Source organism: Echiichthys vipera (assembly GCF_963691815.1).
Source record: "Echiichthys vipera genome assembly, chromosome: X".
NCBI classification, from domain to species: Eukaryota; Metazoa; Chordata; class Actinopteri; order Perciformes; family Trachinidae; genus Echiichthys; species Echiichthys vipera.
The window spans coordinates 28071692-28123013 of NC_139825.1; the positions used below are offsets into that span (position 1 = coordinate 28071692).

Sequence of the window (51322 nt, forward strand, 5' to 3'; positions counted from 1 at the left end):
GTCCCCTCACTCACACTCACTCAAACTGCAACCCCTCCCCACCACGACTACGCCTCGATATCCTGTCCATGAAAATCCAAAACAGGATTGGTGACAAAGCCGCCCCTGGTGGAGGCCAACCCTCACCAGGAACGAATTCGACTTACTGCCAAGGATCCAGACACAGCTCTCGCTTTGGGTATACAGAGATTGAATGGTCCACAGAACTGACCCCCTCACCCCATACTCCCGCAGCACCTCCCACAGTATCTCCCCAGGGACCCGGTCATATACCTTCTCCAGATCCACAAAGCACATGTAGACTGGATGGGCATACTCCCAGGCCCCCTCCAGGATCCTTGCGAGAGTGAAGAGCTGGTCCGTTGTTCCACGTCCAGGACGGAATCCGCATTGTTCCTCTTCATTCTGAGGTTGGACTATAGGACGAACCCTCCTTTCCAGCACCTTGGAGTAGACTTTACCAGGGAGGCTGAGTAGTGTGATACCCCTGTAGTTGGCACACACCCTCTGGTCCCCCTTTTTAAATAGGGGAACCACCACCCCGGTCTGCCACTCCCTTGGCACTGTCCCAGACTTCCACGCAATGTTGAAGAGACGTGTCAACCAAGACAGCCCCTCCAAACCCAAAGCTTTCAGCATTTCTGGACGAATCTCATCAATCCCTGGGGCTTTGCCACTGTGGAGTTGTTTGACTACCTCGGTGACTTCCACCAGAGATATTGACAATGATTCCCCATCAGCCTCCAGCTCTGCTCTCCAGTTAGTCGGATTAAGGAGTTCCTCAAAGTGCTCCTTTCACTGCCCGATTACCTCATCGGCTGAGGTCACCAGAATCCCGTCCTTACTGTAAATAGCCTTTACGGTTCCCCATTTCCCCCTCCTGAGATGTCGAATGGTTTTCCAGAAGCACCTTGGTGCCGCCCAAAAGTCCTTCTCCGTGACTCCTTCGAACTCTTCCCACACCCGCTGCTTTGCCTCTGACACAGCAGAGGCTGCAGCCCTTCTGGCCCGTCAGTGCCTTGCAACTGCCTACGGAGTCTTCTGGGATTACATATCCAGGAAGGCCTCCATCTTCAGTCAGACAGCTTCCCTGACCACCGGTGTCCACCACAGTGTTCAAGGGTTACCGCCCCTTGAGGCACCTAAGAGCGTACTCACACTGTCCTTCCGCACCGCGACCCGGGCTTTAGGGTACTTGTCCCCCCTCCCTCTCCCCCCGCGCCCCAGCCCCGTTTGTACTCACACTGCCAGGGCCGGCCAATGCTTCTTGCTGTCCATACGCCATCACGCCGTAACACGTCACACGCACTGATCGCGTGTGTGTGGCTTTGTTTACAAATCTTTCCACAGACCTCAGAGTTTTTGTGCGTCTTGTCGACTGTTTTTGAATATTTTCATCCGACCAAATCTGCAGTAAACACTCCACCTCCGCATCACATCAACGTGAACCTTTCACCGCCATTGTTGTTGTTATTAAATGTCAGCGCATGGTCCGTCCTTCTATTTACATGTCCGAACAGGCGGAACGGGTGCACTCACACTGCTTAAAGGTACTAGGCTTTAGCTGAAAAAACGATTTTTGCCCCGGCCAGAAGGACAGTGTGAGTACGCCATAAGACTTTGAGGCCACAGCTCACTGCTGCAGCTTCAGCAATGGAAGCTTTGAACATTGCCCACTCCGGTTCAATGCCCCCAACCTCCACAAGGATGCCAGAAAAGCTCTGCCGGATGTATGAGTTGAAGATCTCTCAGACAGGGGCCTCCTCCAGACATGCCCAGTCCTCGTTTGGGCGTACCTGGTCTGTCCAGAATTTCCCCCCTCTTTAACCATGTGACTAGCTGACTCTTTCAATCCTTTTTTCCCCACAATTTGATTAAAGTTTTTCTCATTTGTTTGAACAGATTGGTACAGTCAGAAGTTACGTTTTCAAAACAGTTCACACACAGACCTAAATTGAAAGTTTCTTGCCATGTATTTTGTTTGCAAAATGCTCTATGTAACCCACATACTTGAGTGCAAGTCTCTAGTCAGCCGGAGGGTAGCGCATACACCATTGCGGATTTTCTAAAAAAGGCGCGGACTTTTCTTTTCTTCCTGTAAGATGTCGCCAGAAAGCATCAAAAGTTGTGAGAGTTGAGCTGCATGGATCTGTAAGCTCCTCAAGATACCTTCGCTTGCTTTTTTAGTGAGGGAAAGATCATCCAGAACCTGACCGTCGGGATCAGTGGCGAGCCAACCGTAGAAGCTCTCTGAATGAATGGACCAAGAGCCTGATGTGGCCGGTCATGGCATCCTAGGGAGACATCATCATCCTGCTTCATTCAAGATACAGATAAGATCACACATAAGATCAATCCTGCAAAGGGACGCTTTCTTTCGAGGTTATTTAGTTTTGGGCCCCATTATTGTGCGCATTTGCATCTAGGAAGCCGGCTTAGATAGGCAGGGAATGTGTTTATAATTTTGCTCAATACATTTCTCAAATTTTTTGTTTAGTTTGTTCTCTGTTGACCTTTACTACTTCAGGCTCCGTAGTTGTGTCTGGTATCTTCTGAAACTAGCCCAGCTATGATTCATAACTACATAACCTAGTCATTAGCTACACTTATCTGCAGACACAGGTTACATCTAACACTCATACAACAACATTTAAAACATGCAACAAATGCAAATATGTCTATAACCCAGTGACAAATAAAGGGTTAAAGCAAATAAACAAATTTATTAGAATAATGTAATACCCTTTAATCCAATAAATGATAATATCATTAGAATTTGTTATTTTAAGATTATTTTCTTTCAAGATTTTATTTTCTCAATTCTTACTATCTAAAAAATGGTATTTCCCCTATTCCTATTCGCTGAATAGTATGTCAATCACTGTCAGCCTCACATTGAATCACTCACTAGTTAATTCAAGGAATGCAGATTCTTGATTGGATGGGAAACATCTAAGTTTCACCTCCCTGAAAAAAGTATAGTTCTACACGGCATTGTTAAACGACAGTTTTATGGTTTTTTTGACACTTCTTTATGAAGACGGAAGGGCAACCTGTCTACCGGAGGTAAACGGCTTCTGGTACTGTCTCTGTGAGTTCTCTTTAATAGCATTTGTTTCGTGTCTCACTATGGGAACGCCTCCTGCGTGACCTCATCAGAAGCACAATAACATTACACCAACCCCCTATTGGCTGGCATTGATGACGCCTATGTCAGGAGGAGCAGGGACCCTCCCCCTCTATAACAGGCTGACATAGCGAGAGTCGTCATTCAAAAACCTCTTCTCGCTTCTCATAGAAGCCTGTTATCAACTATATATTGGTTGCTAGGCTAAACTGTCCATGGACAAGAGTGCACAACTCGGGTCACGGCGCCTCGTTGCCAGCTGTACGGTTATCTACTGATGTGAAAAATAGCAATATTTTTTCGAACAACAGGTAGCAATACCTTTTTTCCAACAGGTAGCAATACCTTCCCAACAGGTAGCCATACCTCCAGAAGTAGAAATACTTTCTGCTCCTCTGCTAGCGGAGAAAAATAGCAATATTTACCTCCCCTCTTGCCTGGTGGCTAAATAAGCTGTTAGACAAACCTATAAACCGGCAAGCGGTAATAGTGTGCTGGCTACGCATGGCTACCGCTATCAGCCCCGGTGAAGTGGAGAAAAGCCTGAAACTATTCCCCTGCGGTAATAGAATTTCTGGCTGGGACACTCACCCGATGTGTATGGCATGTCTGGGCTTACCCCACGCTCATGCTGCCTTAAGCTCCAACGATGAGTGTATCCACTGCGCTTTTTTCCATGTAAACTGCTTACCCGCCGAATAGCCCGCCGGGCTAGGCCAGGGTCAGACCCACTAATGTGGGAGGCAGCCGCACCGCAGGTGGACGCGGACATGTCCGAGGGCTTGACTGCTACACCTCGTCCGAGCTGGGCGGACGCAGATCCGCGACGCAGATAGACAGGGGATACGAGGGCTACGCTGCCGCTTGCACAATCCTTGGAGGACATGCAGAGGATGACAGGGATGAGTCGGCCGACTTGGAGCTCCTATTATCTGACGATGGGGCTGCAAAGCCCTCGCAGTCATCCCCCATCGACCTCGACATGCAGGACATGTGTAAGAGCGCTGCTATCAGGCTCAGCATCCCGTGGCCCGTCACTCAAGCGGAGGTTGGGCAAGAAACTGCCTAAAGCAAAGAAGTCAGGGAAGCAAGTGTTGCCTATTTTCCCTGAGCTACTCGACGAGATAGCCGTGACCTGGAAAGAGAGCTCCCTGCTGGACTGTGAGGGGATGGAGACCCACAGTGTCCACCAGATGCCACCCATAGAGCCGCTGGTAGCAACCCACTTCCACCCGAAGGCCTCCATGTCTTCCTCCGCTCCCTCTCTCCCCGCTAAGATGGACGCTTCCAGTCTAGCCTCACTGACAAGTGCTACAAGGCGGCGGCTCTGTCAGCGAGATCCCTCAATGCCTCTTCCATGCTAATTGCTTACCTGGCTGAGCTAGAGGACCTAGAGGACATGACTGCCAAACCAGATACCTCCTTGTGGGAAGAAATCTGCGTCATAACGGACCACATCTTACTCTCCATAAAGTGGCCATACAAGCTACGGGAAGAGCCATGGGCTTAATGGTTCTCCAGGAAAGGGCACGCTGTCTGGTAAGGGTTTCCCCAGACTGCTCACTAGCGCTGCGCCAGTGGAGAAGTCCGGGTTTTCTGACTCAGGGGGTTACTATAGGACCCATCCTAGCCAGAAAAGTGATCACCACCGATGCTTCTCTGACAGGCTGGGGAGCCACCCATGAGGGCAGATCAGTGAATGGGAGGAAACTGGAAAACAATAACACAGAAGCTAAATGACTTCTCAGATGTGTTTGCTCATCATGATCTTGACTTTGGTCATGCAACAAAAGTTAATTATCATATCCAACTTAAGAATGAAACGCCTTTCAAACAGCGACCCGCCCCATTCATCCTCAAGATTATGAGTCCGTGCGACGCCATCTCCACACCCTTCTTGATGCTGGAGTCATCAGATAATCAGAGTCCCCCTTTTCGTCCCTGATTGTGGTTGTCAAAAAGAAAAATGGTGATATCAGACTATGTGTGGACTACAGAAAACTAAATATCCAGACTATCAAGGATGCCTGCGCTTTGCCCAATTTGGAGGAAACGTTTTCTGCACTCAGTGGGTCTCAATGGTTTTCTGTGATGGATCTGAAATCTCGATATTATCAGACTGAGATGGAGGAGAATGACAAACAAAAGACCGCTTTTGTCTGCCCTTTAGGCTTTAGGGAATGGAACCGAATGCCACAAGGAATAACTAATGCACCCTCAACATTCCAGCGTTTAATGGAAAAGTGCATGGGAGATATGCATCTGCGTGAAATGCCTGTTTTCCTTGATGACTTGATTGTCTTTTCCAAAACCTTGGAAGAACATGAAACCAGACTGAGGGAAAATGGCCTCAAACTCTCACCAGAAAAATGCATTTTTTTTCAAACATCGGTGCGTTACTTAGAGCACATTTTATCAAAAACGGAGTTGAGACTGACCCCGGAAAGGTTAAAGCACTCAAAACCTGGCAGAGTCCTCAGACCTTGAAGGAATTAAAATCCTTTCTTGGGTTCTCCGGTTATTATTCGAAGATTTGTGCAAGATTATGCTAAAATTGTGAAACCTTTGACTCACCTCAATGCTGGTTATCCTCCAATTCGAAAGGGGAAGCAAACCAACTCCAACCAACAAGAAATACCTCCACCCCAAAGAGCCATTTGTTGAAAGATAGAATTCTGCTTGCCGGCAGGCTTTTGAGAGCATCATTGACAAGCTCACATCATCCCCTGTGTTAGGATTTGCAGATCCTAAGTTACCCTATGTCCTCCATACAGACGCTAGTACAACTGGATTAGGAGCAGCATTGTATCAGTAGCAGGATGGAGAGTCGTGTCATTGCTTATGCCAGTAGAGGACTATGGCGGAGTGAAGCAAGGTACCCTGCGCATAAGTTGGAGTTTTTAGCCTTAAAGTTGTCTATCATGGAAAAATTCCACGATTACTTGTATGGTAACTACTTTAAGGTCTTAACCGACAACAACCCACTGAGGTATATACTCACCACTGCTAAGCTGGATGCTGCCAGCTATCGTTGGTTAGCATCACTGTCCATCTTCACGTTTGACATCACATACCGAGCGGGCAAGCAGAGCCAGGACGCAATTGGCTTGTCAAGGAGGCCTCACGGTGAGCTGACCAATGATGACCGGTCACAAGGTGAAAGTCAAAGGATACATGAGTTCACCTCTTATCATCTGACTCCCGAGAGCGGTAAATTTTGTTGCACAGAGGCAGTCAAGGCAGCCTGACAAAGTCATTCTGCTGTTTGTGTGGAGGACTCAACTCCTCTTAGCTTAGTAGAGTCACTTGCTATCCACTCAGAGGCTATTCCTGCTGAGTTTGAGGAGGAAGGACTTCAAGGTCTTCTTACATTCCCCACGTATAGCAACAATGAGCTTGCAAGACTACACAAGGCAGACCCAGTGATCAATCACATCATGAAGTTAATTCAGTCACCAGAACCTGTACCTGCTAGTTTCAAGTCTCAATCGCCTGAGTTTCGGCCGATGCTCAGAGAGATGAGTCGTCTTGAGCTGAGGGATGGCTTGTTGTACAGGAGACAACATTGTGATAATAGACCAGTTTGTCAACTTGTCCTCCCACAAGTATTAAGGTAATTTGAGCTCACCAGTCTTCATAACCAAATGGGACACATGGGTAGTGAACGTACTCTGGAGCTGGTTAGGTCGAGATTCTATTAGCCTAAAATGACGTCTGATGTTGAGACAAAGATTTGAACCTGTGATAGGTGTGTGAAGAGGAAAGTTCAGGCAGAGAAAGCTGCACCTCTGGTTAATATCCAGACCAGCAGACCTATGGAAATGGTTTGTATGGACTTTTTGTCCTTTGAACAGCATAGCCATAACACCAAGAATATCCTGGTTATCACTAACCAATTTACACAGTAGGCTGTTGCTATACCTACAAAAGATCAAAAGGCCAGCACGGTTGCCAAATGTCAAATGTCACTATGGTTACCCTAAACACCTCCATAGTAATCAGGGACGGGACTCTGAATCTCAAACCATCAAAGGGCTTTGTGCTTTGGCGGGCATCCGTAAAGTAAGGATGACTTCATACCATCCCAGAGGGAACCCTGTAGAGTGGTTCAATCGCACATTGCTGAGCATGCTGGAAACTCTGCGGGAAAAATAGAAAACGAAGTGGGTGGCATGTCAAACCACTCGCTCATGCATACAATTGCATGAGAAATTATGCAACTGGGTTTACCCGTACGAATTGATGTTTGGGCGTCAGCCAAGATTGCCCACTGACATCGCATTTGGGTTACCAGTCCAGGACGGTTCGTCTACTTCACATTCCCAATATGTAAAAACTCTCAAGTCTCATCTGAAGGAAATTTATCAGTTGGCGACTGAAAATGCAAAGAAAATGGCTGATAAAAAAAGAGATTTGATCTGCGAGTGAGACAATCCACACTTGAAGCAGGAGACAGGGTTTTTGTGCGTAATCTTCGCCTTCGCCAAAAGCCCAAACTTGCTGACCGATGGTAGTCAAAATTCTATATTATGCTAAAGAGAGCTGGAGATCTACCTGTCTATTTAGTGTGTCCTGAAGGTCAGGATGGGCCCACACGTACATTACATCATCGTGACCTACTGTTACCTTGTGGATTTCTTTCTGAAACGGAGGAAGAGACAGTGAAGCCTAAACAAACTCGTAGGCCAAGAAACAGGCGGACATTCACCCAGCCAAGTGAGCAACCTCTGTATTCAGGGGATGATGATGATGATGATGATGATGATGATGATGATGATGATGATGATGATGATGATGATGATGATGATGATGATGATGATGATGATGATGATGATGATGATGATGATGATGTTACTGCATGGCTCTAGCCCATGAAGATCTCTGAGATTGAGACCAGACTGATTGACGTCTCAGATATGCCAAGGACAAAGACAACTCTCAGAAATGGAGCTGTGTTCTTACCTGCTGCTTATGAAGACGAGCAGGAAATGGAACATAAAACCTCACCTGAAACCTTATCTGATTCATCCTCTGCTGGAAACAGCCTGAACCTTGTGGAAAGAAACCCTGTGGAACTGGAACCTGAGAAAATGTACCTGTTGTCCTTGAACTTGTGGAAAGAGAAGAAAGCAGTCGTCAGTTATGAGACTTCTATGCTAGTCACAGATTATCTATAACTAACACCATGTTCGAACATAAGGATGCTCATAAGTGTACGTGGTACCAGAGCACCCTAGGCCAAAGGTCGATCATCGATTTTGTGATTGTATCATCTGATCTGAGGCCGCATGTTTTGGACACTCGGGTGAAGAGAGGGGCAGAGCTGTCAACTGATCACCATCTGGTGATGAGTTGGATCAGAGGATGGGGGAAGATTCTGGACAGACCAGGTAAACCCAAACAAGTAGTGCGGTTGAACTGGGAGCGTCTGGAGGAGGCCCCTGTCCGAGAGATCTTAAACTCACACCTCCGGCGGAACTTTTCTGGCATCCCTGTGGAGGTTGGGGGCATTGAACCGGAGTGGGTTGAAGCTGCAGCAGTGAGCTGTGGCCTCAAGGTCTTAGGTGCCTCAAGGGGCGGTAACCCTCGAACACCGTGGTGGACACCGGTGGTCAGGGAAGCTGTCCGACTGAAGAAGGAGGCCTTCCGGGATATGCTATCCCAGAAGACTTCGGAGGCAATTGCAAGGTACCGACAGGCCAGAAGGGCTGCAGCCTCTGCTGTGTCAGAGGCAAAGCAGTGGGTGTGGGAGGAGTTCGGAGAAGCCATGGACAAGGACTTTCGGGCAGCACCAAGGTGCTTCAGGAAAACCATTCAACATCTCAGGAGGGGGAAACGGGGAACCGTCCAAGCTGTTTACAGTAAAGACGGGATGCTGGTGACCTCAGCCGATGAGGTAATCGGGCGGTGGAAGGAGCACTTTGAGGAACTCCTTAATCCGACTAGCACGCCCTCTTTTGTAGAGGCAGAGCTGGAGGCTGATGGGGAATCTTTGTCAATATCCCTGGCGGAAGTCACTGAGGTAGTCAAACAACTCCACAGTGGCAAAGCCCCAGGAGTTGATGAGATTCGTCCAGAAATGCTGAAATACAGTGCCAAGGGAGTGGCAGACCGGGGTGGTGGTTCCTCTTATTAAAAAGGGGGACCAGAGGGTGTGTGCCAATTACAGGGGTATCACACTACTCAGCCTCCCTGGTAAAGTCTACTCCAAGGTGCTGGAAAGGAGGGTTCGTCCTATAGTCGAACCTCAGATTGAAGAGGAACAATGTGGATTCCGTCCTGGACGTGGAACAACGGACCAGCTCTTCACTCTGGCAAGGATCCTGGAGGGGGCCTGGGAGTATGCTCATCCAGTCTACATGTGTTTTGTGGATCTGGAGAGGGTATATGACAGGGTCCCTCTGGAGATACTGTGGGAGGTGCTGCGGGAGTATGGGGTGAGGGGGTCACTTCTGTGGGCCATCCAATCTCTGTATACCCAAAGCGAGAGCTGTGTTCGGATCCTCGGGAGTAAGTCGGATTTGTTTCCGCTGGGGGATGGCCTCCGCCAGGGGTGCGCTTTGTCACCAATCCTGTTCATGATTTTCATGGACAGGATATCAAGGCGTAGTCGTGGTGGGGAGGGGTGGCAGTTCGGTGGGCTGAGGATCTCGTCTCTGCTTTTCGCAGATGATGTGGTCCTGATGGCATCGTCGGTCAGTGACCTTCAGCACTCACTGGATCGGTTCGCAGCCGAGTGTGAAACGGCTGGGATGAGGATCAGCATCTCTAAATCTGAGGCCATGGCTCTTAGCAGGAAACCGGTGGATTGCTTACTCCAGGTAGGGAATGAGTCCTTACCCCAAGTGAAGGAGTTCAAGTACCTCGGGATCATGTTCACGAGTGAGGGGACGATGGAGCGTGAGTTTGGCCGGAGAATCGGAGCAGCGGGGGCGGTGTTGCAGTCGCTCTACCGCACCGTTGTGACGAAAAGAGAGCTGAGCCGGAAGGCAAAGCTCTCGATCTACCGGTCAATCTTCGTTCCTACCCTCACCTATGGTCATGAAAGCTGGGTCATGACCGAAAGAACGAGGTCACGGGTACAAGCGGCCGAAATGGGTTTTCTCAGGAGGGTGGCTGGAGTCTCCCTTAGAGATAGGGTGAGAAGTTCAGCCATCCGTGAGGAACTCGGAGTAGAGCCGCTGCTCCTTTGCATTGAAAGGAGCCAGTTGAGGTGGTTCAGGCATCTAGTAAGGATGCCCCCTGGGCGCCTCCCTAGGGAGGTGTTCCAGGCACGTCCAGCTGGGAGGAGGCTTCGGGGAAGACCCAGGACTAGATGGAGAGATTATATCTCCACACTGGCCTGGGAACGCCTCGGGATCCCCCAGTTAGAGCTGGTTAATGTGGCCCGGGAAAGGGAAGTTTGGGGTCCCCTGCTAAAGCTGCTGCCCCCCGCGACCCGACCCCGGATAAGTGGATGAAGATGAGATGAGATGAGAGATGTATTATTATAAGATTATTTAATTCTATAAATTTATTTTCTCTATTCTTACTCTCTAAAACTGATATTTCCACTATTCCTATTCACTGAATAGTATATCAATCACTGTCAGCCTCGCACTGAATCACTCACTGGTTATGTCAAGGGATGCAGATTCTTGATAAGATGGGTAAACTAAGTTTCACCTCCATGAAAAAAGTATAGTTCTACACGGCACTGAGTGGAAAAAACACAGGAGGAATTGATTTAAGAAACTAGTTGAACTATAAAAGGGAGTTAAACGACAGTTTTAAGTTTTTGAAGCTTTTTATTGAAGACGGAAGGACAACCATTGTACCGGAGGTTAACGGCTTCTGGTACTGTGTCGCTGAGTTTCTAATTATAGTAACCTGTGTTACCCGACATGGCTGAAGTTGCTAAGTATTAGCTGGTGTGTTTTTCCATGTGCGTGTTATAGAGAGTATGTTTTTTCTTGCTACTACGTAAAAGTAATGCTGCAGTCACAGCAGCAATCTGCTCATGAAAGATAGTAGATAATGCCTGAGAGCAGAATTTTGAGTAGTTCAATTATTTTACTTTAATGCTGGATTTATTTAGCTCTGTAAATTAAGTGTGTTATATGCTGTACTGTGCTGTAATAATAATAACATCGTCGTTATTATTATTATTTTATTTTTATTGTTTTAATCATCCCTAATAATGTTAAATAAAATTGACAGCATGTTCTGAGTTTTCGACTGGTTATTTTTTTTCCATCAACTTTATTACTGATTTACAAAATACACTTAAAGTGCATCAAACCATATGATAAGCATCACATTAATAACAATTGGATAACAAATAGAGGTAACAAAATAAATACATACATAAATAGAGATAAAAAGGTCCAAAGTAAGATACACCAGGGGCAATGAAAATTAAATAGAATTAAAGATATTAAAGTGGGAGCACGGATTTATAGTTTTGATGGCAAAACACTGGGTTTCACTCTGGAAAATTCACACTTGTGGATGTAAAACTTTGCAAGAATTAAAATGAGATTAATTCAAAAATATTCTTTTTCAGCTGGAGCGTCACTCTTTACAAAGCCGAAAGGGGGATTTTGCAAGAGGAGCTCAAAACACAGCAGATATGATCTGAAATGAATCTACAAATATATTTACGCTTTAAATGATCTCTCTCCGTGTGCAGCATGGAGTGGTGACGTGTCTCTAAAGTGTCTCCTCCTCCGCCTCCTCCCTCTCCTCCCCCTCCTCCCCCTCCGTCTCCTCCTCCTCCGTCAGCAGTGAGACTGAGTGTGGTCAGATTTATTCAGTAAAGGAACACGTCGGTGACCAGTTGGGACATCATGGGCAGTGAGTATGACTTCGACACACCAGCTAAATGAGACAGCTATCATGAGTCTGTGTAGTCAAACCCTAAATGCAGTTTAAGCTGTTTTGTTCAACTTGGTTAGCAACAGTAGCTAACGGTGTTAGCGCTGCCGTTGATAGCACACTTGGCGTACGGTGCTTACTAGCTAGTTGTACTATTGTGAGACTTTTTGTGATGAAAAAAAATGTAAGTGAATTCAAATAAACAGGCAGGCGGCATTTTTAACACGGTTTTCGCGCTGGTAGTTGTATTTTAGAAGCGTCACGGTTGGTGTTTGTTGCCAGGAAACATCTTGTAAGCTAACTTGATGTAGCATCTCATTCAAAGACATTGACAGTCTAGTGATGACGACGCATAACACAACCGGTGTTACCTTCACGCTGCTGGCCCTGAATCACCTTAAGAAACACAGCAATGATCATGAAATAACTGCAAACATTGTTATACAAAGGGTCTGATTTGACATTCAAATCTGTTTGGTGTAGGTTATTGTACATTTTCACAGGAGTCCGCCCACCATTCACTGTGCCACGTCCCTGTGGTGGCCAGCTACTATCCCCAGTTAACACGCATGTTTACATGTTTTTCGTTTTGTTTTCAGTCAAATTCTTGGAGGTGATAAAGCCATTCTGTGCAGTGCTGCCAGAAATCCAAAAACCTGAAAGAAAGGTAATAATGTCATACGCTCGTTTTATTACTACGTCTGGCTGTTAAAACACCTTGGCGTGGCTTCAGCTATTTGTTATATATATATATATTAAAAAAAACATCTTCTCATAATGTTCATAATGTGATTGTCCCACAGATCCAGTTCAGGGAGAAGGTATTATGGACTGCCATCACTCTATTCATATTTCTGGTTTGTTGCCAGGTAAGTGTCACGATTCATTACTGTCTTAGTTGTTCTCAAGCGACTCTGAATGCAAGTTGAGATACATTTGATTTCATTTATGACATTTTACATATTTTGAAAAAACAACACAACTGTGCACTTTGATCACTTGCACTCACTTTCCTCTGGACAATTTTGTCCTAAAAGATGAAGTTCTTGAATGACCTTCATCAAAGGTCTGAGGGCAAAAATTTGGAAAAAAATGTTTTTTAATACCACACCCCCGTCAATAAGACTTTTTGGTGTGAAAAAACTTTCCATTAACTAGTCCATATATCCTCTTAATGAATCACACATTTCTGTAGAATTGAGACTAGTTATAGCTTTTATTTTCATTATTTATTGTTTTGCATACATTTTTTTTACTTTCTAACTGCCCAGCACAACTAATCAAAACCCTGCAACAAGAGAAGCCCTTTAAAAATAAATAAAGGGGGCCTATTAAATCAATGAAAAATGCCATTGATTCATTTTACGCAGGTTTCTTTGTCGATTCATTGTAAAATCGCGTCATACTTGACCTCCAGGAGCTGGTTTCACAAAGATACACTTTGACTGTGGCTTAGATCTAAATGATATTCAGACTTTAGAAACATGTCTAAATTCACCTGAATAACATGGCTCTATGTCCACCGTTAGCCTGGGGTCAGAGTCTAAAATGTCCAGACTAATCCAGCAGCAGATTTACTGCAAGATCAGTCTAACACTCAAGACAAGACCAGTCCAAAATATCTGTGTGAAATTAGCACTGCACAGTTATGGTATGGTGTCTTTTCAGGAATATGTATGTCCTGACAACCGAAACACCAGTACTCGATTTCAATTACACTAATGATTTGATTACATTTTGTGAATGAATGGCTTAGAGTGTGACTTTTAGGTTACGCTTGATTTTCCACATTTACAAGTTCATAAAAGCAATTCAACTCATGCATAACTGGGAAAATTCTCTCTCAATGTTTTCCTGCAGATCCCCCTCTTCGGCATCATGTCTTCAGACTCTGCAGATCCATTCTACTGGATGAGAGTAATTCTGGCCTCAAACAGAGGTATTTGTCCACCAGGTCCCTGAATAAAAGATTAAATGTGTATCTGCTTTCTTGCTGGTAGCATCCTAACTTGAATATCTCCCTCTAGGTACCCTGATGGAGTTGGGTATCTCGCCTATCGTCACCTCAGGCTTGATCATGCAGTTGCTTGCTGGAGCTAAGATCATCGAGGTTGGAGACACACCAAAGGACAGGGCCCTCTTCAATGGAGCTCAGAAATGTAAGTAAACTCATCAGGTGGTGATTCTTTTGGACATATGGTTAGAATTTATAAGCATGTTCAGAGATTATCTAACCCCTGTTACTGTTTTTCAGTGTTTGGAATGATCATCACCATCGGCCAGGCCATCGTTTATGTGATGACCGGCATGTATGGAGATCCCTCTGAGATGGGTGCAGGAATCTGTCTGCTCATCATCATTCAGGTGAGAATCGGGATTGTATTGTATCATCTAAACTGGCTTTCACTATGCACTTGAAAATACTATGACAAATATGATAAATATTTGATAAAACATATAATATAATAGTAGAACGAACCGCTGTGGATTGTGACTACTTTTTTCTTTTCTATAGTCTTTTCCTCCCCCAAAGTCCCCCAAATATTGGGTATTTATTTGCATAGGGTGCAGTCATATATAATTCTCAAATATAAATCAATCAATAAATCCAGAGTGTTAGTCTGCCATCTTTGGCTACGTCCACACTGATATGTTTTCGTTTTAGAAAGCACAACATTTGCTATTTCCTGCAGATTGACATGTAGACATCTAAAAACACTGCTGATACCGTTTTATTTTGAAATCTCCAGGACTTCTTTTTCAACATGGGTAACAAATTATAAGCATTGCTGATCTTTTTGTCGAGGTTAGCTGCTGTTGTGTAGTTAAATTTGCATTTTATAATGCTGCTACTGCCTACATACCGGAGACCAGTCATTATTTGAGAGATTTGCGATATGTGCTTATCAGGCGTGTTAGTACGGACGTAGATTATTTTTGATACGCAGCTTAAACTTGAAGTGCAAGAGGTGTGTTGAGGATAATTTCAAAATATCTTGCAGAAATCTATCATTATGTCAAGTAATTCATTCGAAGTACTCATTGTTCATTTGTTGTAATTGTGTTACTCAAAAAGTAAAATATTCTCCAGTGGAACTAAAAGTGCTGCTCTTTAAAGATCACACTGTTATAACGTCGGAATAAACAACTATTATTCTCCAAAGAAATGTGAATTTATTGCTTACTGAAACATTTTCACATGACTGCCTCAGTGCTTTTCCAACTGAGTGTATCTGTTGTGTTCTTCCACAGCTGTTTGTGGCTGGCTTGATTGTGCTGTTGCTGGATGAGCTGCTCCAAAAGGGCTACGGTCTTGGTTCAGGGATCTCACTTTTCATTGCTACCAACATCTGTGAGACGATTGTGTGGAAGGCCTTCAGCCCCACAACTGTGAACACCGGAAGAGGTAAGAAACAACAAAGTGATCAGGGAATGTTATTAGATGTTATTAGTGTTTATAAATGTAAATTCTCTGCAGGACTGTCCCTCATACTTGTGACTTTTTCTGTTTCTAGGTACAGAGTTTGAGGGAGCAATCATTGCGCTCTTCCATCTGCTGGCCACTCGTACAGACAAAGTGCGTGCTTTGAGAGAGGCCTTTTACAGACAGAACCTGCCCAACCTCATGAACCTCATCGCCACAGTATTCGTCTTTGCTGTAGTGATATACTTTCAGGTGAGTTGCTGGCCTTTTCTCAAAGTTTAATATAAGAATTGCGTATTGACAGGATGGTGAAGTTAGGGAGTGTAAACAGTTTACTTCACAATTACCTCTTCTCACAGGGATTCAGGGTTGATCTGCCCATCAAGTCAGCTCGCTACCGCGGCCAATACAACACCTACCCCATCAAGCTCTTCTACACTTCCAACATCCCCATCATCCTGCAGTCTGCCCTGGTCTCCAACTTGTATGTTATCTCCCAAATGCTTTCGACACGCTTCAGTGGCAACTTCCTGGTTAATCTGCTCGGCACTTGGTCTGTAAGTATCCATTTAATCACTCCTTTCTGTTCTGTTTAAGCTTTATCAAAAGAAAAAAATCTCTGAAAATAGCTTCTTATAAATATTATTAGGCATTGTGTCTCCGAATGTACTTAATTTGTAATTTATTTTGTTAGCCTCATGTGTTAGAACAGTTGTCTGCCCTTTTTTAAAGCTTGAAATCTTTTCTCATGTTTTGTAGGACGCAACGTCAGGTGGCCCGGCCCGCGCCTACCCTGTAGGTGGACTCTGTTACTTCCTCTCTCCGCCTGAGTCCTTTGGCTCTGTTCTTGATGACCCTGTCCATGCAGTCATCTACATTTTCTTCATGCTCGGATCATGTGCCTTTTTCTCCAAGACCTGGATTGAAGTCTCAGGCTCCTCCGCGAAAGATGTAAGTTTTAACCACTTTCAGGCCTGTGGTGTTCTGGGTGTATTTCAAAGCGACTGTTTTAAATCTCTGTATTTCACTTTCATCCAGGTGGCAAAACAGCTGAAGGAGCAGCAGATGGTGATGAGGGGACACAGAGAAACCTCAATGGTCCATGAACTGAATAGGTAAAATCAAAAGCCTTTTCATTTACAGAGCTCATCAGCTGCACAAACATTAAACACGTTTATCAGTTAGGATAGTTAGAAGCACTCATCAGTTAATTTTATCTCATGATTTTCTCACTGTTTAACAAGTTACTCCCATTCAATCACAGCAACACATTCTCATTATGTCATTATTCATTACAATAGTGCGCATGCGCGGAAGCTGCACGCTGCCTGTTACTGCTCCAGTTAAATAATGTCCCCCTGGGATTATTAAAGTATTTCTAATTTCACCTTCCATTAATTTATTGCCACGTGTAACTACTTCAGCAGTGTGACCCTCGACTAATAGTGTTTTTTTATACTCATTGTAAAATGTTTCTCAACCTAAATTCTGATTGTCTGTCAGGAAAGTGATCGTGATCATCAGAAATCAAACTCATAAGAGTGTAATCTTTAGCCATAATTAGCTTCTAACTGCCTACGGTATGTACATGTGAAAAATAATCTCAAATATGACGTTCTTACTACCTTTCAAAGCTTACGCCGCATTTCACGGCTCAGGTGTCTTTAAGATACCATCATTTTTTGTTACACATACTGATCTCCAGGTCAACAATGAACTTCCATGCTCAAGCCTATGTTCATATTTTAGTACATTTAGAGTCTTGTTAAAGGAACAGATTGCAGAAATGTAAATCATCAAGCTATACTAAACTAATTAAAGTAGGGCAGTAGTTCAAGAATATGACTACCTTTCTTATTGCTAAAGTTTCCCTCAGTTGTCTGCTCACCTGGGTGTGCATCAACGAATGCAACGCTTTAAGGAATTGTTAAAACATTTTGGGAAACACGTTCATTCACTCTTCTCAGGCTAGCGGTTTCCCCATTTCCAGTCATAATGCAAAGCTAAAACAACTGTTTATATTTATCAGACATACACGAGAGTGGTGTTCGTGTTCTCATCTAACTACTGTATTCCTTTAACCTTAATCGAATGAATATCTACCATTCTGCTGCTGTAAGGTGAAATTATGTGTATCAATATTCATCTCAACCTCCCTGTTTTGTGTCCTAGGTACATTCCCACTGCTGCTGCCTTCGGTGGATTGTGTATCGGCGGTTTATCGGTAATGGCTGACTTTCTCGGAGCCATTGGCTCTGGCACCGGTATCCTGCTAGCCGTCACCATCATCTATCAGTACTTTGAGATCTTTGTGAAAGAGCAAAGTGAAGTTGGCAGCATGGGGGCTCTGCTCTTCTAGAAAACCAATATCTTCCCACCTTCCACCAACTTTTATTATGATCACCAACTTTTCATTCATTTTACACCTATATGAAGCACCTGCGTCTTCAGCTCTCCATTTTCTGTGTGTCTGAGGAATCTTCAGGAATCTCAGCTGAAATGGGACTTTGCAACGTACTTCATCAGATTTTCTAACTGACTCGAAAATATAGCTCCCCAAGATTCATTTAAAGGCTTCCTTTGTGTATGATATAAAGTCTTGCTGGAGTGTGGTCCTTTTTTCAGACACTAGAGCGCTTCAGTATGCAGGCATACATGACACGGCTGACGGTCAACTGCCTGCTGTGTGCAGAAATGCACTGGATGTTCTGCTTGGTGTCATCTTAGTTTTTACTTTTACTTTCAGCTTTATTTTATTTTTCAACCTGCCAATTATGTGAACGTGTGGAACAGAAGCTGAACAGCTGAGTCAAGTACTGTCATTTTCCTGATGTGTGACCCTGTGTTAAAGCCATTTTTAATAGGGTCACATTGGGGTCAACCTGTCAAAAGAACTTCATTTTGTCATCAGATGAACCATTCAAAAAAAAAGCCCTCACTGTTTTAATGTATGGCATTCCCAGGGAGCTGCAGTATTAACTCACATGTCACATTCATTTTTGTCTCCAACCTTCTAAGATCTTTTCATTTTGTTTTTAATTGTCTGCTAAGCATACTTGCATTTATCGCTTCTCCACACCTGAAAAAAATTATGATTTTCTGTACATAGGCCATGCATTGAATAACTTTGAATTTGTCTCAAGTGTATAATAGTCTTTTGAATATGTAAAAAAAAAAATGCATTTCAGAACAAACTTCTAGAAGAACATTCTCAATAAAACCTTTTTGTGGTGAAAAGGCTCTTAAGACTTTAATCTTTTGAAGCAACTATAAGACATATATGTGTTTATTAATGTACGGTATTTATCAACATTTATAACTTAAACCTAAAGACATATTTTATCGTGCAAAGTAATCTCATCCTCCACTAATGGATGCCCACTGGAGAAGTTATAGTTTAGTTATAGTATTAAACATTTATATCTACATTATAGTGTGTTTTGAAGAAGGACATGGTGTATTAACTACTAGGGCTGGACAATAATTAAACATTATTCCTGGATTGTGATTCCATATATTATGATCAGCAATATTTAATATTATTTTATAAGTAAATCACCAAAGAGCCTTTTGAACAAGATGATCGAGTTAACCCAACTTTGACTATGTGATTAATTGTTAGTAAATGTCTTTACTGCAGCCTATTTATATATATTTAGATTGGAAAAGTAGTATTTGTTGCAGGGTTTTTATACATTTGTTTATTTAAAGTGTAAAACCACAGGTGTTGCAGTACTTCACAGATAAAGCCTTGTGCCTACGCGTTACAAGTAAATAGACTGTAGCTAATACAAAGGAGGAAACATTTCCTTCTGGACGTCACATCTCTCCTTCTTTCTTGGCTGTTTGCAATACAAATTACTGCTTCAATGATATTGCATATTTTTATATTTTAGTCTTATACAAAATGTTTTGTCTTAGATTAAGATTTTGATTTTCTTTTAATATTCATTTTATGAGCTTTGTTGGATGATGCCGGAGGCCTTCATTGCTAACAATTACTGTACTTATGTTATTGTGCGGATACAAAATTGCCTAATGAACCTTATCAGAAAAGTTTGTATTTTGACCTGAACGCATAATAACAACAACAGGCAGGTGTGTGTGTGGGCAAGAAGAGACACTAAAGCACATCATTACACACTGAGACGTTTGAGGAGGAAAGAAGACAAATGAGTGAACGTCTCAGAGAAGAAAAAGAACAATTTGATTCAATTGATATTTTACAAAATAATTCAAATAAGTGATGTCAAATTATATTGCATTTCCTCAGCGTAACTAATTTGTTTGGGAAGATACAGGTTGTTATTATCATGATTCATGATTAGTATTTTATTAGTATTGTATGTAATTATTTGTTTTGTTTTGTTAATATAAGTTATAAGGTTATTTGATCCACACTCTACACCAGTTAGTGGTGGAAAGAAAGAAAAAAAATAAATGAAGAGAATGAGAAAGAAAAAAGAAAGAGAAGGAAAGGAATAATGAATGAAAGAAATATAGAAACAAACAATAAAAGAAAGAAAGAGAGAGAGAAATAAAGAAAGTCATAATGAATGAAAGAAAAAGAGAAACAAACAAAAGAAAGAGAGAGAGAAATAAAGAAAGTCATAATGCATGAAAGAAAAAGAGAAAAACAATGAAAGAAAGAGAAAGAATGAAAGAAAGAGAAAGAAAGAAATAATGAATGAAAGAAAGAGAGAAACAAACATTGAAAGAGAGAGACAAACATTGAAAGAGAGAGAGAGAGAATGAAAGAAAGAGAGAAACAAACATTGAAAGAGAGAGAGAGAGAATGAAAGAAAGAGAGAAACAAACATTGAAAGAGAGAGAGAATGAAAGAAAGAGAGAAACAAACATTGAAAGAGAGAGAGAATGAAAGAAAGAGAGAAACAAACATTGAAAGAGAGAGAGAGAGAATGAAAGAAAGAGAGAAACAAACATTGAAAGAGAGAGAGAGAGAATGAAAGAAAGAGAGAGAGAAACAAACATTGAAAGAGAGAGAGAGAGAATGAAAGAAAAAGAGAAACAAACATTGAAAGAGAGAGAGAATGAAAGAAAAAGAGAAACAAACATTGAAAGAGAGAGAGAGAGAATGAAAGAAAGAGAGAAACAAACATTGAAAGAGAGAGAGAATGAAAGAAAGAGAGAAACAAACATTGAAAGAGAGAGAGAATGAAAAAAAGAGAGAAACAAACATTGAAAGAGAGAGAGAATGAAAGAAAAAGAGAAACAAACATTGAAAGAGAGAGAGAGAATGAAAGAAAGAGAGAAACAAACATTGAAAGAGAGAGAGAGAGAGAATGAAAGAAAGAGAGAAACAAACATTGAAAGAGAGAGAGAGAGAATGAAAGAAAGAGAGAAACAAACATTGAAAGAGAGAGAGAGAGAATGAAAGAAAGAGAGAAACAAACATTGAAAGAGAGAGAGAATGAAAGAAAGAGAGAAACAAACATTGAAAGAGAGAGAGAGAGAATGAAAGAAAGAGAGAAACAAACATTGAAAGAGAGAGAGAATGAAAGAAAGAGAGAAACAAACATTGAAAGAGAGAGAGAGAGAATGAAAGAAAGAGAGAAACAAACATTGAAAGAGAGAGAGAATGAAAGAAAAAGAGAAACAAACATTGAAAGAGAGAGAGAATGAAAGAAAGAGAGAAACAAACATTGAAAGAGAGAGAGAATGAAAGAAAGAGAGAAACAAACATTGAAGGAGAGAGAGAGAGAATGAAAGAAAGAGAGAAACAAACATTGAAAGAGAGAGAGAATGAAAGAAAGAGAGAAACAAACATTGAAAGAGAGAGAGAGAGAATGAAAGAAAGAGAGAAACAAACATTGAAAGAGAGAGAGAATGAAAGAAAAAGAGAAACAAACATTGAAAGAGAGAGAGAGAGAATGAAAGAAAGAGAGAAACAAACATTGAAAGAGAGAGAGAATGAAAGAAAGAGAGAAACAAACATTGAAAGAGAGAGAGAATGAAAGAAAGAGAGAAACAAACATTGAAAGAGAGAGACAAACATTGAAAGAGAGAGAGAAACAAACATTGAAAGAGAGAGAGAGAGAATGAAAGAAAGAGAGAAACAAACATTGAAAGAGAGAGAGAATGAAAGAAAGAGAGAAACAAACATTGAAAGAGAGAGAGAGAGAATGAAAGAAAGAGAGAAACAAACATTGAAAGAGAGAGAGAATGAAAGAAAGAGAGAAACAAACATTGAAAGAGAGAGAGAGAGAATGAAAGAAAGAGAGAAACAAACATTGAAAGAGAGAGAGAGAGAATGAAAGAAAGAGAGAAACAAACATTGAAAGAGAGAGAGAGAGAATGAAAGAAAAAGAGAAACAAACATTGAAAGAGAGAGAGAATGAAAGAAAAAGAGAAACAAACATTGAAAGAGAGAGAGAGAGAATGAAAGAAAGAGAGAAACAAACATTGAAAGAGAGAGAGAATGAAAGAAAGAGAGAAACAAACATTGAAAGAGAGAGAGAGAGAATGAAAGAAAGAGAGAAACAAACATTGAAAGAGAGAGAGAATGAAAGAAAGAGAGAAACAAACATTGAAAGAGAGAGAGAGAGAATGAAAGAAAGAGAGAAACAAACATTGAAAGAAAGAGAGAAATAAAGAAAACCACCCTGTGTTGAACGGTTGGGGGCAGCAGTGCGCGCTCGAGCGTCTGCTCTACCGGAAACAGTAAAGAAGAAGAGTCCACGCTCCAGCGAGGAGAGTTGTGAAACAGTTTCCACACAGTTACATCTTTACGTGTCCCCTGGTGTGACGGTGAGGCTCGTTATCAGCGGGGCTGCTGCTGTATTGAATCAAAAAGAAGAGTTGAAACTGCCCAGTGTGAAGACATGAGCTCGTCCAGAGAGGAAGGTAACGATGTTAGCCGGCTAACTTAAATTAATGAGTGGAAACATGGATGTCGGTGTTGTGCCCGGTTATTAAAAGTGTAATAATCAGCCTCTTGTTACGGTGAGACTGTTTAAACGTGCACCTGTTAACGTTACATCATGAGTGAACAGGACTGTTTCTGACATTGACTCTTCTGCATGTTTTTCATTCAAAGTCACCTTGAGCCCTTTTATAGTTTGTCACCACTGTAAGTCAAGGTGTCCATCATGACAACATGTTAATTGTCACAGTGTGGTCCAGTGGTGGAGAGCAACAGTACATTTGCTAAAGTACTCTGCTAAAATACAGTTTGGAAGTACCAGCTGCTTTACACTTGGAATCCACTAGATTTCAGAAGGAAATACTGTACTTTATATTCCCTTAAGTGCATTTATTTGACAGCTTTAAATACCATTTTCTGTGCAGTGAATTGTTATATATTAAACCTGTGGTTCTTTTTTTATGGCCTTGTGACCTCACTAAAAAGCAGCGTTTACTGGGTAAATGATTGTACTTCTTCTTCTGCACACATTCACATTCACACAGGTATTCAAACCAGGATCCAAACACCTGATCTAAACTAAACCACATTCACACATGCACAACACGGGGAGCAATTTGGAGTTCAGGACACTTAGACGTGTGGACACTTCGAGCTGGGGATCAAACCGCTAATCTTCCAGTTGGAGGGCGACCGGCTCTACCTCTGAGCCACAGCCCGACCATGCTCCCCCAGCATTGAAGCATCAGTATCAACAAGCTAATTATGCCATTTGTGCTAATGTAACATTCAAAGGGGCCTATTTTCTGCAGAATGAGTACCTTTACTGTTGTTATTATTATTATAATACTACAATAACTGTTAATGGATGATTTGCATCATTGTGTAAACTAAGGATAAGACTGAGTAGACTTTTAAAAATTAAGATACCAGTACCTGTCGCCTTAAAGTGATAATAATACCAATGTAGTACTTCGTTTCATACCTTTTTTTTTATTCATCAAATACCCACCATGTGAATGGACTCCATCTCCATCAACTCCATCAAATACTTGAGCTCAGGTATCGTTTCATGGAGACTTCGTGGAAAGGGTGTCACGATTATGATTTAAAATCGACCAAAACAAGTTTTCAGTTTCAAGTATCGAAATCAAAAGCAGTATTGACGATTCTCACAGAATTTTTTGTCCAAAGAAAAAAACAACACAGAGACGACACAGCGTACCAGTGGCCTGCAGCTGCACTTTTCCCCAGACACCATTAGGAGTTAGAGATGACGCTGAAACAACAGCACTGGGAAATCCTCCTGTTTCCCTGAAGTCCCTGTTGTGGCAACATTTTGGTTTTGCTTTCTATTGTTTCATTGACTTCTATGTATCCTACCTTTGCTTTGTAAACTCTGTTTTTAAAGCTGCTATATAAATAAAGTTATTATTATTTTATTCTTACCTTTCACAATAAAAGCCGACATGTAGACATGGTACCGTTACACTGTATCACTGCTTACCAGAGAGCATATCTAAAATGGCTCTGGATTAAATAAAACAGCCTTTCTGTTTGGATAGGTGCCACAGTTAGGCTTGGTGCAATAAGCAATAAATTGATTAATCACATGATAACTTTTAATGAGCTTGATAACTTTGGCAACCGCAATCAGAGTTTTCACTCCGGTGCATCTGTTTCCACTGACGTAATTAGGAGTTAACCCTCGTCTCTTGTCGTGTCAGTCACTCTTCAGCCGCACAATCTCTGTGTGTGGAGGGGGACCCCTGGCGTTACCCAGAGTGCAGCAGGAGAGCCCTGTGAGGATTAAGTTAGAGGACAGACTAGTTGAGATTTGGAGGTATGAGAACAAAGATGGAATTTGTTTCAAAGCCGAACACCACAGCTGCGGTGTGGGAGCGCTTTAGGTTCAAACAGAATGGCCGCGGTGAACCACTTTACCAGAGCGAGCCGGTGTGTTGCATTTGTGGTGTTTTATTTACTTTGGATATTTAAAATGTCTGAGTTCTAGTGTTTAATATTGTTTAGAAATAAACATTTATTGATCTTTGAAAGGGTGTACTTGCATTATTATGCCATTATCAATATATCAGTTGAAAATGGTCTCAAAACGGCAGTATTATCACTTCTCGCGATCATTTCTTGGACAATTTATCGCCCAGCTAAATTTGTTACACTGACAATTTGTTTGTGTCGTCCTTCCACATTTTACCCGACAGGTAAAGACCGAATCATCTTTGTCACCAAAGAGGATCATGCAGCACCCAGCAGTGCTGAGCTCGTAGAGGAAGATCCTGATGACCCGTATGAGGAGCAAGGTGAGGAGAAGTAAAACCACAAAGAGGGACCTGTCATCAGGCTTCGTTGTAGCTTGGGTTAGATTTGAAAAGAGCACATTTCTTTTACCCACGTAAAAACTTAAGCCTCCTCTCATTCATCCTAGGTCTGATTCTTGCCAGCGGAGATATCAACTGGAACTGCCCCTGCCTGGGTGGGATGGCCAGTGGACCCTGTGGGACAGAGTTTAAGGACGCCTTCTCCTGTTTCCACTACAGTAAAGAGGAAGTGAAGGGTTCTGAATGCCTGGAGCAGTTCAGGGCCATGCAGGAGTGTATGCAGCATTACCCAGAACTCTATCCACAAGAAGACGAGAAGGTTCAACAAAAACAATCATCAGAAACAGACCAGACCCCACAAGACTCAGCATCTGCAGAAACTTCAGGGGCAAACTCAACACCTGCCAACGTGCAAGACTCTGATACTAAACAACCCAACACAGAGGGCTCAGTGGAAAGCTAATGATAAGCCTGGGTGGCAACGTGAGCCACAAGGCTTTAAAAGTCCAACTGAAGTCACATTTGGTCATCACTTTTTTCAGTCAAACCTAACATCATGTCTTTTACATTTATTGTTCCTTTATTATTGATTCAAAGGAAGGAAAAAAGGGTTTAGGGGAAATATTAGAAATGCTCATGTTGCTCGCAGCAGTTGAATGGGTGTGTCGTTGTCTGTGGTTAACGGCTCCTGGCAGGCTGGATTCTCCTGTAGGGGAACCAGAGACCAACCTGAACCGTAACTATCAAGTAGGGATGGGCGTGAGTGATCGAGTCCTCTAGTAGTCCTCGTTTAAAATGAACTCAACTGGTAAACAAAGGTACTCAGCAAAACCCACTGGAGAGGTGGAAGTCCAACAGATACCTGTAAAAAAAAAAAGAGCATTTTGGCAAAGCAGCACCTGCCCTCCACGACTGGGACTGATCATTAACAGAATATGAACAGGAATTTAATTACGTTTTTGTAAGGAAACAATGTTTTGAAGTTGTGGTTGTGAAAAAATAAAACCTTAAAGGGTACCTGTGACTGTTTTGATTGAGAACAAGCATTAGCTGTTGGGTAGGCTGTATTGCTGGGAATCATTATTCCTGCAGGAAGATGCATTGAGTTCTAAAAGTATATTTAGAAAAACGAGTAATCGATTGGCTCTCGAGAAATTGATGCGATCCCTTGATCTCGGAATTAACTACTCGTGCCCATCCCTACTAACAAGTCATTTGCAGGAATTGTGTTAGCATTGAAGGGGTTAAATCCCCACCAGCATCTAGACTGGCCGTAGTGATGTTTGTAGGTAAATCTGCTTGCTGTTTAATGTGCTGCAGTGCACTTTCCCCTGTTCAATGTTCAGTCACTCTTTCAACAAGCTAAGGGGCAGAAACAACTGTTCATGTTGTCGTTATTCAAAATCTGTGGCTACTGCTTTATGCAACAATGCTTTATAATGATGCGGTTTATTGGGAGGCTCAGTGAATGATATACAGTATATTACATTAGAATAGAATAGCCTAAATGTGTGTGATTTGGTTAAAGAGATAGTTCAGAGATACAGTAGTTTGGGGGAATTTTATGGGTTTTCTTCCCACTTTGCAAAGACAGAAACTAATAAATGTATTTGGTGTAGCCTGAAGTTATGTCAAACAGCCTTCGCTCAAGACATTAAGAGACAATCTTTATCTGAGGGGAGGCCCACAGTCAGACTTTGAGAACCTCTGCTGCAGCAGACAGAAAGACATGCCGTGTAATTTCAGTTGGATATTAAATATTCTATTTATGAATAAGATGACATGCTTTTGTGAAACTAAAACAATGTTATCAATTAAAAATATATTGAGTGTTGATGTTCAAGTATTTTAATAAATCCTGCCTTTGGGTTCAGGTAACAAGATTTAAGAATCTTAAATTCCACCAAGAGCTGCGAGGACCAAGCTTATTCTACACTATAGTTCACCTGGTTGTAGATTTTTTTTTTAATTTCCTGCCCATGCTGTGATTTACCATAACAAGATCTGAAACAGCAAACTGTGTGAGATTATAGTAAAAACATGTTTTATGCTTTTTCATTTCTATTCTCATCTATTTTCTTATGGTGAACAGCATATTGTATTTAAAAATGTACATAGATCATATGTTATACAAAGTTTACATTTGTATTACTTGTATCACTCTACTTGATAGGTGTGTGTCTACAGCTGCCATCTGTGCTATTGGACTGCAATTTTCTGCTAATTTATAACCAGACTTAAAACATTTACCTCGGCTGTACTAAACTGAACCGTTGTGTCCAGCATGTGACTGACTTAAGTGACTTGAAGTGAATATTGTTTTATAATAAATTATAATATTATTTTTTGTGAGGTATTATTGTTTACCCCTTCATCACATTGTATGTCAAAAAGAGCAAATGTGTGAACTCATGAGTAGCTATAGCAGAAGGTAACTGAGTCGACCATAAACAGTTTTCAAAAGGACCATTACTATTATTTTATATTATTCCAGTGGATCTGTTCAAAAGAATGATATCAAGTTGTACATGTGCATTTTTACATGACACTTTATTAGCTCAAAGTGGGTGTATCTGTAGGAAACAACATGATTCTTAATCAATAGTTGTTGACCCGTCCAAAGGTTATTTTTGTAACCGGAGTTACATGACAAAGCAACAGATGTCAGAGGTCTTTGGACGTGTTTGTCCACCAGAGCACGCAGCACTTTAAACTACCTCATGGATTAATAATTACAAAACACCCTTTTCTATCTACGGCATACTATTGGTGGATTGGAAAGGGCAAAGACACCAAAAAGCCAATGAGCCAATAAGGCGAGGAGTGATTGCCCTCAAATCTAGTACGCAGTCCTTCTCTCCATAGAGGACGACCTGCAGTGAGTGTGAGAGCTGTCTTCAGTCTCCAGTGTGATCTCTGTGTTCAGGTGTCTGCCCAAGTGTGTGACTACAACAGGATGTCTTCTTTAAAGGAGATATGCAGCGGTTTACCCCTGGACCCTTTGCCCCCTAATCGGGGAAGAGACCCCAATTTGCCACATGCACCTATCCGGACCCCCAACCTTACAGCAGAGGAGGAGCGGGTGAGTCTGACAAACAGTTTCTGTGCATTCAAAATGTTTATCACCTTTGTCACTCAATAATTTATAAATCAGTAATCCAAGTAAAGTTTTTATAATTTATACGGCAGTCATTAATGTCATTAGCTGTTCTTCTCCACTGTAACCAGCCAAAATACTTTCTGTGAAAAAAAGGGAAGATATATATCATTATATATAACAATATTGAAAGCATTGTACATGGACACGCTTGGCTTCTATAAATGTGTCAGATGTGCCAGGTGTTGAAGCGTAACTGTTGTGTACTCATCACTGACTTATTGCATCACCACTGTTGTCTCATGGGTTGTCCCAAAAAAATTGATTATTCTCTAAGGTCCTCAACTGATTGCTCAAACTCAGAGCAAAGGCTTCAGTCAATGATTAAAAGTCAGTGCTTTGCCTGTTAGCCCAAAAGTGTAAAAGATGCACTCATCCATTTATAGGCGGGTGTTGCTCAAGAGATAGAGTGGGTCGTTTGTTCTCCGGCTCCTCCAGTCCGCATGTCACAGTGTCCTTGGGAGAGACACTGAACCCCAAATTGCTCCTGAAAGCTGTGCCTCACTGTGTGAATGTGGGTCTGAATGATTAGATGACATCCTGATGAGCAGCTGGCCCCTTGCATGGCCTCTACCATCAGTGCATGAATGTGTGTTGGGAAAGGTGAATGTGGCGTGTAAAAACCACCCTGAGTAGACAGAACACTCGACAGGCGCTATATAAGTACATTTACCATCTGACTGTATTGAAACATTGATTTGCACTGTACAGTGTGTGTTAACTAACCTTCTGCAAATGCCTCTTCCCTCTAGTTGGCGCTGAGAAATGCATTACGTTATTTCCCTCCCTCTCACCATCCAACACTTGCACCTGAATTTGCTCAAGAGCTGCGGCAGTACGGGCACATCTACATGTACCGCTTCTGCCCCACGTTACGTATGAGGTGAGGCAGCCCGACGATGACACCCATATTGATATTTGAGAGTGACACACTTACACTTACAATTACTTTAAATATCATGACTATAATTATTCAAATTTGGTTATTGGAGGTCCCAGATTATGCTCATTTTCAGGTTCATACGTGTATTTTGGGTTTCTGCTAGAACATTTTTGTATTCTTTAAAGATATAATCTGTAAGATTTTAATTTATTTATTTGTCCTTTATGTTACTTTCTATAAAAGAGAGAGTTAAAACAATGGTGACTGATCATATGACCCACTAATGAGAGCACTTCTACTCGCCTTTTTGCCGAGTATTACAATATCCGTGTCTGTGGCGACATTTTCTCTCTAAATGTCAAGTGACGCTGTTCACGTCAGTCAGCAGCGGTTGGTCCTCTGGTGGAGGTTGTCACTGCTGGTTATGCTGCGTTTCATTGCAATAAGAAATGGGGATTATCAAACTTCTGAGTGAGGCTCTCTCCAATGTGTCTGACTGGCGCAGGTCCATTGCATTACTGCTGACTCACAATGGAGGATCATCAGACAGGGAAAGACCTTTTAGCTAGAAAAGCCAAAAACAACGTATCTCAAATCTAGCGGATTATGACCTTAAAACATTATTTCTCCTCATACTCTCTGTCTGTATATACCTGTATTCACCCCTTTCTGAAACGCTCTGTTTTAGCGCTAGTCTCTTTAAGCCTGAGGCGGGCCCATGCCGCACACGTCAGGCCACTGCGGCTTCTGTCTCTCTTTAAGATGTGATGTGAGTTTCCCTCTGTCTCCTCAGAGCTTACCCAATTGATCAGTACCCATGCCGCACACGTCAAGCTGCCTCTGTAATGCTGATGATCATGAACAACCTGGACCCAGTAGTTGCTCAGGTAAGACTCTAACACAGCATTGATTAACTTAGTAACTAAGTGTGTAAAGTCTTGTTTAATTCATTGGCTTGATGGCGGCTTCATTTTTTTCCATCCTTCAGTTCCCCCAGGAGCTCGTCACCTACGGAGGGAACGGACAGGTGTTTAGTAACTGGGCCCAGGTAAGCCCTGAGATAGCTTCTGTTCATGCAGTGGATTTGGTACTGATGTATAGAGTAGATAAATATTAATGACGTGTGTGCCTGGCTGCAGTTTTGCCTAGTGATGCATTACCTGAGCGAGATGACAGAGGAACAAACTCTGGTCATGTACAGCGGTCATCCCATGGGTCTGTTCCCCAGCCTGCCTTCATCACCTCGGGCCATCATCACCAACGGCATGGTAACTGCACAAAACACATCTGATCATCACCACACATGCATCCCTGTGTACTGACACTTTTCACTTTTTTTACGTTACGCAGGTTATTCCAAATTACTCCTCCAGAAACCAGTATGAAAAGATGTTTGCCCTTGGTGTGTCAATGTACGTTTTTAAGGAGCTTTTTTCAGGAAGATTATGCTAAACTATATATATCAAGCCTCCTGTTTCATGATGTAGTCTGTGTTCTTTTGTCTTTTTTCAGGTACGGTCAAATGACAGCAGGCAGCTACTGCTACATTGGACCTCAAGGGATTGTTCATGGCACTATGGTTTGTTGTATTATATTTTTTTTGTTTGTTTCCTACCTGAGGGCCAGGACCCTCGAAAGAGGTCATAAGATTAGTGTCACAAGATGAAACAAGGAAAGAAATCCATTTCTTCCACATAAAATTAGACTTATTTTCTGGACTTTTGTTCTGAGGATCTGAGGAGGGAATGTCAATGCCACATGTCTAAAGGTTTCAGATCGACTGTTTGAAATCATAACAAATGATCATATCATTAAGTGAACACACATTCCCTGCATGTTGTACAGTAGTTCCTGGTTTTTAATCTTTTCTCGTGTGTTTTTATTTATAGCTGACAGTGCTGAATGCCGGCCGGAGGTACCTGGGCTCTGATGACTTGAGGGGGCGCGTCTTCGTGACCTCGGGCCTGGGGGGCATGAGTGGAGCTCAGGCTAAAGCTGCCGTCATTGCCGGTTGTATTGGCGTGATTGCAGAGGTCAGCTGGTTATGCTGTGATTTCTTGTTAATACTCACTGCTGACTGAGAGAGAATGAAGGAAGTTGTTTGTTAATGTGATTCGAAAAATCACAAAAAAAGAAATGTTGATTTCTTTGTAGGTGGATGAGGCTCCTCTCAGAAAGAGGCATGAGCAGGGCTGGCTGATGGAGGTCACCAGCAGCATGGAGCACTGCATTAAACGCATCAGGTGACAAAAGAGAAAAAGCAATTATGAGTATGCAAATAATTATACAAATGTTGTTTCTGTATACTAAGTAGTATGTCATTTTTTTGTGTGTTTCAGAGAGTCCAAGAGCACCAAGACTCCTCTCAGTATGGGTTACCATGGCAACATTGTAGACTTGTGGTGAGTGGTGAAAACTTTCTGCTGCTCACACAGCGAAACCTTTTGTCACGCACTTTCTTATATCATGACATCTTGGTCCGACTTTGTAACCAGGGAGAGGCTGCTGTTGGAGTATGAGAGGACGGGGGAGCTCCTGGTGGATCTGGGTTCAGACCAGACCTCACTTCACAACCCATATAACGGAGGCTACTACCCAGCCCAGCTCAGCTTCCGCCAGGCCAATCAGCTCATGTCGACTGATCCCAACCGTTTCAAAACCATGGTCCAAGAAAGGTAATATTAATCACACTGATATGTATTCTGCAATAAATGAAGCTGAAATAACATGAGTTTTATATGCGATCACAGCCTCCGGAGACACATTACGGCTATCAACAAGCTGTCTGATGCCGGTATGTTCTTCTGGGACTACGGCAACGCTTTTCTCCTGGAGGCCCAGAGAGCTGGTTAGTGATCTCAGAATACATATCATCATTATCATTCAGTCCATGTCAGACCAATAAACAGGCTTGTGTTTCTTTTTTTTATAGGAGCAGAGGTAGAAAAGGTTGGAGGAGGAGCCACAGAATTTCGTTACCCTTCTTATGTCCAGCACATCATGGGGTGAGACATTTTCTTATTTATTTAATAGCACTGATTCTGTAATTGAAGTGTAGAAAATGTTTAAGTCTAAAATCTAAGATAAGAAGAGATGTTTTTTTTCCTTGTGATTGACAGTTTGTGATATATCTCCTTCTCCCTTTGCCACAGGGACATTTTTTCTTTGGGCTTTGGCCCATTTCGCTGGGTTTGCACATCTGGTGATCCCCAAGATCTTGCTGTAACGGACAATATCGCTGCTACTGTCCTGGAGGAAATTAGCACCAATGTGACTGATCGCATCAGACAGCAGTACAATGATAACATCCGCTGGATCAAAGAGGCTGGAAAACACAAAATGGTGAGTTACTTTCTGGGCAGCCAACGGCATCATTCAATGAATGTTCTGATAAAAAGATAAGGAGCTGCAATAAGATGATAACGCCTGTGCGTTCTCTTTGTTCAGGTTGTGGGTTCCCAAGCCAGAATCCTCTACTCTGACCAGAAAGGAAGAGTCTGCATTGCTTTGGCTATCAACCAGGCCATCGCTGAAGGAAGAGTTTCAGTAAGAGGATAAATTGACTGCTAAGAAGATAATTTCATGTTTACTGCCGTCTGCATGATGTTAAGTTTTCACTTGAGTCTCAACAGCATCTTCTGTTATTTCTGTCGTTCAGGCTCCTGTGGTTATCAGCAGAGACCACCACGATGTAAGCGGCACAGACAGCCCCTTTAGAGAAACCTCTAATGTGTATGATGGCTCTGCTTTCTGTGCAGGTATGTTCACTTCAGCTGTGTAGGAAACAAACACACTCACAGTGAGAAAACACTTTAACATTCATCGCGTGTTGTCAGTTTTACACTTTGTTCTGTGAACAATGGTTCACTTAAACTTGACTTGGAAGTGGACACACTGCAGACATTGTGACACATGGTGAAACACGATGGAGCAGCACCACAGTCCACACAGAATAAGCTCCTAGTTACTACTGACATAAAAACACAAGAATTCCTGTCATGTCTCTCTTCATTCATACAAAACCAGCAACACTGCAGGAATCGTTCTCAGTAGTCATAATGTCTCCCTCTTACAGACATGGCGGTCCAGAACTTTGTTGGTGATGCATTCAGGGGCGCCACATGGGTAGCCCTGCACAACGGTGGTGGTGTTGGCTGGTAAGGCTGAATGGTCATTCAGTAAATGGTCATCTGTGTAAAAGGTTTTGATTCATCAATACTTCTCAAAAGTGGATTCAGTAAATTGGGGGCCCCCTTTCTTTCCTATTGGCAGTGGGAGAAGAAATACTTAAACTTTTTTTTTTCTTCTGCATTCAAATTTTTACTTAAAGAGGAAAGTGAAAGAGGGGATTTATCAGAACAATGCACTTTAATTTACATAAAGAGATATTTTACACATTTTAATTCAGGTGTTGGTCATGGCGATGTAGGCATTGTGTTCAGATGAACAGCATTTGGGCATCGGCGATTTGCCGAAATTCGCTGAATGACTCGAAACGTGTCATCCAGTGGATTTCGGCGGAGGCTGATGATGCGGCAGATCTCCAACACTCCGTTCCCCAGGGACTTCCATCACTGAGACACGCCAACGCCGTTCATCTGAACACAATGCCCACATTGCCATGACACAGACTTGATTTAAAATGGGTAAAATATCTCTTTAACATCTGTTTAAGGTGGACCTGTCAATTCTAATGTAATGCTGGATAGTTTAATTAATGATATGGCATCATTTTAATTGTATATTTTGTGAGTAAAATATGAATCTTCAGCGTAACCAGTTACATTTTACAGTACAGAATGCAAAGTAATTTACATTTTGAGCTGCATGTTTTTTGAAGTGCTGTGGGGGTCTTCTGTAAGTCATTTCAGGGTACAATGAGTTAGAATAGTAGCATAATTCAATATTGCTGATATCTTAACATCATAATAAATCTATAGCTGTTTGGGGCCCTTTTTATCTGGGGCCCCAGTCTGTTGTCTACCTTGCCTAATGGTTAAGTTTGCCCCAACTCGCTATGTATTGTCTCCTGTTTAACCTACAGGGGTGAGGTCATGAACGGAGGGTTTGGTTTGCTATTGGACGGCTCGGAGGAGGCAGCAAAACGTGCCAGGCTGATGCTGAACTGGGATGTCTCCAATGGGGTGAGAGTATAGAGAGGAGAACAACACAATAGATTCCAGCCTCATTTATTATTAAAATATTTGTATTGATTTTCACATTATACATTCACAATAGAACTTAATGCCCCAGACAAAGGGGAAAGCAAAGAATAAATAAATAAATGAAATAAAATATATAAATAACAATAATGCAGTAAATATTAATAGTAATAATAATGGAAAATAAATGTAAAAAATCAGGAAAATAAAATAAATATGTTACTCAGTATCCACAAAGTAGTTATACATACACGCCTACATATGTATGCATATTAACACATAACTGCATATAGAAAGTAGATTCTAGCCTCATTTACTGTTTACAATGTGTACAATCCGTTTCTGTGTGCTGCAGGTGGCTCGTCGCTGCTGGTCTGGAAACTCAAACGCCTATGAGACCATCCAGCGCACCATGGAGGAGAACCGGCAGCTGCGTGTCACCATGCCCTTTCCAGTACAGGATGAGCGCGTGCTGGACCGTGCCCTGCAGGGCTAGCCAACATTTTAGCACAGGTTTACAGCCAGCTACATACAACCATATTAGCCACACAGCAAACCTGCAGCTGGAATCCCTTCAGTAGTGTCTGCACCAGGCCTTAACCAGCTGTTGAAATTATACACTGAAGACGGTCAGTACTGGCTAATCAATCAGTGGCAATGTTACATAAATTGTTTGCCATGAATAGACACAATGCAAAGTAGGCTACACCTTTGTACAAGGCTGTTTAATCATTTAATCTACAAGAATATATTCTTTATTTTTAGTGCTGAAAATTAAAATACAAGTATGTGTACATGATAAAGCCTGTATGAGTCATTTGTATGTCAGTAATCTACAAAAGTAAGTTGTTGTATTTTTGTTTTATTGTGGAAAAATAAACCAGGATGCCAAAGCTGGTTCCAGCTGACACCCAGAGACACATTTCATCTGCTGGATAAAAAGTGTGAAATGAGAGACACCAGACATAGCCCTAAAATGCAAATGTTTCAGTTAAATACATGAAATACAAATTAAATGTTTGTAAGTCCCGGAAGCAAAGAGAATAGCACAGCCAAACATTTAAGACAAACAAAAATAGGGCCAACCCCAGCCTCATACTAAAGATTTAAATTATCTTTTTCTTGGCACTCTGGCAGTCTCATTACCTCCTTTGAAGACCACTTACAATCACATCCTCTTTATTGCTCAGTTAATGGGTGTACCTCAAGGATCTGTGTTAGGCCCACTACCTTTTAGTCTCTATATTAACGACCTCTCACAGTATTGACATGACGTAGAGGTACCACTCTATGCTGACAACACTGTCTTGTACAAACATGCAAAATCAGCTCAGCAAGTTGCAACTAAACTAACCAATGCCCTGGTTGAAGTGGCCGGGTGGCTAGACCAATCCTGTCCACCTTGAATGTAGGCAAAACAAAAGGCATGTTCTTTTCCAAAACCAAGGTGAACATCCCAGACGTAAACATCTGCATTAGATGTGAACAGACTGAGACTGTCACTGTTTGTTGGTTATTGTTTGTTTTGTTGAGCGGATTTAAAAAAAAAAGAAAGAAACAGGATAAACAGGAAGTAAGAAAACCTAGTACTAGGTACTAAGTGGAGAAGGGGTAGGAATTAATAAGCTAATGCTTCTTCCTGCTCCTTTTCAAACATACAAAGGGTTTTTAATGACTCGTGCTTCAAGTGTAATTTATTTTTTTTCATATGTTTGAAATAAAGCATTCATTCATTCATTCATTCATTCAATTCTAGTATCTTGGTGTGCTACTCGATTCAAATCTGGGCTTCAAGAAACACATCTAGCTGATGCAAAAACTATTAAATTCAAATTAGCAAACTTTAGACAGATTAGATCATCTCTATCTACAGAGGCTGCTAAGATATTTCGGCATTTTCACATATCCCATACTGTATCACCTGCTGGGGGCAGGCTAGTCAAACAACAATTAGGCCACTAGAATCCCTGTACAAACAGGCCTTGAAAATCTTTGACAAAAAGCCACTTAAGTACCACTACTGTGACATACCATACAAGCACAATCTACTAACCTTTAATTTTTCAGAATATTTTCAAATTTATGTTCAGTTTACTAAATCCTAAAAGGCCTGGCTCCTACCTGTTTGCGCAAGTTCGTCTGTTACCATGGCTCCCTAAGATCCACAATAATAGCTTCTGTACAGCTGCACTATCTCATTTTGCTATTCAGCATTTGGACAGGCAGCCTTCTCTGTTAAAGCTGCCACAGACATACTTGACTTCACACAATGGAAAACTATTCCAGACAACATAAAAAACTGTGACTTACTTGGTAGTTTTTAAGCCAATATAAAAAACACTTAAAACTTTCATAACAATGCACCCACTAACCTTTTAGTGACGTCATAACTTTTTATTTCAGTCACTTTCACTTTAGCATGTAGTGTGTGTGTGTGTGTGTGTGTGTGTGTGTGTGTGTGTGTGTGTGTGTGTGTGTGTGTGTGTGTGTGTGTGTGTGTGTGTGTGTCTGTGTGTGTCTGTGTGTGTGTGCGCGCATGATATATTACTATATGTTACATGTTCTTACTTGTTGAGTGATGTCTGATGTTTTTATCTGTGCTGTATTTGTTTGTACCTATAGGGACTGCAGATGCAGATTAGCCGAAGGCTAACTCTTTTGCAATGCATCAAATGGTTAAATTTATGTTTTTAATTGCACATGATCCCTTTCAAATACATTTTTTAAATGAAATGAAAATTATAACTTTATTGACATTCTGCATATAAGGCCTGCCTGTGTGGTTAAGCATTATTATGGAGGTGAGGCTGTTTCCCCTTAGCTGTGGAATTCCAGCTGAATTAACCCATTTGTGACTATTTGTGACCACGTGTGACAATTTTTCTTATCCGTCAAACTGAAAAGTGAGTGTTTCTTATCATACTATATCTTGTCTTTGGGCACATGATGGGACTATTGTTTTGCCATAATAGCCTAAAAAAATGCAAGTGGCAGCCAATTTGATTAATCGGCAACCAATTCTTGGCCTTTGGTAGCCATCAGTGGCAAAGTGTGGGTGCATGTCGCTAAGCACAGGCATCTGATTAGAGACAACAGCAAAGAAAATAAGTTGTTTCTCGTCCAAAAGGTTTGACTAACCTGTCAACAACGCATATGTAAATTGTTTCAAATGACAAAAGAACCCCCAAAAAAACCTGAATGAGAAATTAAAAATTTTAAATTTGGGGGTCTTTTATGTCATGGGACATTTTGGCAAAAGATGAAAGATGAGACTCCGCTCTTCCTGACCGCCTGACCCTGCGGGTTGCAGCATTATTCAAAATCGGTGACTAAAATGGCAACTATATTTAACAGTTTCGGAAACCAAAAGTTGATGCCTGCTTTCCAACCTGATAACCACCTTTTAAATGTTATGGTTTAGCCTTGCATGCATGAAAAGAAAATGGCTGTAGATTGAAGAAACTATAAGAATGAAAACCAAGTATTTGGTATGTTTACACCCATATGCTGAATACCAAAGACATGCACACATATGCAGTATTAAAAATATCTCATACAAAATACATTAAATATACAATGAAATAGACAACTAATAAAAAAATAAAAAAAAGATTTTCAAGTCATCGTACTTTTAGATACCTGACCAAAGTACCAGATTTCAATGCTTGAGACCAATCAGAATAAATGTAGCATTATTCCATTTAATACTAATGTCTTGGCCCAAAATGGGGACACATAAATGTCCTTTTAGGGGTTCTTGTACTTGAACCATGTACTTCACATTACTTTCTGGACAAGCTTTGGGTCTTTTTTCTGTCTCCACTGGTTGCCTGTCGTGCATCTGGTTGTTCCTTTAAGAAAATGAATTTGAGCTGCTCCGCGCTGACGTAGGAGAGTTGGAGAGGTTTGTGTAGCCTGCAGGAAGAGGCAGATAACCGTGATGAGGAGGACCAGGCAGGGGAGTCATTTAGTGTGCTGTACTGTCTCTACTGAACATACATTCATATCAGTTGGGATTTTTTTTAAGTTCTCTATGCCAATGTAGTTCACGGTGCGCCCCAGACCTCCGCCCTTTTTCTGTACTCCAGGAAGGTTTTTATAGATTGCATACCTCATTTTGTTCGGACCGTGTTCAAAGTAGGGGCGAGATGTTCTGTCGGGAAAGCACAAAAGTCCTCTGGTCGTATTCGCGGATGAACTAGGATGACACTGGACCTTTTCTGTGGCAGGCGTTGATTGTTTCTCTGCATCACTGCTGTTTTTTACAGGGAAAAAAAGACGAAATGCATCATAACCAGGAGGAGCAGTCTGTAAACTCAATTACTGCGCAGCGCGTGACAGCGCACCACAGTGACTCTCACAGCCTGGGGAGCAGCTTGGGCCCCGGTGACCTCCAGCCACCTGCGTACTCCAAACTGGAGTTCAGGAGACATGCAGTGACAGATGACTATAAAATCACAGCTCAGGTTCTCGGCCTGGGAATCAATGGCAAAGTGCTGGAGTGTTATTGCAAGAAGACTGGAGAGAAATGTGCCCTGAAGGTGTGTGTGTGTGTGTGTGTGTGTGTGTGTGCGTGCGTGCGTGCGTGCGTGCGTGCGTGTGTGTGTGTGTGTGTGTGTGTGCTTCTTTACCCTGTGTGATGTGAGCAGTCCTTTGGAGGCTGATGCCACTGGAAAGAAAAAAGACCAGACATCAATTATTCATTTCTCCTCTGTGATCCATCATGTATTGGTGTCCTATAATGGAAACTTGTCCAGATAGATTTTCGATTCAGTTATGCTTATGTAGAGTTTGATGTCCAGTAATGATTTTGAATTAGTATGATGAGTTACATGAGGTGACACAGATGAAATATGAATTCCACCATGGATGGATGAAGCAATAATCTGAAAGCAAATTGAGTTACTGAGCCGCCCAGACAGTGGACGTGTCTGTCAGACAGTGCAATGTGCTGTCTGGGATGCTTTTTCAAACATTTTCCACTCTGCTCTGTGATTGTTGTGTGGACAATGACCTGCCCTGTTAGCACTTTAAATAATCATCTGACATTTAACATACGTAAAAACATGCATTGTATTACTCCTCTACGCAACATTAAGTATCCAGCTTATTTAATGTTTATAGTGTTTTTTAAAAGCCAACTTGGGAAATATGACCTGTGAGATATTTAGAAAGTCAATAAACAGCTGGTTGTAGGGTTGCAGAAAAAAAGCCTTAAGCGGACACAAACAGGAAGAGCAGCCCTGTGAGGGCCTCTGCATGTTTGTTTTTTTTATGGAATATCTTTGGTTGTAAGCCACAACCAGAAGGGCACGATGAAATGTGAAGAGCTATTTCTCTGTATGTGGAAGTCATTTTCTCTGAATGAGTGATAAAGCTGTGATTTGTGTGTAGTGGCTTTGGAGGAAAGTCACACCTGTATAAACACTCATATCTGAGTCCTTTTTCCTCCTCCGGTCCTCAAAATGCATTGTAATGTGCACAAGGATCTGGGCTGGGGTCTGCATGTCTAGGAAAATAGGATATCCTCCTCCCCCGGGCTGTGATACCAGAGCTGCAGAAATGTGTCTTTAAAGATGGAGCACAATGTTAAATGCAGTCTTTAAGTATTCACTCGCAATGTTCTCTCTAGAAAAAAGATTAATGGCTTTAATAGCAGTCATGAATAGTGCTGTAAACATTGAGTGTCTTCACAATAGGGCTTGTGTTTGTGTCTGCGAGGGTTTATTGACTTCTTTGACGAGGATAACAAAACTAATTGTTTTAAAGGTCCCATATTTGACTCATTTTCAGGTTCATACATAGGTTTATGCTAGAACACGTTTACATGCTTTAATGTTCAATAACACATTATTTTTCTCATACTGTCTGTCTGAATATACCTGTATAATGCTCAGTTTTAGCGCCTGTCTCTTTAAGACCTCCTCCCTGCATCGGTGCTCTCTGCGCCATCATTGAAGCCGGGGAATCACTATAACAGCACTGTAGCGGCACTTTCTACCTATATATATAGTAGTAGTTATGGCTCGTTTTAAAGGCACCATTTCTGTATACAGGCTTTTTTTCATTGGAGACTGGATACCTTTAGACAGATATGGAGCAGAAGCTTTTAACTGATACCTGTTTTTTTTCATCCAGATCCTGTACGACACTCCTAAAGCCAGACGGGAGGTTGAGCTACACTTGCGAGCATCCGGCGGTCCCCACATTGTCCGAATACTCAGCCTGTATGAGAACATGCACCAGGGGAAGAAATGTCTCCTCATCATAATGGAGTGGTGAGCTTTACAAGTACTACGTTATTTTATTGTCTTCCTAGGCATTTACGGGAATGCTAAAAATAGCTTTCATGTGTGTTTTTCCATAATGTATTCCAGCTTTGTGTTAATGTCATTGAAAACGTTGCGCAGCAGAGAAAACAGACTGTGTGAGAATAAAACTGCTACATATGTGAATAATGATGTTGATGTTCACAGTATCTTGTATCTAGAAATGTCTGTATGGTATCTCGAGCCGGCTGAGCTTGACTTCAGCTCACACCTGGGCTGACATAGGAATTCAGAAAAATACATATTGAGCGACCAATTTTGGATTGGAATTGCGCTTTGCACTTGCATGCTCTTCACACTTTTTATGTTTCTGTTTGTTTTAGATCATATATTGGAATTTCTTAAAGACAAAGTCTCACAGTAAATGTTGAAACTTTGATCTTTAAATATTTGTTTCTTTCTTACATAATCTCGTCGCTATATTACTTTGGGTGGCAACAACAAATATGCTCTTATAGATGTTTTTAATTTCTTGTATTTTCTATTAAAATCTAAGAAATTACAAAATCTTATATGGACTTTTGTTTCGGACTTTGCATTTCCTGACCACGTGTTAACGCGACTAGATGCCCCTGTGTTCCCATCTCCAACACACCGAACCTATCCTCCTGTCCTCCTAACAGAAGCCAATTTTATCGGAACATGGAAACATTTTCTGATGCGAAGCTACATGGTGCGCTGCATTTACGCTTTTTAAGCTTTATAGTGTGAAATTATAATACTTTTTTATTATTTTCCCTTTCATATATTCTTGTCCTGGGTCGTGCCATGTCCCAAAAGGACTGCACTCATCTGAACAGTAAATTGTGACACACAATGACTCACTTTGTTGTTGCAGTTGAGAACCGTTTGCCAAGTCCACTGGGCTGCCCTGTTTTTTTTTTATCTCTTTGTTAATCTTGTCTCAGTATGGAGGGAGGGGAGCTGTTCAGTCGCATTCAGGCCAGAGGTGACCAGGCCTTCACAGAGCGAGGTGAGAGTTTAGAGTTCACACTTTGAATGTATGGGTCTCTATACCGTGTCCTGTACATGTTACATCCATGTCATGTCTGTCCGTCAGAGGCGTCAGAGATCATGCATGACATTGGCACGGCCATAGAGTACCTCCACCACATGGACATCGCTCATAGGGATGTAAAGGTGCCTCTGCTGTCAAATTATAAATAATTTATAGCGAAATACATAGTTTTGAATCTCTAATGGTTTGTTTTCTCATGCAGCCTGAAAACCTGCTCTACACCACCAAGGAGAGTAACGCCACACTGACACTGACTGACTTTGGCTTTGCTAAGGAGACAACAGTGCACAACTCCCTCCAGACTCCCTGTTACACTCCATATTATGTTGGTGAGTGTTTGCTGTCAGTTTTTGTGAAATCTGCACGTCAGTATTATAAATGTGATATTACAGTTGTAGTTTTTGGATATGTCACTCAGTCTCATGTTGTCTATGTGTCTGCATATTGAGCTGCTTTTGTGTGTGTGTGTGTGTGTGTGTGTGTGTGTGTGTGTGTGTGTGTGTGTGTGTGTGTGTGTGTGTGTGTGTGTGTGTGTGTGTGTGTGTGTGTGTGTGTGTGTGTGTGTGTGTACTTCATTCTCCACATCATTGTGTTGTTGGTTTTTTCTGTATCTATTTGTCCATTCAGCCCCAGAAGTGCTTGGGCCAGAGAAATATGACAAATCATGTGACATGTGGTCTCTGGGCGTAATCATGTACATTCTGTGAGTATCATGTGTGTCTGCAAACTGATTAAACTTAAACTATTCTGGTATACTATTTTTTGTGCATGTTGGTTTTAGTAGACAGCAAAGTAAAATACTCTCTTTTTCTTGTGCGTCTAGTCTGTGCGGGTTTCCTCCGTTCTACTCGAACACAGGACAGGCCATCTCACCAGGCATGAAGCAGAGGATCCGGTTGGGTCAATATGAGTTCCCCAACCCTGAGTGGGCCGACGTTTCTGAGGAAGGTCAGGCTGGACATTTGAATCATCTGGTGGCCTCTGGCTCACTGGGTGAAGTGTATTTAGCGTCTTTTAACTCATTGTTTTGGTTTTACGACCAATAATTTTACTGTTTTGGTTCAGTCTGATCACTCTCTTCCACATGGTTCCAGTCACAATAGCTCTTCTATCAAATGACAGACTGGCAGAATTAGCGATTAGCTGGTGAACATGTTGGCTCATTAAGCAGCTTAAGACACACAGGAGCTATAGTGAAAAACAGAGCTTAAAGGAGCACTATGTAGGTTTTCTCCCATCTTGTGGTAAAATTGTATATTGCATTCAAACGAATAGTGTCCTCTAGCAACTTGCTTTTCAAATGTGGGTTGCAACTTGGTTGCAACTACGGTAGACGCTATGTGCCAAGAATGTGTTTACCCTCGTTTTGTGAATTTACCAGTCACGTTGCCTTTTTAATTCTCTTTTTTTACTTTTTTGGTGACAAGGATTCCTTCTCCTGTGGTGTGGCATAAGTATGATCTTGCATTATGAACAAAAGTGCAGTGCAGACTTTCTTATTTGCCGGGGCAGTGACAAGTGCGTCTCGCTGAGCTCCTTCTCCAGTCTTCCACAGTCACACTGGCTCTGGGCGAAAATGTGTATAGCCCTACCAGTACCGCGTAGTGCTTTATATCCCTCTCGGGCATTCATAGTCTCTTATAGACTGGAAGGACATGGAAGCCTCCATAAAGTTTACCCGTCCTTTGTAAATACAGATAAGAAATTATTCACTCAGGTGGATAAGTCAGATTGTTGGCAGAGGTAATTGTAAACCAATGAGTACTTATTTATGAATGACTTCAGGTAATAAATTACTTATTTAACGCTACACATTGTCCCTTTAAAGGAGAGTGAATATTCGACTTACATTAATTAGGCGCCAAGAAACACAACTCAAGATGAATGATAATGTACCTCTGTAACAGCTGCATGTGTAAATAAGCAACTTATAAAAAGTCTAATAAGGGTAAAATGGTAATATGTCAGTGTTGTGTTTACAGCTTGTTTGTACAGTCCCAAGTGGCAAAAATAAATGAATGAACGCAGTTTAAATGTAGCATTCAGCACTGACCCAATAACTTGTTTGACATTTCCAGATAACACAAAGGAGACAACATCGTTATAGGTCCATATTGCACTAAAGACTTATTTGTTTTAAATGCTTGATGTTGTTTAACTGTGTTTTGTAGCTAAACAGCTCATCATTCAGTTACTAAAGACAGACCCCAATGAGAGGATGACCATTGGACAGTTTGTGAACCATCCCTGGATTAGTGTAAGTTATCCCTTTGTCACTTTACCTATAGACCTTTATGTCCCCCCCCCCCCCTTTTATTCATAAGATTTTTGTGTTTTTTTTTTTTTTTTTTTTTAATACTACAGCAGTCAATGGTGGTCCCACCGACCCCCCTGCACACCTCTCGTGTTTTGACAGAGGACAAGGAGCTTTGGGACGATGTGAAGGTGGGACCCACTATGTCTGGATCTGTTTATTGTCAGAATATGACCACAAGGTGGCAGTAAAGCACAAAATGTCTTCCAATAGGAGGAAATGACCAGCGCCCTGGCCACCATGCGTGTTGACTATGACCAGGTGAAGATCAAGGACCTGGACACGTCCAACAACCCTCTGCTCAATAAGAGACGGAAGAGGCCAGTGCCTGGAGGAGCTGACAGCGGAGGAGATGGTGGTGGAGGAGACAGAGGAGTGCTGTGTAATAGAGAAGTTTCATTTTCTGAAGAGCATGGTGAAATGATTATTGGACAAAAGTAGTATAAAATGATCAAATCCAGAGGGAGTAGTTTTCACATCTACATATCACTTCTTATATTTAACTTCCCCTTTCTTCTTCTTTGTATCACTGCACTCAATAGTCAAATTAATGATGTTTATTTTCATTGTTACGGCAGTAACATTTAAAATAAAATTGTTGTTTTTTTATGTTTTACAGCTGTGTTGTGTTGTCACTCATGTACAGGAAACCTTATTTGATACAGCTTGTTATGAATTCTTAAACTTCTTGGGAGACTGTTATTGTTTCTGTCTGGTAAAAATCAATGAGTACATTAATACGTTAGTTATGAGGGTCTTGTAACATACACACTCAAGGGACATTAAAACTTTGAGACATCAAAGTGATAGCGTCCCTCTTGCACTGTGTTGTATCAACCTTACCAGACATTTCCGAACACTTGTAACATCTTCCTCTGAGACTGAGGCTCAGCTTAAACCATTTTTACTGCCTGTATAACGGTAACTCATTGAACTTTTTTGCTGCAGGATAAAATATTCACTTTTTTTCCGGAGACTGTTGAGTTAACTGAGGAAAATGGAAGCAAATGAGCTTCAGCGAGCAGGAACTATGGCAGTGCGAACCCAACACCCAGTGTTAATTTTTCATGTGCACAGGATAACAGCAGACATCACCAGTGCTAGAAGAAGTACTCAAATGTCAAAACACTCCATTAGTCTGAGTTAGTATAGTTACAAAGTCTTTCACGTAACATTTTACATTGTAAGTAAAATAAATTAGTACAAACAAAATATAATTAATGTATCAAAATGAATTAGGCTATCTCTCTTGTCAGTGGTGTAAGTAGATTTACTCAAGTACAAATTTGAGGTACTTGAGTATTTCTATATTTTGCTACTTTACTTTTCTACGCCACTACATCTCAGAGGAAAATATATTGTACTATTGTTTTACCCCACTACATTAATTTGATACTTTTAGTTACTAGTTACTTTGCAGATTAAGATTAACAATGCAAAACATAATCAATAAATACAGTATAACATTATAACATGCCTCTCAGGCCACAGTTAGTCTTGGGGCAGGGTGGCTAACTGTATAGGCGTAAAATAGTCTAAAATGTCCAGACTAATCAATAAAATTACTTTAAGACTGGTCAAACACTAAAGACCAGTCTAAAATATTTTTGTGAAACTGGCCCCTGGCTACTTTCCCCACTACTTCCTGCTGTTGGGAAGTTTAATTTGTAACCATGTATTATTTTTTATAAACTACAAGTAGGCCTACCTCAAAACTGAACTTAAGTAATATACTTGAATATATGTACTTAGTTATTTTTTCACCATTGGTTGTGGATTATGTCTGTTTATTCATGCTGGGACAGAACAGTGACAGGGTGAAGTAAATGGGATTACCCTTCACAACTAATTTATTCAGAGTTAATTTCTAATTGAGGCGAAAACAAATTCGAGCGTGCACGCTCACAGGTTACTCATCATACCTTTGACATCAATACATATTGAAAATCTAAACACTGTCCAATGAGGGAAGGAAAGGAAGACCACAGTGCATGCACAGCGTAGTCACATATATTTGCATGATAGCCATCTGCCATTCAAACCAGTTACGTTAGGACTAAATGCATCGGGTTCAGAAATTAATAAAAAAAAGGACAAGGTAGTGACAGAAGGTGAAACGACTGTCTTGTGATGGCGTCAAGCCTGAGTCCTGGATGTCATGTCATGAGCGATCTCTTGACTATCCGTGAGAAAGGTGTCCTCTTCACTCTGCTCGAACCTCATTGTAAGGTCAGTTCATTAATTTCACTTTAAACTGATATACTTAGAATATGACTCGACAATCATTTTTCCTCAGGGATTTTACTTTATTTCTAAACATTTGAACCAGTATCCAACCAAATTAAATGGACTGGTACACACTTGTTTTTGCCATAAATTAACATTGTAATGATTAATGAAACGTATAAATGCATAATGGTGACAAAAAAAGGGAATGTATGTCATAAGAGGTAACTATTTTAAAGTAATATTTAATTGTTAGATTGAACATGTGGATGTTCTTGTGTTACCTGGGGTTGTTTTTGTGTTATCAGTAACTTCTATCAGAGGAGGCCTGGTGGATGAATGGGCTTTCTGTGAGGGCTGTTTTGTTTAAAGTTAGTATCTGCTGCTTGTATTGCCTGGCACTACCACACCCTGTTACCAGAGCAGGTGCTGCAAGATGTGAATAAAACTGCACTTTTTAAAGCACTTGAAAAGAGCAAAGAAGTAAATAATGAAAAGAACGAAAAGAAAGGGGGGATATAAAAGATAAGTGAGAGACAACTAATACTATGTCGATAAAAGCAAGTCGATAAAATTAAAAGATCGATGTTCAGGTGGGAGTGTAAAAGGGAATGTAGATTCAGCCAGACATCAGGCTGTGATCTCATATAAGTTGTGTGATGAATTCCCAAAATGATCAACAAGAAACGTTTTCATTGTCTGTCATTGACTACAGCACTAGTTTGTGAAAAGATAAAAAGATTATACCTGAAAACAATCACTTGATAATAGAAGAGCTTGCAGTTGGTTTTACAGACAGGTATAACAGTGTGTGGTCAGCATCGCAGTAAACATTATATGTCAAAGTGAGATTCATCGTTAACAGAGAAAAGAGACCATAAATCCTGTCACTCCACATGTTTTGTGTACTGTGGATGATTTGCCATTGCACCCGTGGTGATGTAGGACCTGAATGAGTGAACATAGTTTGTGTCAGTTCTGTAATATAATGGGAAGTTAAATAGATCATTTTCCAGCCTCGGAAAAGAGGTCATTGTCTCTCTGAGGAGCTGCCTGACACTCTGAAACTAAACCAGAATGTCTCTAAAGTTATTCACAAAGTCACAAAATATGAGATTCCTTCCAGACATGTATTAAGGCATATACAAATAGTCTGCTTAGAATAATAATATGTATCTGATATGTTTTTTCCCGCATTAAAATCCATAAAAGGCTTTTCCTTATTCTACCTTAACAATTCCAAAATATATCATTATTATGCTAATTTGGTACTAAAGCTTTCCTGCAGGAAAAACGAAGTCTCCTGCATCACTGTAAGTGAAGTCCACTCTTGGTGTGCACAGGCAGTTTCAAGTATTTACATTAAGCTCGTATAATTTGCAAATTGGACCTGGATTGACTTCTGAACTAGTTGTGATGACACAAAATCAGATTTTCACTGAGCAGAGAGAAACTTTCCACTCTCGGCAGATAAATGTGAAAACAGTCGTCTTGTGTTAAACTCTCCACATACATTATTCTGCAAAGTTCAAACATCCAACTGTAGGAACAAAAAGCAAGACATATTTAGGAATGGAGGGGGACTTTAAGGAAGGATTGAGGCTAAAAGGAGATACCAGTATAAAAAAGAGGCTTTGAAACAACCTTTAAGTCGGCTTTGGTGATACAATATTTTTTACAGTATTGATTGATCAGTATTTTTTGCAAAAGTTGGAATAAGTGTACCCCATTGCCGTGATCTGTATGACTACTGGTGTATTTCAGCTGATCAAAACTACAGTAGCACAGGCACTAGTGGCCAAAGAGACCCAGGGTGAGAGTCCAGGCTGGAACTGTTTGGGTAGTGGTGCAGTGTGTCTCATTGAGGATGAGTCCATTCACACCCACTTCCTGCGTCTGTACTGTGTCAAGGTAAGAGGAACTACAGAACTGATCAAAGATACTGCACTTACTTAGATCTACAAACACATCGACTTCCCTCAATGAAGAGACATTTTATTTTGTGTGTGTACAGTTGTATGTAGCTTGTAGTGTTTCCTTTGAATTGCAATTTCCTTTATTACTATTGTTTTCACCTATTTGATGCTCTTTTTTTATTGTTATTGTTATTTTATTGTTGTCATTGTTATCTTATATTGTTATTGTTACCTATTTTGTTCATTGTTGTCTTATATTATCCTATATTGTGATTGTTTTTGTAAACTTTAGAGCAATCTGGAACCAGAATTTCCTTCGGGATTAATAAAGTTATGTCTTATCTTACCTTATCTTATCTTGTCTCATCTTATCTTATCTTATCTTATTAACAATATCTTGGTGGGTGTGCCTGTACTTTTAGCTGTTTATTACCCCTTTCCTTTCATTGAACATAGCTTGCCAAGTTACTGTGGGAGCAGGAGCTATACATCCCATTCAAGTACACTGCAACTCGTAAATTCTTCCACACGTTCCCTGCAGATGTAAGCGACCCTGTTTTAAAGTCAGTGCATGCAACATGCTCATCAGAGTATTAGTTCTGAGTTGGTTTAAGGTGAATTTAATGTGTTTGAACAGGGCCACCAGGTAGGCCTCAACTTTGCAAACGAGGCTGAGGCAGAGGAATTTTATCTGGTAGTGGAGGCTGTCCAAAGAAACCAAGGTTAGAATAACACACAGAGTAGATGCCTCATATGTATCAACACATTTCAAAGGTGTGAAAGCACTTCTATTAATTCTCATTTGTCCCTTGTTTCCTCTCATTTGATGTCTTCTGTTTTGCAGAAAAGATGCCCAGGATGAGTGAAAACAAGTCAACAAGGGATCCACATGATTCAGGGTGACAAAAATCTTACAACTTTATAGACGTTAAGGTGGAGAACAGAGCTGAGGATTCAAGTGATGATCTACTTTTTCTTTCTCTAGTGTTACAACACTTAAACATTTGGACAAGGAGCAACATTTCCCCACGGATGAACCACTAACAGCAGTTTCACCAACTAGCAGTTTAGTAAGTCAAATTATGCAGTGAAATAACAATAGCATACATGAGTCAAACAGACATTTAAACAAACAGAAATTCACATTGTGACACTCAAATTGTAAATAGTCCGTGTGGAAACAATATGCTAAATCGGTTAATTCCCTGCTGTATCTGCTTGGTGACGTTTAAGGATCTGGACCCCACAATGAGACGGCTGCTGATGCAGGCAAGACTCACTGAAGGAGACCTGAAAAATAAAGATGTAGCTGAAGCTGTCGACTACATCATTAACCAGTTTGGAGAACTGAAGGCTGTGCAGAGAGAGCTGAGGAGCAGAGGTACTTTATCTTGAAAACTGTTGTGCAGAGTATGCTCCTTTTATGTTTTGTCTTTAATATTTTTAAGCCTTTGCATGTTTGACAGGCCCAGTATCTCAGACATTGCCGAGAGCTGCAGCGGCATCCATCTCCCTTGCGCTGAAGAAAGGCCCTTTGCCACCGGTTCCCTCCAGCAAAGGCAGCACCACGTCCCAGCAGCTACCAGAGTGCGAAGATACACTACACCAGAGTCTTATTCCACCTTGGATTCCTCCTCCTCCATCTACTCCTGCTCCAGTTATCCCAGAGAGGATCAGAAAGAGCGCAAGTTTCAAGCCTGTATGAGGACCAGGACACATGCTGTTACAGTTCTGTAAATTTGAATATGTAAAATGTGTGGTCTGAATGAGTTTAACTTTTGTTTGCCATTGCAGGTGGGCTCCCCAACCACTGCAGAAAGATGTGACCTTATTTTGACTTCACTGAAAGAAGAATTCAGAAAAAAGAAGCTGCTCCAGGAAAGGACAGGTGCAGATGAGAGTCAAATGGAGCCGGACACTCACAGTGACAGCCTTTAGTTCTAACTGTCCTTTGTATGATATACACTCATTAAAAATGATACAGCCGATATGTTTTTGTCTCTTACTCTCACACAAGGACATTGCTGGATTAACATGTTATAAGACCATTGCAGGAAAAGTTGATGTGCATCTCAGTGCTTTGTGTTCATATCCTATTTCTCCTTTATGAGGCTTTATTTACCCCGACACCCAAAATCCAACTGCTCCTGCACTGTAATAACACTACCTGATCCTAAAGGGGTATTTTTTGTGTCTGTTTATTTACTCAGTACGACTATATTTATGCCCTTTATTTACCCCTACAAGTGGACAATCAGTTGTATGCAGCTCGCAACAAAGGTCAACAAGTTAATCATGAAACACTGAATCACAAAGCTAAAACAAAGACCGCAATATTAAAAACAATTTGTTATAAATTGGTTAAAAATATAACAACCCATTTTTTATCTAAATTTCTTTATTAAATTTTTGCAAACAGGCAAAAAAAAGTGTCTGCTTTAAAGTGAAAAAAAGAAAAAACCCTGACATGAATCACACTATCCCTCCCAACAACCCATGTTAGACGTAGTCACAGTAAACAACTAGGTAATTAAATAACATAAATAACATAAAGCAACAACCCATTTTTAAAAAATAACAACATCCAAAAATATCAAGATACTCATAAACTAGTAAACCCATGCAAAAGCATGAAAGCACTGTGTAGTCATTTTACTATAGGGCGAGACATCCTGAAGCCAGCCATAGAAATGAATTAGCTATAATGTGTTCAGGTACTCCAGGTTCAATACAGTACGCAGATTGATTTCTTAATTATTCGCTGGCTAATAAAAAATTCAAATTCCAGTGTTTCCCTCCAATCATTTTGGACAGATCTGTAGCTTACTGTGCAGAACAGATACTGTTCAAGTTGTTTCTGTTCTCACTTTTAGGAACCAGCAAATAGAAGATACTGTGAAAACAATGGTTAGCAATTTAAAAATTTGCACCATCATATCTACATTTTGACACATTACCCCCCTTCATGACAAGACCTGAAGTTTGTGTATTAATGCAGGACCCATAATGGTTGATATTGTACTTAAAGTGAAATTCCAGTGTAAAATCATGAAATGGGATGATTTTATACAGGAATTTCACTTTAAGCAGTGCAGATTCTCACAAATTTACAATTAATGATATAACCACAAAAAACTGAGGCTTTTGGGGTCTATTTGAGATCTGGAGTCCAGGGGCGAATGCATGCACTGGCTGGTGTGTATGACTGTGGCTGATTATGTTTCATGCACAAAAAGGATTATTAAACATATGTAGAGACAGGGATATAATAACACCTGACATATGGTGCCGTACTAGACATCCGTCAGCCTCTCCCCACTGTCTCTGCTATTTGTTTCGTAAGGACACAATTGTCTATGGTAATTGATCTGCTCTTGGAGCCAGCCTCGGGTGGCCAGTTGAGGAACTGCAGTTCTTAGCTCTTAAGTGTTGGGTTTTCTTTTACAGCCTTGGAGACTGAAGCTCAGTTAAGGCAAATAAAGCAACCTTTATAAACAATAATAAAAGTTTCAAGTTACATTATTAATCACGTATCTATTACAGCACCCTTATCACTCTGAACCATTGCACTATTATGATGTTTACAAGTTCATTGCCCTGTGTCTTTATATATGTATAATTATAACTATATCTGTACATAGTAGTTAAATGTTTATGTTTACCTTTGTTCATTGTTATCCTTGTTTTT

At 41.1% G+C, this 51322-nt stretch overlaps 4 protein-coding genes across 5 annotated transcripts; all 4 read left to right on the forward strand.

Moving 5' to 3' along the window:
• The first annotated feature begins 11877 nt into the window (after window positions 1–11877).
• On the forward strand, window positions 11878–18605 carry sec61a1a (SEC61 translocon subunit alpha 1a). The gene is made up of 12 exons (XM_083939886.1): window positions 11878–11962; window positions 12583–12650; window positions 12787–12852; window positions 13844–13922; window positions 14011–14142; window positions 14238–14347; window positions 15236–15389; window positions 15499–15659; window positions 15767–15964; window positions 16167–16358; window positions 16446–16522; window positions 17580–18605. The coding sequence occupies exons 1-12, from the start codon at window positions 11956–11958 to the stop codon at window positions 17764–17766; spliced, it is 1431 nt and encodes a 476-aa protein (XP_083796012.1). The 5' UTR covers window positions 11878–11955; the 3' UTR covers window positions 17767–18605.
• A 3552-nt stretch (window positions 18606–22157) lies between these two features.
• On the forward strand, window positions 22158–25381 carry LOC310966088 (mitochondrial intermembrane space import and assembly protein 40-B-like). Its single transcript, XM_083939896.1, has 3 exons — window positions 22158–22271; window positions 24513–24611; window positions 24737–25381. The coding sequence occupies exons 1-3, from the start codon at window positions 22250–22252 to the stop codon at window positions 25090–25092; spliced, it is 477 nt and encodes a 158-aa protein (XP_083796022.1). The 5' UTR covers window positions 22158–22249; the 3' UTR covers window positions 25093–25381.
• A 2204-nt stretch (window positions 25382–27585) lies between these two features.
• Window positions 27586–34327, forward strand: uroc1 (urocanate hydratase 1; the record flags this gene model as incomplete). The annotated part of the gene is made up of 19 exons (XM_083939885.1): window positions 27586–27711; window positions 28539–28669; window positions 29463–29556; window positions 29658–29717; window positions 29809–29937; window positions 30020–30081; window positions 30182–30248; window positions 30559–30702; window positions 30824–30912; window positions 31009–31071; window positions 31165–31344; window positions 31420–31517; window positions 31602–31674; window positions 31822–32011; window positions 32117–32215; window positions 32328–32427; window positions 32745–32826; window positions 33714–33813; window positions 34187–34327. The coding sequence occupies 19 exons, from the start codon at window positions 27586–27588 to the stop codon at window positions 34325–34327; spliced, it is 2028 nt and encodes a 675-aa protein (XP_083796011.1).
• A 3439-nt stretch (window positions 34328–37766) lies between these two features.
• On the forward strand, window positions 37767–43995 carry LOC310966087 (MAP kinase-activated protein kinase 2-like). 2 transcript variants are annotated; one of them, XM_083939894.1, is made up of 10 exons: window positions 37767–38372; window positions 39970–40109; window positions 41069–41133; window positions 41221–41300; window positions 41381–41507; window positions 41806–41881; window positions 42002–42126; window positions 43350–43435; window positions 43543–43623; window positions 43706–43995. In XM_083939894.1, exons 1-10 carry the CDS (start codon window positions 38115–38117, stop codon window positions 43931–43933), a joined length of 1266 nt encoding a protein of 421 aa, XP_083796020.1. In that variant the 5' UTR covers window positions 37767–38114; the 3' UTR covers window positions 43934–43995. The 2 variants fall into 2 exon arrangements, with proteins under 2 accessions (XP_083796020.1, XP_083796021.1); XM_083939895.1 differs by lacking the exons at window positions 41806–41881; window positions 42002–42126.
• The last annotated feature ends 7327 nt before the right edge of the window (window positions 43996–51322 follow it).

Coding starts and splice junctions, on each gene's coding strand:
- sec61a1a (XM_083939886.1), top strand. Junction 12,853..13,843: donor TATTTCTGGTTTGTTGCCAG/GTAAGTGTCACG, acceptor GTTTTCCTGCAG/ATCCCCCTCTTCGGCATCAT. Junction 14,143..14,237: donor CTTCAATGGAGCTCAGAAAT/GTAAGTAAACTC, acceptor ACTGTTTTTCAG/TGTTTGGAATGATCATCACC.
- LOC310966088 (XM_083939896.1), top strand. CDS start 22,250: ATGAGCTCGTCCAGAGAGGAAG. Junction 22,272..24,512: donor GAGCTCGTCCAGAGAGGAAG/GTAACGATGTTA, acceptor TTTACCCGACAG/GTAAAGACCGAATCATCTTT. Junction 24,612..24,736: donor TGACCCGTATGAGGAGCAAG/GTGAGGAGAAGT, acceptor CATTCATCCTAG/GTCTGATTCTTGCCAGCGGA.
- LOC310966087 (XM_083939894.1), top strand. CDS start 38,115: ATGCATCATAACCAGGAGGAGCAGTCTGTAAACTCAATTACTGCGCAG. Junction 40,110..41,068: donor CTCCTCATCATAATGGAGTG/GTGAGCTTTACA, acceptor ATCTTGTCTCAG/TATGGAGGGAGGGGAGCTGT. Junction 41,882..42,001: donor GGCGTAATCATGTACATTCT/GTGAGTATCATG, acceptor TTGTGCGTCTAG/TCTGTGCGGGTTTCCTCCGT.